This window comes from Nelumbo lutea, chromosome 6, assembly GCF_056320005.1.
Source record: "Nelumbo lutea isolate HS-2025 chromosome 6, American lotus-T2T, whole genome shotgun sequence".
Taxonomy (NCBI): domain Eukaryota; kingdom Viridiplantae; phylum Streptophyta; class Magnoliopsida; order Proteales; family Nelumbonaceae; genus Nelumbo; species Nelumbo lutea.
The window spans coordinates 53,103,946-53,176,034 of record NC_142689.1 but is presented as its reverse complement, the minus strand read 5'-3'; the positions used below and the strand labels follow the sequence as shown (position 1 = coordinate 53,176,034).

General features: G+C 34.9%; 2 protein-coding genes across 4 annotated transcripts; one reads left to right on the top strand and one right to left on the bottom strand.

Moving 5' to 3' along the window:
• The first annotated feature begins 27,589 nt into the window (after window positions 1-27,589).
• On the top strand, window positions 27,590-36,796 carry LOC148848918 (putative glycosyltransferase At5g11130). Its single transcript, XM_088951771.1, has 6 exons — window positions 27,590-28,105; window positions 28,423-28,512; window positions 29,749-29,850; window positions 30,017-30,097; window positions 33,804-34,365; window positions 36,010-36,796. The coding sequence occupies exons 1-6, from the start codon at window positions 27,718-27,720 to the stop codon at window positions 36,497-36,499; spliced, it is 1,713 nt and encodes a 570-aa protein (XP_088807897.1). The 5' UTR covers window positions 27,590-27,717; the 3' UTR covers window positions 36,500-36,796.
• A 15,361-nt stretch (window positions 36,797-52,157) lies between these two features.
• POP1 (ribonuclease Ps) lies at window positions 52,158-67,739 on the bottom strand. Of its 3 annotated transcripts, none has more exons than XM_088952181.1 (11): window positions 67,431-67,739; window positions 58,091-58,606; window positions 57,595-57,691; window positions 57,264-57,374; window positions 56,925-57,155; window positions 55,561-55,679; window positions 54,932-55,462; window positions 54,140-54,248; window positions 53,440-54,035; window positions 52,702-52,866; window positions 52,158-52,584 (listed from the first exon to the last, which is right to left on the bottom strand). In XM_088952181.1, the coding sequence occupies exons 2-11, from the start codon at window positions 58,534-58,536 to the stop codon at window positions 52,386-52,388; spliced, it is 2,604 nt and encodes an 867-aa protein (XP_088808307.1). In that variant the 5' UTR covers window positions 58,537-58,606; window positions 67,431-67,739; the 3' UTR covers window positions 52,158-52,385. The 3 variants fall into 3 exon arrangements, with proteins under 3 accessions (XP_088808307.1, XP_088808308.1, XP_088808309.1); XM_088952182.1 differs by having other exon boundaries at window positions 57,591-57,691; window positions 67,431-67,738; XM_088952183.1 differs by having other exon boundaries at window positions 57,591-57,691; window positions 58,095-58,606; window positions 67,431-67,738.
• Window positions 67,740-72,089: the final 4,350 nt, after the last annotated feature.

Here is a 72,089-nt window from a genome sequence, read left to right as displayed (position 1 = left end):
ATATAATCTTTGTTTGTCGAGTGAAGTTCATTTTTATATTAGTTTGACTTACAGTATAATTAGTATCATCACAATCAATTGCCAACTTTGAAATGCAATATACTATTTCATCATTTAATTCATTCCAAAACTTTACAATTTCTACACCAAACATTTTGACTTCAATGTCATCCCCCTACAAATTGCAACATGATTTAATTTATTATTATTGTTCATGTAAATAAAATAAAACACTAAAATTTTTTTGCATAAAAAAATTACATAGAATCTACAAATAACAATTTGCGCACTTTTTGAATATTATTACCCTCTCCAAATGAATGAACATCAAACTTTGTGATAAGGCGATCTTTTAGGTCCCAATATTTTTTTGAAATTTTCATATTAGAAATTAAAGTTGGATGAAATGTCATTCTGTTAAGATAATTAAATAAATAAGAAAATTTCAAATTGTAAGAGTAATTAAATTGAATTTGCAAGAGTGAGAGAATTAAAGTTATAAACCAATATCCATTAAGACAAAAATCTTCATGAGGATATATATAATTTGTAATACATTCAAAAAAGTGTTGCTAATTTAACAAAACAATATTGTTCACTAATGCATTGTCTATTAGAAAAACAAAATGATGTGATATTTGCTAAGTATATTGATGATTAGAATGAATTAAATTGCGTTCAACTTCTTCAATCGCAACGATCATCATGGCCTCATTCTTGAAATCCACTAAATCCTGAAAATCATATGGTGTCTGCTCTATAGTGTATTGCAAACCCATTTCTGATAACGGTGGTGGTAATGTAGAAACAAATGCATAGTAAAAAGTTTCTATTATCACTAAAAACCATTTTCTTTGCAATTGATCAAACAAGTCTTATTTGGTGGTACAATGATCTAAGAGAGATGCCCTTTCTTCTTTTAGCCTTTGTTTGAACTCAATCCATAAGCTATTGATATCGTGCTCTTTTCCATCAATAGATCTATTAATGCCAATGAATCATCTGGATTGTTGAGTGAGTGTATATTATCAATTGCACCACTCCATTTTAGTCCAAAAGTACTGATAATGCCATTAATTATAGATTGAGGAAGTATGTCAAAACCATAGTCCCTTAATTTTGATGCAAGTTGGATTTTCTTTAAACAATGATCCTTATTGGTGTGTCTTCAACCAACATTTCTTCATTAAACTCCCTCCTTAGTCTTCTAATCACAAATCGATGGCTGAATCTTCGATAAACTTTAGGTAGATGAGGCCTCATTCTAAAATTAAAAGAAAAAGTTATGATTGATAATTAACAAAGAAATAATGCACTAAAAGTACAACTTAAATAACTTAAGAAGATTATATATTTTTTTATTAAACATATGTATGACACCTGTTTTAGCAATATATCCTAGAAGACTTTATTATAAACAATATTTTGTATGAAATCATTAAGCTCACCACCTTTATTTTGTTTTAAGATTGATGAACCTACAATTTTTCTATATTTTATGAGGTTTTTGCATGAAATTTTATGCTGGTTTAATTACATTTTGCCCTATTTTAGCTTGATTGCAAGAAAGATTTCAGGGGGAGCCAAATCAACAAAAAGAAGGCAAAATCAAGAAAAGAAAGCCCAAAATTTATCAAGTTCAGCCCGGCCCAGCCATGAGAGCAAGGGAGTTTTCATTCGGCCCAAGAAATGCAAGCTAACTCTTTGGAAAACCCAAGGGAAGAAGCATAGCAAGAAGGAAATTTCGGCCCAGCCCATTTTTAGCCCAAATAACAGCCTAGAGTGTAGCCCACATGAGCTCAAAAGCAAGCTAAGTTGTAGCCCAAATAGCAGCCCAAAGGGAGCTAGGGGCGGCAACTCCTAGAAGTTTCTTGAAGAGAATGAGGGAGCACTCTACAAGGTTCATGAGGGGTGTAATACACTCAATTCTAGAGACTTCAAAAAGGGGCAAGAGCCCCCTTGAAAAACTATATAAGGAGGCCTCTAGGAGGGGGGAGAGGTGTTCAATTGCTTGAGAGGAAGGCTCTCCCACTCTTAGAGGTTCAGCCACCTTGAGAGAAGAGAAGAGAAGAACGCTAGGCGCAAGGAAGAAGAAGAAGAAGGGCTGAAGGAAGTTCAAGACAAGCAAGCTAGAAGAAGAAGGTGAGTTCGAATTGAGGGTTTGTGATTCAAAGATCTTTTGTAATAAATCATTTGTAGTTTCATTCTCTTTTGATTTGAATTCAGTCTCTTTGTTATATTTTCTTTCTTCTTTCTCCTTGTTTCCATTCTTCCTTGATGTATTTCAGCTTGTAAAATTTTAATTCAGCAATCTAATTCTTTTTTATTCATTCAAATGGTCATGAATTGTACTTGAAGTTTCTTGAATAAGGGTGTTACTGTAGATTAATTCGGCCAACTAACCCTCAAAACTCAGATCTGAATTCTCAGATCTGAGATTGCAAGATCTGAATTGCTTGAAAGAGAATTCAGATCTGAAATTTTTAGATTGGCCGAATTAATCTACAGCTTGGAATTCCTAGAGTGCTTGAGAGAGACTCTAGGAATTCAGATCTACTATTCAAGAACTGAATTGAGTGCAAGGTTAGAGATAATTTGCACAATTCAGTTGGTGATCAATTCAGATTTGAATTGATGCCTTAGAAGTGTTTGAAGAAATGCATGCATGGGGATTAGATTCTTGCTAGAGATAGAAGAATCGTCACTCATGCATAGGATGAACATGCGCTTGAGAGAGGCTGTTCATGACCTTGGGGTTTCACCAAACCAAGACTCAATCATGATTTATTCGAATGATCCAAATTGATAGATTGCTGAATTCTGAGATTGACATTTACTGCTTACTCTTCTAACCTAATTTGAAGGCAATTGGGCCAATGATTTAGATAGATTTTAATTTTTTTTAGCTTTCATTAAAGTTTTGATTATTTGTTGATCAGATAAGAAGTACTCAATTTAGTATTGGTAATTGTTTCCTAAATCCTCGTGGGAACGATACTTCACTCACTACTTTATTACTTGAACGGCTAGTGCACTTGCTAGTGTCACAATGAGCCACACATCAAAGATTTTCAATCCAAATGGAGAATTTGCATGGGATATAGCAACATATAACTATCCATGAGAGAATACAGGTTTTGATAAATAAACACCTACATATTGCATTGTTTGCCCTTAACTTTTATTAATACTCATAGCAAAAGCCAACCATAAAGGAAATCGTCTTCGTTTTATCACAAATGGCCACTCTTTATCAGTGGGTGAAAGAGGAATCTTTGAAATAAAAGCAGTATTCCCTACATTAGTCCCTGTAATTACTTTGGCTTCAATGACCTAATTCCCCATCTTTTGAAAAATTAATCGGATTCCATTACATATGCCAATTAACGGATTCAAATTTCATAAATTCATAATAAGGGCCCCAACTTTAAGCTCTAAACTATGATTTGGAAGTCCAAGAAAATTAAGGGAGTGTAACAATTTCAGAATATTCATATTTTGTTCGTAATCATCACCATTTATTAGAACTCAGCTGTCAGCACTTAAGTATGTTTATACATTTTCTGGCAGCTTTGTGAGCATAATTGAATTTATTTCATCAACATCAACATTTCTTGGGGCCAAAATACCACGATGTTGTAAATATGACCAATCAGTATATCTCTCCTCAAAGCATGGATATATCGTATCAAAAAAAAAGTTGTATTCCTCCATTATTGTTGTCAATAAGAAACTTTCTTGGAATTTGTATCCAATTTGGCTCTTTATCTTAAACAAAATATATAGTTGGCACCTTACCATCTCTAATTTGTAAAACCCAATCTACAAATTCTTGCAATTGTAGATGCTCTTCTTCTGTAATATTTAGAGACAGAATAAGCATGTTGGTTTTAAGCGTAAGAACTTGGATCTCATAATCGTAGATGCAACAATTTGTTCTCTTCCACATTTCCTAATAACTGGAAAGATTTGGCAAAAATCACCTCCAAGAATAACCAATTTCCCTCCAAAAATTGTATCTTCTGCAATTGCTGACATTCCTTTCATTATATCACTAAAAGTTCTATCAACCACTTCAAATGCATTCCTATTTGTCATAGGAGCTTCATCCCAAATAACTAAATATGCCTTTTGGATCAATTTAGCTAAATCTATTTGTTGGTTGATTGAATAACATGATGATTCATGTAAATCTAAAGGGATCTTGAACCTTGAATGAGCTGCCCTTCCTCCAGATAATAATAAAACAACAATTCTTGAAGAAATAACTAATAGAACAATTTTATTCTTAGCCGTAAACTTGGCAATGATTGTTTTCCAATGGCAAGTTTCCTTGTCCCACCACTCCCTTAAACAAAAAATATACCACCATTTTCATTGTTATATACTTCCATTATCCTGTCAAAATTTGATTTTTGATTTGCATTTAAGCCTTATTTCCATGTAGCAAAGTTTTGAAATTCCACCATATCGTCATAATTCAATTCTTCACAAATCAACCTATTGCGCAATAGTTGAAAGTATTGATTGGATGGCATTGGCATGGGTGGGAATTCTTTTAAAGACCTTCCATTTTTATTCAAAATATTTTCAATCTCATAAAGTGCCATGTCTTTCAATGTGGATGCATCTAATTCTAATGTAAGATCACTAGTATGTATTCTCATGGTTACTTAAAAATCATCTGCAAGGTCTTCCCAATGTTGTTTCCAAATCTACAAAGGATTTATAACTTCACCAAATATTAAAAATCTCACAAAATAAATATCTTAATTGTGACCCCGATGCCCATAGTGATGCCTCAGATATTCCTTCATGCTATTCATTATCATCGTCAAGCAACCATAAAGCCGACTAAGCCACCTTAAATGTTGCATACACAACACCATTAACTATGCTTAAACCCTCAAAACACATTGCTCCTTTTATTTTGTGAAACAACATACACAAATAATACCTTTCACCTGAGTTTTCATGTGCATAATACATTTAGTTACTGTTTAAAAATAATCAATGTTAATTAGTGTTAATTTCTGTCAATTAAAAAATATATTATTTTTAACAAATAATGTATTTATTAATTACTATTAAATGTAATTAAAATACTGTTAACTATTCAAATAATTTAGTTATATTTTAAAATACTATAATTACAGTTTAAAAATAAATATTGTGAATTATTAAAAATAAATACTGTTAATTATAAAAACTAAATATTGCAATTACATTTTAAAATAATTTAGTTACATTTTCTGGTAATTATACGTGAAAAACAAATACTATGAATTATATTACTATTAATAAATAATTAGTGTTAGTTAATTACTGTTAATTAATGTTAAATGTAATTAAATGTAAATTTGTGCTATTTATAGCTTTAATTATAATTACTATTAATTACAGTTTAAAAATTCTTTAGTTACGTTTTAAAAATAATTAGTGTTAATTACTATTAATTAAAAAATATGTTATTTTTAATAAATAATGTATTTATTAACTACTATTACTTACTGTTAAATGTAATTGAATGTAATTTTAAGCTATTTATAGCTTAAATTATAATTACTGTGAATTATAGTATAAAAATAATTACAATTAATTATATTACTGTTAATTAATAAATACATTTTATAGTAATTAAGTAAATACTATAATTATTAAAATACTGTATTTATTGAAAAAATTATAATTACTATTAAATACAGTTAAAAATAATTCAGTTACAGTTAAAAAATAATTACTGTTAATTAATACTATATGATGCACTGCTAATTAAAATACTATACAATAAATATTGTTAATTATTTACAAATACTGTAATTAATAAAAATACTGTTAATTAATAAATAGATTATTGATAATTATATTATTGTTAATTGATAAATACAGTATTTTTAATGCATCTATAGTAATTTATTAAAATACTGCAATTATCAAAAATAACTACTGTAATTATAATTACTGCTAATTATAATAATTATTAAAAAAATAATTTAGTTACATTTTAAATATTATAATTACTGTTAATTAATACTACCTTAAATTATAATTACTAATAATTACAATTTAAAAATAATCGAGTTACATTTTAAAAATAATTACTGTTAATTGATGTTAACTAATACTATTTTTTAATAAATATTGTTAACTATTTAAAAATATTGTAATTAATAAGTACAATATTTTTCATAAATACTACTTATTAATTAAAATACTATATTTATTAAGGATACTATTAATTAACAAAATACTGTAATATTTAAGATACTGTTTATTATTATTATTATTATTATTATTATTATTATTATTATTATTATTATTATTATTATTATTATTGTTGTTATTACTGTTATTATTACTATTATTATTATGTCAATTATTAAAAATACTGTTATTATGAAAAATACTATTAATTAATAATGCTTTTTTCAATAAATACTGTAATTATTGTTTCATTGTATTTATTTAAAATACATAAATTTATGTAAATTATTATATTTTCAAAAATGTATTGGTAATTTCTTGTCTAAAACAAATTAAATGTAGTTTTATGCTATTTATAGCAAAAATTATAATTACTATGAATTATAATTTAAAATTAATTTAATTACAGGTTAAAATTAAATACTATGAATTATATTACTGCTAATTAATTACTTGTGTTAATCAATTTCTATTATCTGGTAATTAAATTTAATTACCTGGTAATTAAATGTCAAATGTAATTATCTGGTAATTAAATTTAATTTTATGCTATTTATAGCTTAAATTGTAATTAGTGTTAATTAGTGTTGATTACTGTTAGTACAATAATTATTAAAAAATAATTTAGTTACATTTTAAACATTATAATTACTATTAACTGTTGTTAATTAATACTACCTTAATTTATAGTTACAGATAATTACAATTTAAAAATAATTTAGTTACATTTTAAAAATAATTACTGTTAATTAATACTATTTTTAGTAAATATTTTTAATTATTTAAAAATATTATAATTAATAAATACATTATTTTTATTAATAATGCTAGTTAATTAAATATTGTATTTATTGTGAATACTATTAATTAATAAAATACAGTAATAGTTAAAAAACGGTTTATTATTATTATTATTATTATTATTATTATTATTATTATTATTATTATTATTATTATTATTATTATGTTAACTAATTAGTACTGTTAATTATGAAAAATACTATTAATTAATAATACTGTTTTTCAATAAATACTGTAATTATTATTTTATGGTATTTTCTGAAATATATTGGTAATTTCTTGGATAAAACTAATTTTATGCTATTTATAGCTCAAACTATAATTATAGTTAATTATAGTTTAAAAGTAATTCAATTACAACTTAAAATTAAATATTGTGAATTAATAATTTGTGTTAATCAATTTCTATTAATTATTGTTAAATGTAATTAAATGTAATTTTATAGCTTACATTATAATTAGTGTTAATTAGTGTTAGTTACTGATAAGTAAAAAATATATTATTTTGAAAACATAATGTATTTATTAATTACTATTAAATGTAATTTTTTGGTAATTTATTACTGGTAATTAAATTATAATTACTATGGTTATTTACATGGTATTTAGTTAATTAATTATACTTTTTTATTATACCGTGCATCACACAGTATGGGAAAACTGTGGGGTGCACAACTTGTGTAAACCATGTAGCACATGATCAAATAGTAACCGTGAGCCACACGGGTTGATTTCGGGTAAACCTGAATATGTATCAAAATCAGGTCATGCGGGACTTGTTTTGATTGTCTTCTTTGTCCGATCAGTAATACAGGTTCTGCGTCAACCTGAATGTTTTTTTTTTCCTTTTTAATACTCTTTTTCTTAGTTGATAATTATTTTTTTTTAGTATTTCGTCAACTTTTTTCATAGAAAAATCTAAAAATGAAGGAGATTAATGTGAAAAATCAATTGGTTATAAGTGATAGTTGTAGAAGTTTTTCAATGTTTTTTTCCACGTTAATGTGTTGTCTTTTTATCATTTTACATTTCCAGTCAATGATTGATGATCTTTTATATCAATACCTAAGTGAAGGTTCTTCACAAAGGACCATTATTGCATAAAATGATATATTTGCCCAAGTATATAGTAAGCTAGAGTGACGCAATCGAGTGCATTTTATAGGGTTGGGCCTATCATAATCAAATTTTTGGAAATCATCTGTAAAACATAGAAATAGTGGATTAATATTTGAAAGTAAACAATTAAAGAAGTGGTCCTTAAAAGAAGTTAATATATATATGAAGAGTTGAAGAAACTGAAGACAAATGCAACACAATAAAGGGAGTATGTAGTGCTTTGTATGAATTTTTTAATTATAATGTTATGTATTATTATATAATCTTATTTGTTTATATTTTGCTAGGTTCCTTTGGAATCACTAAATCATTTGCATTTATCAATTGGAAGTAATGTTATAATTGCACATATAACAAATATATATTAGTTATTAGCAAATTCTAAGTACTTTATACTATTTATTGTTTATTTTTAGGAAGTTAGAACTGCTCTTTAAATAACTACACCTAATATAGTTAGAGGTGTTCAAAATTTCCATGAAGAGTGATTCTAAGTATTATATATATTAAACCATATACATTATTTAGTTATTAATGAAGTTTTGATTTTTTTATATGCTCTAATTAATATAAATTCAACTATAGTCATTGATTCATGTTAAACTCTTATATCATTATAAGGATAAGGAACTTTTATATATGGGAAAATGAGTGTTTATAAGTAAAAACCCAAAAACAAATAGTTCATGGTGAAAAACTTGGTCATAGTTGGTGTGAAATAAATGTTAAAATTATGTAAATCAATAATATTTCATTAATAAAACCATTTGGAAACTTTAAAACTTTAGGATAAGTACAATGATGTAACATTGCATGGCCTACAATTTTGGTAAGTATTTTATATTTAATTAATTTTTGCAACTTGATCCTGGTTGGTGTGAAATAATTAAGGGCCATTTGGCAAGTTCTTTTGGAAAGATCTTCTAGTAGCTCTGACAGTCAAAAGACACATTGATTTTTTGCATTAAGATCTGAGTAGCCTGAAGCCTATTTGGTTAAGGCGTGTCTTTTTGTGTGTCTTTCCACACAAAGATGAATAGAAAAAATATAAAAGCTTCATTTAGAGCTTTTCGAAAATTGCTTGCTTTAGGCTTCTCATGTCTTTTTGACACATCAGCTTTTGGCAGCTATATTTACCATGAACCAAATGGGAAAAGGCCGAATCGTGGTCTGTCAAGCTTGTAAATAGCAGATAGACCGCATGGAAAGATGCGCCAAATAAAACCTTAATTTTTGTATTTGATACTCTTTTGTCAACTCTTACAGATTTAGGAGGGGACACAACTTTAAAGACATTATTGGTAAAGATGTTAACAATACATTGAAGACACTTATTTTGTTATGTTTATTGTCAAATCAAGAACACCGGTTTATTATGTTTTTTGTTGGAAATATTAATTACTTTGGTCAAATGATATATACTTTTTATAATTACATTTCCATATTAGAAAAATCAAAATTTACAAGTTCTTAATAACAATTATCTTACAATAGTTTATAACGAGGTTTTTAAAATTGAATCGGACAACGAACCGGTTAGGGGTTCGGTTCCTAGATCGAATGGTCTAATCATTCAAACAGAAAGGATGACTTGTTTTGACAAAAAAAAATTAAAAAAATGGCCAAAACCGTTGGATGGTTCAAATAGTTCAAATAATTTGATCGCCCGAGTCAGTAGTTTGCTAACCAAATCAATGGTTTTTGGCAAAATAACGATTTTGAGGTAAAACAAAACCAGTCAGCTGACTGGTTCCCGGTTTTTCTAGTCGAACTATCTGGTCCAATCCAGATTTGAAAACCATGGTTTATAAAAATGGTTTGATAACCATCAAATTATCGTATAATAGATTATAATGGTTTGATAATCATCCAGTTATCTTATGACACTTTATAATAATGGTTTGATAACCATTCAATTATCTTATGACAAGTTATAATAACAATGTGATATTGCAATGAAAAATGTATAAAGCTATAGCTAAAAGTTAATTATAGCATTGGAAATAATAAAAATTATTGCTATAAATAAATTGTAATAACCATTTATCATAACAAACCATTACTATAAATGACTTTTAGTTATACTTTTATATAAAAACCATTGCTAGACGTGCATTATAGCAATAGTTCATTAAGAAATTGTTATTATAAATTAGCTTATAGTCATTGTTTTTTAATAGAAATTGTTATTGAAAGCGTGTTATAGCAATGTTTTGCATTATAAAGTATTAATATAGATAACTTTTAGCACTAGTCATAAATAAAATCCATTACTATAGACGGTTTTGAGAAATGCTTAGGTATAACAATCATTGCTAGAAATATGATGTACCAATGATTTTTATGTTAAATCATTGCTATATGTAGTTTTTTGCAATGATTTTATATAATAATTGTTGTTAGAAGTGTGTTGTAACAATGATTTTCATGATGAACCATTGCTGTAGGTATTATGTAACAACAATTTTCTTGATAGACCCTTGCGATAGATGTTATATAACAATGGTTTTCATGACGAATCGTTGCGATAGTATTATATAGCAACGGTTTTTATGATAAAATTTTGTGATAGGTATTATGTAACAATAGTTTTCTTGATGAACCATTGCTATAACCATTAAGTAATAATGATTTTCATGAAGACTATTACAATAGGTATTATATAGCAATGGTTTTCATGAAGAACCGTTGCTATAAGTGTCATGTAACAATGGTTTTCATGATGAACCATTGCTATAGATATCATTTACCTATGATTTTATAAAATAACCATAGAAATAAAACCAAGGTTTAAAAATATAGATCAAAGCGAGCGATTGAACCGTTAATTCTAAAAAAACTTTAAAATGGTTAGAGAATCGCTAACCCAAATAGTTATATTTTATATTTTTTGTAATTAAATAAAGAATAAAAATAAAAAATGTTGAATGAAGAAACCATTTTTGTTCTTTCTTTCTTAGTTTCTCTCATCTCACTTGCTCTGATCTCCAACAATCTCTTACCACTTATGGTAGCCTATGGTGACCTATGGCGATTGACGAATGATGGTTTTGCAACAATAACCTACTATTCTCTCTTATTCTTTGTTTCCCACTCGAGTCATTGAGTGGTTGAATCTATCTACTCCCAACCTCTGATAACACCCAAAGACCTATGGCAACCTACACAACCTATGATGACTAGTGGTTTTGCAGTGGCAACCTAGAGGCATTTCTAGTTTCCTTTCTTAGTTTTTGTTTTTTTTTTTCTCCTTTGTCGATAAATCTTTAGTTATAGCAATAGTTTTAATCATTGATGACTAGACCAACATTCACCAATGATTTTATTCTCTTCTCTTTGTGACTATGACACCATTACACCATAATTGTTGGCAACAGTGAAGGTATAAATATAACCAATATTTTTTGTTTCTTAGTAAAAGAGATTAAAAGATTGAAATAAAATGAATAATTTTTAATTTGATATTCATTAATTGACTTTTTAATCAAATCTTTGTTGTATAATTTATTAAGTTTTTAATTCCTTTCTAATTTGTTATGTATGATTTATAATGTAAAATGTAAACCATGATTTTATGGTTGTGGCTATGTTTGGGAAATATTCTTTGGGGTATGACCATAAGGCGGGAAAATATGTAAAAGGCACAAGGCTTTGGGGTAGTCAACAAGAGCTTGGTTACTCCTTAGACTATTAAGGATTTGCTATCAGGTTGACAATGACAGGGTTTAAGGGAAAAGGAAACCAAATTTTGTGGATGGTGGTGTTTGCTCTAGGATTACAAGTTGCAAGCTTGGTTCTTGGATTGCTACTACAAAGGACCTCTACCATTTCTTTCCTATGCAAATTATGTATTTTGTCAAAAAATAAATAAAAGATTGGGAAAATAACAAAACATTAAGGGTGTGAGCCCCTATTTAATGAGACATGTAAGAGAGAGGGGGAATTGTAAGGTGTAAAGCCCCTATTCTTCTCTTAGTTTACAGTCAATTGTTGACTCTTTAAGGGAGACAAAAAACAATATCATAATTTAAGACACATTACATGGTTTAATATTGGCAATAACAATTTTAGAAACTATGCTTCCAATTGATTTTGGAAATAGAGTTATAGGCCAATGGTTTCTAATTATGGGAGGTCTACCAATAGTTTTTGTGCCATTACTCTTTTCTAATGATGAAAATGGGAAAACAACTTGGCACTTTTTTCTCTCCGTCAGTTCAAGTTCTAGCATGAGTTTAGCTACTTTTGGCATGACTCAATCCGGTGAACTTTTTGAGGGTCCAAAAACATATAGCTTTGGGTCCTTTATCACATTATGGAGGCTAGAGCCTTAGATCTAGAGCAAAAGATCATTCAAATGCATTTTAATGTCAGCTAATTCAGATAGTGGAAAATGTTGCTAGTGATAGGGTTAAGATGAAATCTTATTGGGGCTCTGTTTATCCAAGAGAATTCCTTTTTTTTCTCTAGATACATTATTGCTTACTTTGTATTGATAGCCTTTTAAAGGCCTTTTTTTATGTTGATGTTTGGGAGTGTGAGCTTGTTGTTCCTTTTTCCTTCTTCTATTATTGTAAATGAAACTTTGACTTGGGAGCACAAATTCTGATAATAAATGATATGGGTAGGAGGCAATGGAACAGCATATTTATTTAAAAATTGAGGCACATAGATATCATAGAAAGGAAAGGAACATGAAACAGGCACAAATCCACATTGTTTTGGAAAGATTCTAAGCTAACACATTTTAAAAGAGATCATTCCTAAATGATGAATGGAGAAATGGGTTTCAATGCTATGACTATCCCACAAGTACAATCCAAATTAAAAAGAAATAAGCACAACATCTATAGAGAATTTCACAAATAGATAAATTCACTATAGGGTGCTTGCCAACCTCCAAACAAAGATAGTAAAAAAGTTAGCCTCAATTTTAGAAAAAATAAAATCAACCCAAGATGAATTAGAATCTAATGCACAACTATATTTCTCTAAATTTCAAACACATTATTTGAAAAGAAAAAGAAGCATAAAGTAAACAAATTGCCCTTCCTTAGCAATTAATTGTTTTAAGTTCCTAGAAGAAGTTGGGGAAGGTAAAAGAGGGAGATATACCTGAATCCTAAAATCAAGAGTGGTTGTCTGATGTATACCAATATGCTATGTTTTTTATTTTATTAGTTCTTGCTTCTTGATTCTTGCTATACTTTTTAATTTTTTATAAAATATGAAACCTAAGTTCTCCTTAAGTTAGTATATCTGTATATGATAAACCTGTATAATAGACTTCATGAATGGATTTATTTTATGCAAATAAACCCAAAATTTCATTATAGATTTGATCATCTCCATTCTTCAATACAAAATAAACACCAAATTTGTAAATTCTTTTTAAATCAATGATTAAATTATTGAATTTTGAATTTAATTATTCAAATAATCAAAGCAGTAAATAACTTAATAGTTTTGATTTGATCTTTTAGTTAATAAATGTGTTATTCTAAATTTTATATTTTGTGTTTGTATGAAGGGATTTGATTTTTGGGTTTCTTTTGTTGAACTAAGATGGTGGTACCCCCAACTCCAAGTACTAATCAATTTGATTAAAATCCATCACAAGAGTTTTTTCATCAAAGTTAATGACATTTTTATTGTCAAATGACTTTTAAAGGGGGAGACAATAATATGATGAAATAACATCTCACCCAAAGGAAAGGTAACATTGAAATTTTGTCATAACATACCCTATGATGTAAAATACAAAATGGAGTAGTTGTTGAATGAAATCAATGAAAGAAAAAATGTGAAAAGCAACATATGAATTATGTTAATGACACTACAATGCAATGTAAAGATGATGGTGATGATGTTGAGATTAAGGAAATAGATCCATCTAGTACACAAGTGATACAGTACGGTATTCAGCCCAACTAAGTAAGCAATTACCTAGTTGGCTTTCACAACCCATCTTAGTTTGTTTTTTACCAAGTTAGCGTCATTGCAAAATTTCTATCTTAGTTCGTATTTACCAACTTGGCATCATCATGGAATTTCCATCTTAGTTCGTATTCACCAAGTCAGTATCATAGTAGGATTTTTAAATTTGTCTCCAATTAGGACTTATTTTTTAGGAGATTTAGTAGGATTTTAATAAGGAGTGTTTAATTAGATTAGGAAACTTTCTTGTAGGATCCACAAGGGTATAAGGAAGTCTATATAAAGAGTAGCTAAGCCAAAGCTAGGGAAGTTTTGTTGATTTTTTCGTAAGTATTCAGTGAAGATGTGTTCCTGTTTATTTTGGCTTTGGTTCTTTTCTTTGAAGCTTCTCTAAATGTGATTCATTTATGAATTATGCTATTTGGTATTAGAGCATAAGATTGATCATTCTTTGGATTATGGCTCCTAAGAAGAAACAAGTGACTCGCATCATGGAGCAAGAACTCAACAACAAAAAACAAGAAGAGGTGGCAAAATTGAAGAGACAAGTCGATGCACTTTATCAAGAGTTGAGATCGCTACATTCTCGTTCCAAAATAAAGGGACAATAGCTCTGATGCAAGTGCCTCCAATCATTCCTTTTCACCATCAAGGCAAGTAACCAGAGTAGCTATAGCTGTGGGTGGTGACTAGAAACGGTGGGAAGTGGGTCTCATTGAGATGCCAAAGTTTCATGAAGGTTCTTTCTTTGTTCCTTATCATCACCAAGGTAAACAACCAAAGTGGCTGTAGTTGCGAGTGGTGATTAGAAGTAATGGGAAATAAATCTCCGGATTGACTTCCTAAAGTTTCATAGAGGTATAAATCAAAATGAATTAAAATTTGATGACTTTATTTATCAGTTTAATATTGTTAATGATTGTAATGAAAGTCTTATGTGGCTATTCTCCTCAACATCTATTGAAGAACAACATGCTGATTAGAACAAACCTCTAATCTATAATGAAGAACCTATTGCTCAAGAGGAATGCGTTATCATTCATAATGAACTTGAAGATGATGGAGACAATATTTATCATACTAGAGGCTTCAATAACATTGTCTTCATACAAATCTATGAAGATCTATATTGGCAAGCATTTTTGCAATGTTCAGAATGATCAATAAAGGAAGAATTAAATAATTTGAAGATCAAGAAATATGTTTCAAAAGTCGAGAGATGTAACAAAGATATTTTAATTCCTATTGGAGGTTTACAACACCAACTATTTATCAAAAGCTAGAAAATAACTAGTCATTTTGCTTCATGAACCACTCCAGGTGCACAACTTTCTATTAAGAGTGCATTAGCATCTAAGGAAACAATTAGTCTGGTAGATTGTGTTGTTTTGAAGTGAATGTGTGATGCTTGCATTCCCTTGAATGCTTTAAATTTAAGATACTTTTAACCTATGTTGGATGCACTTGCTACTATTGTAGGGTACAAAGCTCCTTTATATCATAATTGTAAGACTAATTTATTGAAGAATTTTGTTCAAGGGGTTTAATTGTCTATTGATAAACTCCACATTCAATGGGATAAATTTGATTGTACTATAATGGTTGACGGTTAGACAAATATATGTAACCAGACATTGATTAATTTTTTAGTGTATTGTCCTAAAGGAATTGTGTTTGTGAAGTCTGTAAATTCTTCCGAAATAGTGAAGAATGCAGAGAATTTGTTTATTTTGTTTAAATATGTTATTGATTAGGTCAAATAAAAAAATGTTGTTCAAGTAGTTATTAACAATGTAACAAATTATGTAGATGTAGGGAGATTGTTAGAAGTAAAATTTCCATGGATTTATTGGTCACCTTGTGCAACATGTTGATTGAACTTGATGTTGAAGGAAATTAAAGAAGTAGATTATGTTACAAATGTGGTTTAATGTGCACCTAAAATTATAAAGTATGTCTATAATCATACTTTTGTACTATTAATGCTAAGGAAGAGACCTAATTCGACTAAGATAGTACGTCTTGGAGCCACTCACTTTGTAACCAATTTCATTGCATTGAATAGCATTTTGATGCACGTGTATGATTTGCAAAAATTGGTGACTAATAAGAGTTTTATAATTCCAGATATGTGAAAGATGCAAAGGAGAAGGAAGTAATAAAAGTAGTGTTAGACTCTAAATTTTGGAAACAATGTAAAATGGTTGTGCGTTTCATGTCACCACTTGTTAGTGCATTGAGACTTGCAAAATTTGAGTTTAGGCCTGTAATGGGGTATATATACCATGCTATATTGAAGGTAAAGGAAGCACTGAAAAAGTATTTCAATTATAAGAAATTTGAATTTGGCCCAATCGTGTAGATTATTGATAGATGATGGGATAGACAAATTGGTTAAGAGCTTCATCTTGTAGGTTATTATTTCAACCCAATGTTCCCATATGATCTAAAATCAAAAGTCAAATTCCCAATTGTTATGCCAGTAGTTTTTATTGTCATTGAAAAGCTTTCAAATAAATTATATGATGTGTAGATAAAGCTAAACAAAGAGCTTTCTCTTTTAGAAACTTATGCTAGTAATTTTGGAAGATCTCTCTTTCAATGAAATCATTTAAGACAAAATCTCCAAGTAATAATTATTTTTTTTCTTATAACATGTTTATTATTTTAATTTTTTTTTTATTTTGGTTAGGCATTTTAATTTTATTATGGTGGTTGAGATTTGGTTGTGACACTCTATATCTCAAAAGAATTGTTCTACGAATCCTTAGTCAAATGTGTAGTTCATCTGGATGCGAATGCAATTGGAATGTTTTTGAATGTATACACACGAAGATAAGAAATAAGTTGGAGCACAAAAGGCTCAATGACCTAGTATATGTTGATTGCAACCTGCGTATGATTGATGGGTAAGTGTTTTATGTTTCATAATTTGTACTAGTATCTAATTGTCTATTTTTTTATGCTTTTATTGCATCTAAATTTATCACTTGTTACTTTGTAAGAGAAAAGTTGAATGTCTTGACCCAATTGAGTATTAACATGTTGATGTTGTGGAAGATTGGTCAGTGCATAATGATGATGATCCTCCATTACTTGAAGGATGATATGTTTAGAGCTGATGAGACAACATTTCTAGTAATGGAAACACCATCAAGGAAAAGAGCTAGGACTAAATGTAAGTATTATTAATATTATCTCATAAACATTTCTATACTTGAGTCTTGGCTATTTCTTGAGTTCTAATTTTCTATTTTCATTTTTTAGATAGTAATGTTGATGATTTCTTTAATGAACAATGGGGAATCTTGGAGGAAAATACATCCAACACCCAACTTGGAGATGAAGATAAAATACAGCCTCTCAAAGATGATCAATATGACAATGAAATACCACTTGGCTTTGGTTGGTACTATTGATAAATGAGAATAACATATCTTGAGAATTTGGATGATTTGATCAATACAATTTATATGTTAAACTTAAACTTTTGATTTGTATTTAATACTTGTTGAACTTTCATTTGTGATCTTTTTTATTTTTGAGTAAATAAGAATTGAGATTGATGAGTTAGGAATACATGATTTTATGGCAATATCTATGTAATCTCTTGCAAGCTTTCTTCTTTTGTCTTCTTAGTTTTTTTTTTTTAGCAGGAAGCCAATAGAAGAAACTCTAAGAGGTAAGGGCATTTCTAAAGCAAATCCTATATCTATTTATTTTTACTTTACTTTTTGTTATGTACAAATTCATTGACTTGAAATTTCTGAAGTGTAATTGATTGCAATTGCTGCCATAAAAGTGACTTGGTTAGAGTAGAGAAATTTGATCTTCAAGAGGTAGAAAGATACTTGAGTTTTTCCCTCCTTTAAATTAGTATGAAAGATAATAATGTCATAAATGTTGAAGAAAGCATGGTTTGAAGTTTAATGAATCCTATGTTTATATGACCCAACTATTCTCAAAGTCCTAGAGATGAGTGAATGGAGATGATACAAACTTTTTGTGGTTATGATATATAACCTAGATAAGAAAATTCTAAATGAAAATGATAGCAAACAATTAAAGACAAAAATTCTTTTTTGGACCATACCATATGACTATCACATTATGCTTTAAAACATTTACATTTATATATGAAGTTAGATTTGTTAAGCAAGTGTAGATGGCAACAAGCAAACAACATTTCAGTTCCTATCAATAATGATGATTTCTAGGAAATGATCATGGTCCAAGCCAAGATATCTTTTCATTTGGCAATGTGCAGGATTGGACTGTCATTCCTGTTTATATTCTAGTCCCTATCAAAATACCCTTAAATAGTGAGTCATTGTTAGGTCAGAACTGGTTTCCAGGTGAGCATAGGGCTCAAGGTGTGTGGCTGGTGTGGTGTGGATGTTTCTAGTGGTGCAACTAGCTTGAAAAATGGAAGTAGATTAAACTTTGTTCACTGTTTTGTCACAATATAACAATAAAGCCTCTTTCTCAATATGATCCAATGAATGCAAGTGAGCATTATATTTTATGTAGCACGATCTGACTGCTCCCTATTGGAGGATGATCTGGCTTTCAGTCGGATGATGAGCTAGGTGGATCTACAAGACAAGATTAGAGAACCCAAGGTGGCTAGCCCGACGAAATCGCTCTGATGCTTAAGTTAGTAATCTGATGCGAGATGAATAGCTTTGAGAGTTTTGCGAGCTAGGGAGCTTGAGAGCAGAAAAATCACGTGTACGTTGTGCCCTCGGGGTTGGAGCCTTTATATAGTTGAGTTCTCGCAGGTCTTGCGGATCGGTTCCATGATCCTCGACATGATGAGATCCGTTTCCGCTTTACTTGGGGGATAACGCTATCAACTAATAAAGCTTATCAATTCCGTCCGAACCGAGCAGGGAGGAGATAAGGCTTTCCGTTACGCGGCGTGATCCCGCGAGGTTTAGGGTCTGTTGGAGAGATTTTCGGGAACATCACGTAGTGGTCCGGGTCGGTATCCCCAAATTGATACTTTTTAGTTTTCGAACTGGATTGAATGTCGAAGTGCCTTGGGGCCAGGGTGACCCTGTCCCGAGGTGACCCTGGGCCGAGGTGGTTGAATATCTGAGCTCAACTGTTGCAAATTAGGCGTGTCAGGCTGAACTGTCATCTCTCAACCAGGTCGTGTCCACGTGTCCCCTTTTTACTAAGTCAGGCCAAATCACCCTTCATCAATATTCTTTCAAGGAATTTTATAGCTAGAGGAATTTCTAGAAAATATGCCATGAATGAATATCCAAAATCAGAGTTCAGGCCTAAATGGTGCACTTGGAAAGCCATTTTTGAGGCCATAAAACCAATAGGGATAATCTTGTTAGACATTTAAATGGGGTTGGCAATGTATGTTGATGAGCTTGTTAAATATGGAGATATCTCAAATGCAAGTGAGCGCTATATTCCATCAAGGAATTTTATGGTTAGAGGAATTCCTGGAAAGTATGCCATGACCGAATATCCAAAATCAGAGTTCAGGCCTAAATGATGCACTTGGAAAGCCATTTTTTAGGCCATAAAACCAATAGCGACAATCTTGTTAAACATATAAATGGGGTTGGCAATGCATGTTGATGAGCTTGTTGAGCATGGAGATATCTCAAATACAGGATGCCAAGGAATGGCATGTAGGAACTTATGAACTTTTACTAGCAAAGAGAAATAAGGTAGAGGTAGAGAGATATATAAAAGCTGAAAAAGCAAAGATCGGAAGGCAAGGTTTATTTTTCTTTTTGTATTTTTTATGTATTTTTGCACCTATGTGAGGGCAGGCAATATGTATATAGAAGAATTGGTTTGGTGCTGGTGCAACCCAATCCATGGTCCTTTTGATTTTTTTTTTTTTTTTGTGGTTTTTGTAATTTTGTGTTTTTTCTTTTGTATTTGCTGCATTTTATTTTTGTATATTTTTAGTCTTCCATATGACGTCTTATTTTTCTGTATTTTCCTTGTATTTATTTGATATTTATGATATTTTTCATTATTTATAAATTTTTGTATTTATTTTATTTATGGTGTTACATGTCAAACCGTTTAACCCAGATGGTTGAACCACTGAACTGGAAAATGGTGGCTAGAATGGTACCATTTCTGGTTTGATTTTTAAAACTTGGATAAAACACCAATTTTTCTTTTTGGTAATGTTTTAGCCACAGTTTTGACCGTTGCTATGGCAGCTTTAACAACGGTTCTTATAATGTTATAGCAACAGACATAGTTGCTATATCTAGCAATGGTTGTGTGTGTAATTTAGAACAACCAAAATCATTCTCAATCCAATTGTATTAAGGACACATGATGCAAACCCATGCCTGTTTAACGTCGTGTTTTGGTCCCGTCCACACTCCAATTTTTCATCCACAGAAAAAATATGTTGTTAGGGCCCATCCACACTCTATTTTTTATCCCCAACTTCACACTCTCCCTGAAAGGCTGAAACCCTATTGTGTGTTTCACATTTTAATATTTTTGTTAATAAAATATTAATTATTTTACTTAATTTTTAAAATTTTAATGATTTTATCAATAAAATAATATTTTTAAATATTTAAAATATATTTTTAAAATTTTAATTATTTTACTATTGTTTTTATAAAAAATTAATATTTATTGGTTAATATTAATTCATTGATGTATTGTTCAATATATTTATCATATAAAATGCAAAAATTAGATATTTATGATAACTATGTATACCAAGGTTTTTCGAACCGCTATTGACCCAGACGGTCGGACCATTCGGCTTGGGAACCATCCAGGCAAGCGGTTCCGTTTTACTCCAAACCCAGTTTTTGGCCAAAAACTGTTGAAAAAGCCAATAACCCATTGACCTGGGTAGTCAAATTTTTCATCAGTTAAAAATTTGCAGGCCAGCCCTCTATCCCGTACCTGTAAGCTTGTTCAAACTTAATACGAAACTGTGTTTGGTTTGAAAGAAAAAATAAAAAATTTAAAGAAAAAGGTAAGGAAACCTTTACAAATTTTATATAAAAAATCTTGTATAGAAAAAAAAGTAAAAAAAAAGGAAAAATAATAAATTTCCTTTATTTTTTCTAAAAGAAAAAGTGGAAGAAATGGAAATATAGGATTACAAATCTTGTAGAGGTTTCTCTTCCTTAGCCCTTCCTTTCCCTACTTTCTCTTGCGTAAGTGTATAGAAATGTGGTCAAATACTCCCATGTGTCATTATAACTTGTATTTTATTTTATTTTATTTTTGTTATTCCTCTTTCATTCAACGTCAATTGTCGTTGCTAGGCCGTTAGTTCATTGTCCAGTTCTTCCATTATTGTTTTATTGATTTGGGTTTCTTAAACAGACAAGTAACTTGACTGATTGAACAGTATAAATTTTACGAAAATACGGACAGGCCCAATACAGATTTCTGAATTTCATTATAAACCTATAAACATTTAAAATGTCAAATACCCCATTCTATACATCAACGCCGGTCCATAAATTAGGATCAATTCCAAATTAATACCTACCTCAACTGTAATTTAGGCCTAATTAAAAATTCTAATCCTGAACGGAACCGTCATTCGCCTACAATTTTATCATTATCACTCAGTCAAGTATTTGGAACCGTCATTCGCCTACAATTCATAAATTAACTTTGGTCTTGTTACAGTTCACTCCACTTATTAATTCTTCAAATGTATTTATCCCCACCCCTCCCCTATAAACAACATCCCCTGAATTAAACATCTTTGATTTCTGAAGTGGACTGAATTCAAATTATTCCATAGTATCGTAGGACTTATAATTAGGTAACTTATTGAGCTTTCTAAAACGTTTCATTTTAAATTATTTTTAGAAAAGTCAAATATTATCATTTGATAAATATTATTTAACAATCTTATTTATTATATACAAAAAAGGAGAATAATGGAATTGGCAACATCGCAAGAAAAGTCTTCATTTTCACTTAAAAATGAATATATTCCACATGATTTTTGTGTAGCATATTCCTTCACAAAATCATGCACATCAACGTTACAAAATAATTGCTATCACTAGTAGAATATTTCCCCAGTTGTCAATGTTTTCATCATAATCATAATCATGAACCCTATAAAATTATAATGACCAAAATACCCTTTTATCAATAAATTGACCAAAATACCCTTACAATGGAAAATTGACCAAAATCAACATACAAGGTACAACAGCCAACACCATAAGAGCCAATTGGACCTGATAAATATTGAAATGCCTCTATAATCTAACTAATTGACCAAAATTCCCCTATATTTAACAAAAGTAACCATTATAAATATTTTGCAAAAATAGCCTTCAAAGTATACGACATCAAAAGTCAATGTTTTTATGCTAACCATGGACCCCACGAAAATATAATAACCATAATACCCTTCTATCAATAAACTGACCATAATACCCCTATAATGGCAAATTGAGCAAAATCAACGTACAAGATACATCAACCAACACCTTAGGTGCCAATTGGACCTGAAGAATATTGAAATACCTCTATATATAACTAATTGGACAAAATGCCCCTATATTTAACAAAAGTATCCATTATAAATATTTTACCCAAAATGGCCTTCAAAGTATATGGCATCAAAAGTCAAATTTTTCATGATAACCAAGGACCTTACAAAATATAATGACCAAAATACCCCTTTAATTATGTTAAATGCCAACAATGCATTGCTAAAATGTCTACTTACTACTGACAATGTTTTCATCATACTCATTGATAATGCAGTAAATGCCAACAATGAACTCTTAAAATGTCTATTTACTATCTCTCCAAAATGTTGAAATCATTCTTGAACCATTTTATTTCTTTCATTATTTCCAATTTCCATCAAGAATGTTTCCACTTGTTTCTATATGGTCATACATCTAGTGTGTACTAATAATTAATGCACTTTCATCACTTTACATAGATGGATAAAATGAGGTATGTGCACACGAAGTAGGGAATAACTTGTTTTGTCATAGCTAGACCTGTTCATGGACTGGGTAGCCCAAAGGTTTAATCTGGCCCAATCCATTATTTTTTGGGCTCGAGCTTCGGGCTTTATATAAGGGTTAGGCTCGGGTTCAAGATTTAAGCTTGATGGTTGGACCAAGCTCGGGCTCGAGCCTGCACATTTTCTGTTGATAAAAAGGTAAAGCCTGGCCCGACCCATGAACAGATCTAGTCATAGCCTTCTATCAAGTACATGACATATTGATATCCCATAAGCTCTAAAATGCGACATGGTTGCTTGTCAATATGCATGTAATGATAATAATCAATTAAACTTGCAATAAGAAGTACAAGCATTTCATCGTCTTGCTTTAGATCCATGATAATGAATTACCCTATACATACATTATACTAATATGCTTTTCTTACATACATTCATCATAGATTATTTATCAACATAACAACTAAAAATTGCATACACAAATACAACATCATAAACATTAATAAGTAAAACCATAAAATAGATGAACATTAATAAGTAAAATAAAGTCTACAAGAATAAGTTTCTAGTGAATAATCAAAAGATTAACCAACACAAAGTCTCATAAAACAATCATGACTATACTCAAACAAATAGAACCCACCTATGACCAAAAAAACATCAGTAGCCTCCATATGCCAAAGTTTGTTGGCATTCTAGGGAAACCATAGACATTCTTGAGGCATTCAAGGAAATTAATGCTTTTCGTGCTTTATCTTCTACTATTAATTGATCATTAGCAAACATATATAGCTCACATCCGAGCTCCAACTCTAGCATGTTATCTAATATATCAATGCATGCAAAAACAAAGAATGGATCCAAGAGATGAACACACTCCCTTCGAATAGACTCTACAATATCACACAACCTATCTAACTGGTTGCTTAATCATGCTGATCCAGACATTATATTATGATGACAATGATCTTGTTGGGGGCTTTCTTCTCTTGAATTATTAACACTTGCTCTATAGCAACCTCATTACTTTGACCACCAAGTTCTTGTTCAGTTGTGAGCTTCGGAAAACTCATGGTTGGCTCAAAGAAATGGAGTTGCCACTCATTCTTTAGAGGAAATAGGCCTTCATTTTCAGACTTGAAAGTTCAACTTTAGCTCTTTGGTAGTAATTCCATCCTCCATGAGAAAGACACTAAACCGAAAGGTTTTAGGCCCAAATATTGGGAGAGGTAAGGTGTTAGGCACCCCTCTCTCCAATTTGTTATAGCAGCCCATTAGGGGAGTAATTCGGGTTCAAATTCTAGCGAAGCATGAATTAATAGGATTGGTCAAAGCTCCTGAAATCTGACGAAAACATTCTCAATTTCGCTTAGAATTGATTTGAGGTGACGCTATCGGGTCTTAGATACTGGTTTCCCTAAGACCCCCACCTCTCTATCTCTTTTTCTCAATCTGGAGGAAGTTGGGAATGCAAGTTTCCTAAGGTTTTAGGCCTTTAAGCAATATGAAACTAAATTAAAAGCAGGGAGACGATGGAATGAGAGGCTTACCTCTCGTGTACGGCCTTTAAACAAACTATCTTGTAGCTAAATAGACTTCAAACAAAACTTGAGCGAGGCACGGAGTTGAGCTAAGCGTTTATGATGTTAAGTTTAGAAAAAAGGGGATGAGGCTTGAGCATTGCTTCAGGGATTTTGGGATTTCAAGTAAAATGAGTGTATTATAGAAGTTGGGAAAGTTGCTCATTTCCTTTCCTTAAGCTCGAGCTGGGCCTCTATTTATAAAGGAAAAGGGATGGAGATGGGTCTAAAATTCATCCAGGTATAGTGTTTGTGATTCGGCAGAGCTCTTTCATTGAAATAGACAAAGATTTTGAGAGGGAAGGGCCTGTAGTTGACCTTTACTTCTTTGTGCAACAAATTTTCTTGAGTTTGGAAGGCTTCTTATGGATTTTGTGCATCCAATGAAGGATTGGGCCATGCCAGAAGTTGCAGCCCCATATTTGGGCCTAATAGTAGCAAAAGACGTAAATTTGATGAAGTTTTAAATGGTTATCATTTCTTAGTTTCAAGTGGAGGTTTGTTTGGTATTTTGAGTTCTTTTAAGCCTATTATGATCAAATTCATTAGTTCAGGTATTTCAATGTGGTCAAGTAAGGAGCTGACATTAGTCCCCACCCTCTTAAGATCTTAGGTTGGATAGCTGATGTGGTGATTCAATCTGGTGCATCGAAATAACATCTTTCTTGTTTAACGGTAAGATGGGTGAATTAGGATGTGGAATTTGATGTACTGGGGTTTTTTGGGTCTTTGAACATGGTGGCAGGATTTGATTGGTCAAATAAAGCTTGGATGATGGTTATTCGTGACAGGTGAGTTTTTGATCAATAAGATTCATCAAAATGGGATCAAGGCTTGATGTTGGGTCAAACAAGGAGATGGGTATCACTTACTCCATTCTAGAAATGAGTTCATTGCCCTTTTCTAGGACAATTTGAAAGTTTTCTAATTCCTATTTTCCCATTTATGCCACAAAATGAAAGCAAACTTTCCTTGTTGAATTATGCCCCATTTTCTTATTTGTTATAGACTATTTTCCACCAATCTTTCAAGGAGGGGGTTCACATTGGTTGGTCTCTCAATAATAGGCTTGATTGTCATCCAGATTTGCTTAGAAAATGAGCAGTTTTTGGAAATATGCTCAAGACCTTCCTCCTCTCCACATAGGCTGCAACACATGTCAATATTTGCTCCCCTACTTCTAAGAAGACCTTTTGTTGGGAGACTATTGTTAAGAAGAAGAAACAAGAAGGCCCTCAATTTTGGAGGGCAATTCAGCTTCCACACTTTGGAATTCCAGTTGAAATTGTTTCCCAAACTCATCATCATACTACATTTTAAAAGGTAAGCTGATTTATTTGTGGAAATCCCTTTTGAGTATTAAATCTCCAAATCATTTTATCTTCTTTCAGTTCCATGGGATGAAAATGGACTAAATCCTCAACCAGATATCATTTGTTACGAGACTAGCTACATATTTGTCTTCTTTCCAAACCCTCCCCTCTTGATCGATGGTTTCACTAACAAGAAGATTATTGTTTGTCTCCATATCTAGATTCAGCAATTGGTGAGTCACTCATCCATCTATCATTCCAGGAATTCACTGACATAACATTACCTAGATATCTTCCATCCAATTCATTTTCTTAGTAGATCTCTAGACATTAAAATTCCCCTCCAAGCCCACGATATACCGTTTTTGGCTTTCACATTGAGAAAACATTCATTTTTTAAATATTTGCTCTTAATCACTTTTACCTATAGGTTGTTACCATCATTCAATATTCTCCATCCCAATTTTTCTAGATTTGTTTTATTGACCCACCTACAATTTATAAAGTAGGTGGACTGGCTTCTTATCACCTGAGTTGATCGAGAGGAAATATCTTTGGGAGGTGTTAATTTCACCAATAATGTTATTGGGAAGTTTAAAGCATCTCATGAGGAACTGAGGCCATAGACAGGGATTCTTCTTCCGTCCCAATCTTGTTACTAATTTTACCAAATAGTGATCAAAATACTTTTGTTCTCATTTGATACTACTACTACCGTGGATTATAGCATTTAGGAATATGAGAAAATAGTAAAATTTTGGGTATTAAAATAAAACTACCCGATACTAACCTGTATTTTACCTAAATAAAAACTTTCACTTGACCCACGTCACTGCATTTAGATTTAGGATCTCCCATCCACAAGAACTCTGCCCAAATCTACTTATAATATATTATCTCCGTACATTAGGAATATTTCTCCAGATCTTCTACATGTATGACTACAATATTATGTGGATAGATATGAACAGAAGATTCAGACTCATGCATTCAACCTCTCTAGTCTTTAGTCATTTTCTTATGAGGATTCCAGATTTCCTATCTACGAGAACTCTGCTCACATCTACCCACAACACACTATATAAGAGAATGAAATGTTCTCTATGTAATTTCAATATTATGTAGATGGGCGTGGGCAAAGTTTGTGTGAACAGGAGATTCCGACTTACGAGCCGGGATCTGCTGCTCAAGAGAGAGAGAGAAAAAAAAAAAAGCACTCCCGCTGAAGAAACGACCGCGTCCGGCATTTAGCGAGCCTTCCATATTCCGCTCAACTGTTCTGCTGGCCCCATCTTGAACCAGATGAAGAGACGTCGTGGCTCGTGGTGGGGGTACCATAATAACACATCAAAGGCAAATTTGCCAAAATTCGCGGTTTTATCCCTGCGCTAAAACCATCTCTGGATTTCTTTATAAAAAAAAATGTCTTGATTTTAACGTTGGATTCTTTTATTGTTAAATCCAGCATCAAACTTTCATTATTTTGTTTTATTTAGTCTTCTACTCAAGGGAGAGAAAATCAATCATTGAACAAGTTAATCACTCGTCCAACTACGCTGGACGAAATGTGATCCGCCTCTGCGGTTTATATTGGCAGCTAGCAGCTAGGTTGCGTGTGTTAATGGATTTCTCTCCCTACATACCAATCACGAACCACCACTGTTTTCAACTAACAAGATTGGTCCAAGTGCGGTGGCTCTGTTCGATTATAGTCGTCGTCGTCGTCGTCGTCTGAGGTAGGAAGTAAGTAAGAAATGTGATAAAGAGAAAAGCTTACATCAACCGGCAGCCAGTCATGGCTTTTTCATGTTTTCTCCATCGCAAATTTCATCGTCCTAGTATCTCAGACCTGTTTGGAGCGAGAAGCTTTGCGTTGATACCAACGTGTTTAGCTCTCCTTACTTCTGTTTTCATTCTTGTTTACATCTCTTCGACCTCGAAGCTCATCAGGCACCAGCACGATCATTCACATTTATTTCTGCTCAGGCCGTCGGTCAGGTCTTCAAGAATCTCATACCAGATCGTCCAAACTTCCTTCCACAATCCTCAGAGAAATGCTTCTGATGGTGTGCCACCCGAATCAATAATTGAGGGTAATGAAGTTCAGTCTGTCTCCAACTATAGTCGTGAAGGAGCTGAGATTCATCAGCCTGTGGTAGTTCTACGATCTGATGGTTCAAACGGTATGTGGATTTTCAGATTTTTTGTGCTTATGGGTCTAGATTGTTGTTTGAATTTGATGGAATTTTCTGAGGAGAATTGGACAACTGGGTGGAAATTATTTGGTAGTAATTTTAATTTATTATTTATTGTAAAATGTGTCTCACTGAAGCATACTTTGAATTACTTTTGTCATGCGAGCTAATATAAAATATATATTCAAATTGTTCAGTAAAGAGTTTGATCATGTTGGTTTTTTTTACAACTGTTCTGGTTTTCGGCCACATGAGCAGTACTTGCACTGTGGTGCCCTCATAATTTGCCACGTGTTATGTACCAGAGGATCAAGGGCCACCAGTCGGGAACTACAGTAGTGATGAAGTCGAGATTCGTCTGCCTTCCGAGACGCATCAGCTTATTGATACAAATGGTACGTGGGTTTCTGTTTTGTCTGAATTTGTTATTACAATTTGCAGTGGATAAACCAAATCAAAATCGTCTGGTTTAAAGAAATTAATTGTTTATTAAAAGAAAAATTATTCTTGGTTGTGTATATATATTTATTTGTTGTCACAATAGAAATTATAAAGTGATACAAAGGATCCGTTTGATTAATCGGAATCGAAATTCTTTAGAATTAGAATCGGAATGGTCCATTTCCATAATTTATTTTGTTCAGACAAAAATGAAAATAAAAATGGGATTTCATTTTCAATGAAAGGGAGGGAGTAGTTATTCCCTTAAATGGGGGAATGTCATTCTTCCTAAGAATAGGATTTTGATTCTTTCTAATCAAATAGTTGGAATCGAAAATAATTGGGCCCATTCCATTCTGATTCCAGACCCTATTCCCACGAATCAAACGGGACCTAAATTTCTAGTTTGAAAAATATAATTTCAGCTATTCATCTCTTATCAAGTTTTATAAATTATATAATATTTTACACTCCAAAATTTATCTTTCATTTTAACAGTTTGAAAAATATGAGAGATTTTTTTGAAACAAATTAATTCAATTTGCCTTTGTTTCTATACAAGAATATATTTCATTTTTCTTACTGATATGCCAGCTACAAAAATAAATAAAATAAATTGTAACAAAAAAAATACATGTTGTAAAACACCATCTTAGGCTAATCAATATAAATTTGTGTTTTTTGAAATGCTTTGAGATTTTCTTTTTTTTTTTTTTTTGGGGGGGGGGGGTAGAGTATTGGGTTAGTCAATATAAATTTGTAGAAGAGATAATATATGAAAATATTTTTTTATGAATGCTGTCAAATTTGACTTTTCAACAATAAATGTATAGTCAGTCTCATGCATGCATTTTCTAAATGAAGTGGCTCTTATATGACAAATTTGTCACCAATTTGTATAAATTTGTTTAGACTGGTTTGAAGGGAAAGATAAGAAAAGGAAGGAAAAAATAGAGACAGTAGGAACCAGTCGATTATGATGCCGTTAAGATATAATACTGAAAAAACTTACAATCAATAAGTCGGCAAAGTAGGAACCAGTCAAATGGATTTTTACAAAGATTTTGATTGATCAAAGCCTTTCTAATATCATGTCCGTTTGGCACGATAGATTTTCCATCTCTTACGTCCATTGTGGAATTTCTTTGAATCTTTCTTTTGATGAAAATATCTTGGGTGTGGGCTGACAGGAACCCTAGTTTATGGAGATAACCCAGTTTGGAGCCATGCTGGTGAACTAGTTTATGAGAATCGCCAGCCCGATGAAACCCACCAATCAAATGGTTCAAACGGTATGTGGGATTGGAATTTCGGTAGAGAAATCGAAGTCTTTATTATTATTTTTTTTTAATATAGGAATTTCATGTGGAAGTTGAAATTCATATTTATTCTTCTGTTTGTGTACCCCCTTTTATTTGCACTATATGGCTTTAATAACATGTCATATTGCATGCCCAGACGAGCCACCAGTCTGGAACTCTAGTCATGGAGTTGGGATTGGTCAGCCTCTGCAGAGTCGTCCATCTGCTGATTCCGAAGGTATATGTGGGGTACAATTTTGCTTGTCTCTCTATATTCTTTGGATTCTTTTGATGTTTGGATTTATAGATTTTGCTGCTTATTTTAATAGTGAAAGAATGTGGACATTATTGTTTCAAAAAAATAAAAAAAAATAAAAAATAAAGGGCATTAGACAGACAGCAAGAGAATCGTAGGTTTTAACTTAGGATTCCTGAAACACCAGGTTCTTGTGGAAGTTATGCTGGATTTGGCATTTCTTATTTTAAGGACTTATGTAGTTAAAAACTTGAGATAAGTCCTTAAAATAAAAAATTCCAAATGCAGCCTTAGTCATGGGTAGAGGTGTATAGCCCGGCCTGAAACGACTGTGCAGGCCATGTTGCGCCTGGGATTTTAGGTTCATGGGGCGGGCCGGTCCTTATACTAATTTATTTAATCATTATATATATAAGTAATTTTATACATTAAAATTCATATAAAATTAAAATTTTAAATTTTTTGTTAATTTTTTAAATAAATAGCTTTTGCTCAATGCACAAATCCGTATGGGCCTAGGCCATGGGCCGTGCTGGGCCAACCCCCCAAGTTATCCCTGGGGGACGACGGCGCAGCCCGAAACGGCTCGCAGACCGGCATGGCACAGCCCGCACTTTGCGCGTGGACAGCCCAGCATGACCCATTTTACACCTCTAGTCATGAGGTGTTGTACAATATGAATGTTTTGGATAAAAGACTTAAACATACCTAAGTTTTCATAAACTTACTTAAACATACCTTAAATTTTTAAAAAAGACTTACATACATTATGACTCTTTTATCCTTCATTTTCATTTAAATATTAAAATTTTAAATTTTTTGTCAATTTTTTAAATAAATAGTTTTGGCCCAATGCACAAATCCGTACGGGCCTGGGCCATGGGCCGTGCTGGGCCAACCCTCCAAGTTATCCCTAGGGGACGACGGCACAGCCCGAAACGGCTCGCAGACTGGCATGACACGGCCCGCACTTTGCACGTGGGTGTTGTACAATATGAATGTTTTGGATAAAATACTTAACCATACCTAAGTTTTCATAAACTTACTTAAACATACCTTAAATTTATAAAAAAAAAACTTACATACCTTATGACTTTTTTATCCTTCATTTTCATTTAAAATTTCAAAATATACCCTGCATTTTGTTCAAACTCTTTTATCTTTTTAAATCTTACAACATGGTCAGTATAGAAGTTTTGTTTTGGATCCAATCAATGATAGAAACGATGCAAAATAGGGAAATATGATAACACACGCGTAATATGCATTTCCAAAAAAAAAAAAAATGCTCTGCCAATTACTAAATTGTAATAATTCCATTTCACGTGGAACCCAAAAAAGGCTTTAAAGTGAATCGTTGAAAGCGCTCTTTCTCTCCTTTGTCCTTTTGTTTTGTTAGGTAAACCAGTCCATTGGCCATCTTTTTTTCTCTTTTCTCCTCCCACCTTTTTCTTCTTATATTTAAGTCTTTTTTTACTTCTTTAACATGAGAAGAGACTAACAAAAAGATATAAACATGTTTCTGGATATGTATTTTTTCAACTTGATTAATATATATATATATATATATATATATATATATATATATATATCTTTTTAACATCAATAAAAAATTGTATCCACCCCATACCTAAGGCTTTGTTTGGCTGAAAGAAATAAGAAAGAAACAAAAAGTTCAAGGAATGTCCATAAATTCTGAAAATGGGTTTACCCTTAGGTGTAATGGGTTTATCTTGAATGAAACTTTCTTGTTAGGTTGGGCTTCAGTTCTAAAAATAGGTGTATCCATAGTCTATTCAATCCATGTTTAATGTATTTAGAAAGGTAAAAACACATAGTTACGTTTTTCATCTTGTGGATTTAAAACTTGTAATAGTGATTTTCACACATGGTTCCTACATTTTTCATATGTTCACCAAGTAAATGAATGATATTTTTTTTCTTAAAAGATGTGAATATATTCTTACCACACAAAGTTCCTAAATTTATCTGAAAGCAGAGTTCTTTTTCTTTTTTTCTTTTCTTAGAGATGTATCCAAAGGGTAAACTACTTATACCTACGTTAAAGTTTTGATTAAATATTAAGACCTCTCCGCTTTACAATCCCCTTTGACCACAAAACTATAAGGTGTTTATTAATGGAAAAAATAGATTAAGACAGGAATAGTTATTTTACTAAAATGCCCTTAATATCAGTTTTGTCTCCAATGTACATATATTTTTTCATTGATAAGTACTAAATATAGTTTTATTACCTAACATTTTTATTTTATTTTATTTTGTCTTCTCTGAAGTAGATCAATCAACACAGAAGACCTCCCAGAATTTTCCATATTAATTCAAAGATGTAAATAACACCTCATGACGTCAATTAAATTTGTTGACTTTGGATTATCAGAAAAAAATAAATAAATAAAAAAGCTGACTTTGAAAAGCTGAGGTTAATCGGCTGCCAACGATTCCTTGAGGTCAGCGGTTTTGGGTATACTTTTCACAGCTCCGACTAAGGGATTAACTGGGATTGGTGAAGGTAGAGTACATGCGCTGACCAGTGGCTACATATCACATCTGCTGCTTCTACGGTCAGCATTACCTTGCGATTAGGGCTGTTAACAGAGTGAAAGTCGAATTCCTAATTTGAAATTCAATCGGATTATTTTGGATTTAGATGATCCATTCACAAAATTTGATTGGATTCGAGTTCTAAAATTTATATCCATCAAATAATCAGATCGAGTGGGGATTTGATTCCATCAAGGCCCAGAAATCCAAGATTTGTATAAATTTGTATTCCTCGTAACTAGGTGCGGAACTTGTGAAAAATTGTTAATATTTCAATCGGCCGGCCGGTGACTATAAATAAGGGAAATTTCCGAGTAGTGTTACTTTAGTCTCCGAATCATAAAATGTAATAATTCAGTATCCAAATTTTTATTAGTCATTAAGTGGCATTTGAAAAGATATAAATGTCCTTCGAATGTCTTCAAATTTTATCAACCATCTAAATTTTGACAAAAATTAACAGCTTCAAATTCTTGCCTATTTTGTTCAAGAAAACTGGGGTCACGTCTTTGTGAGCATTCCGATGATCCCAACTTTCTTGAACAAAAAAAGGCAAGGATTTCAGGTTGTTCAATTTTTATCAACGTTTGAATGATTGATAAAGAAAATTAGAAGACACTCGAAGGACATTCGTATCTTCTTAAATGCCATTTAACGGCTAGTTAACAAATTGGTTAACGACAGGTATTGGATTGATATATTTTGAAAGTTTGGATACTGAATTATCACATTTTAAAGTCCGGAGACCAAAGTGGAATTAAGCTCAAAGGTAGTGGGCTTGACTTACCTTGAACAGCCCATTCAAGCTTTTAAAAGGGCCCAGGGTTAGGTTGAGCCATATTATAGAAGCCTAGGATAGATGGGTATACGAGAGTAGGGCCAACTGCCCAAGTTGCATCTTGCCATGGACTACATCGACAAATTTAGATAACTTCCAATGGGAAATTGAAAAGGAATCAATAAAGAAACTTGTAATCAGGCATTCAAGTTGGGCTAGGGTTGGGCTTTGGGCTCATCGAAAATTTAATAAACTCGCAACCCATATTGATCCAACTAGTTGTAGATGTTTTCAGAGTTTAATCCTAACACAATAAACATGACATTATTGTTGGTTGTAATGACTCAGGAAACCATCTAAAGGAGGTGTTCCATGACAAAGAAAATTTTTTCGAAGATTATAAAGAGATGAATAGAAGCTTCAAGATATATGTTTATCCTCACAGCAAGGATGATCCCTTTGCAAATACACTGTTGCCAGTGAATTCTGAACCAGGAGGGAATTATGCCAGTGAAGCTTACTTCAAGAAGGCTCTTACGAAGAGCCACTTCATCACTAAGGACCCTTCAGAGGCAGATCTCTTCTACATGCCTTTCTCCATTGCAGCATTGCGACATGACCGGCGAGTGGGCGTCGGCGGAATTCCGACCTTTGTTCAAGCATACATCCATAACATCAGCCATACTTATCCCTACTGGAACCGGAGTGGAGGGGCTGACCATTTCTATGTTGCTTGCCATTCCATTGGAAACACAGCAACCAAGAAAGCAGATGAAGTGAGGTTGAATGCTATTCAACTTGTATGCTCTTCAAGCTACTTCGTGACTGCATATATTGCTCATAAGGATGCATCGGTGCCACAAATCTGGCCAAGACACGATGATCCTCCAACCTTTTCTTTGTCAAAGAGGTAAGTTTCTTTCAATCATCACTATATTTTTTGCATTATAGATTTGATTTTTTTTCACATCAATTGAAGATGAGGTAGAGAATTTTTGTTTAAATGAATTTATATTTTAGCATGGTCAAATGGTTCCACCCTCCGGTCTACTTTTTGACTCAAATAAAAATGCAAAACACGAGAAATTAAGAAATAAGCAACAATTCTTTAACATGTTTTAAAGCTGTTTTATATCAGAATAAGCTTAAAACAATAAATGTTAGATTATGAAAGGCATTTAGGCCATGTTTGGGAGTGCTTAAGTTAAAAATAAGTGTTTATTCGAATAAGCATTTGTTTGCATTTGGCACCCAATTTTTTCAAGTGCTTATTTGTAGTTTTTTCTCTAATAAGCACTTAAATAAGCATTTGTGACTATTTTGTCCCACATTTTCTTTCAGATTTTCAAAATATACCCTTTGAAAGCACTTTATTAAAGTACTTTTATAAAAAAACTTTTATGAAAGCACTTTTACGGAAGCACTTTTATGAAAGTACTTTGAAAAAAGAACTTTAATGAAATCACTTTATAAAGGTACTTTTACAAAAGTGCTTTCATAAAAGTGCTTTCATAAGTGTTCATAAAAGTACTTTCGTAAAAGTGCTTTACTAAAGTATTTTCATAAATGTGATTTCATAAAAATGCTTTCGTAAAAATATTTTATAAAAGTACTTTTATAAAATTCAACTAAGGATAATTTCATAAGTGATTTTAAACTTCAACTAGGGATGATTTTGAAAGAAAAAAGTTGAATAAGTGCTTAATGTATAAGCACTTAAAAAAAAAGCTGAAAATTTGAGCTTAAAAAGTAAACCCTTATTTTTAAAATAAACACTTATTTCAAACTTATTTCCCAAATACCAATAAGTGTTTAATAGCCCAAATAAACAGTTATTTTAAATAAACACATTTTTAAGCACTCCCAAACATGACCTTAGACAACCATTTGTGATGGATACATACAATCAAAACCAAGCCAACATTTCTAAAAAAATGAGCCTAAAAACCGTTTGCGCTGCTGGTTCTCAAATCTGATTATCCGACCGTTCACACTGACCCAAGTCTGACAACACTGATACTAAATAAACTGCTATTGAAATAAACCTAAATTTCTGTAGAGAAACCCAGGATTATATTTCCAATTATAGGGCTAGCATGTGTTGTTTCATCATGAATTGGTTTTGACTAAGGCTATGTTTGGTTTGAAGGAAAATGTAGGGAAAGGAAGGGAAAGGTAAGAAAACTTTTACAAATCATGCATTGGTTTCTCTCTCTTTCCCTTCTCTTCCCTACCTTTTCCTTCAAACCAAACATAGCCTAAAGGTCTATGATCAGAAGGGGGCATTCTTATATTTTGGCCTGTGTTTGGTACATACAATATAATTCAATCCATACCATGGGCTCTAAGAAAACCTAATTAAGGCACTTCCAATTTCTGAGAATTAATCATGTTTTCCCAAAGAAATTAATTAACAGAACAAAAGAAATCTCAATAAGAATCAAATGCTTTACTTTTATTACATTGTTCAATTAATAAATTAACTTGTTGGAACTCAGACAATTACACCCAACCTCATTCTGTTCCGTTTGTTTGAGAAATGAATTTCATTCAGGAAAAGGCTAGCCTTTTTTGCGGGAGCAGTAAACTCACGTATACGTCAGGAAGTTCTCAACACATGGAAGAATGACTCTGAGATATTTGTGAACTCTGGTCGCCTCAAGACACCATACTCTGATGCACTTCTTGGGAGCAAGTTCTGCCTCCATCTCAAGGGTTTTGAAGTTAACACAGCCCGTATCGGGGATGCTATGTTCTATGGCTGTGTTCCAGTGATAATTGCTGACTACTACGATCTACCCTTTGTAGACATCTTAAATTGGAAGAGCTTCTCCCTCATTGTTCCCTCTTTGGACATCACTTTGCTCAAAAGAATCCTTAATGGAGTCAGCTCTGTTCACTACTACACATTACAAAGAAATGTGCTCAAGGTAAGGAAACATTTCAAGTGGCATCCTCTTCCAGTTGATTATGATGCTTTTTACATGGTCATCTATGAACTGTGGCTACGACGAACTTCTCTGAAGATCCCATTGCATGTATAGAAACAAAGATCCCAATTCCATGTAGATACAGATAGATAACTCTATTTTTTGGTTCAATTCAATGTCCAACAAAGATCCCAAAATATTTTTTCTTTCTTGTATATATGCACTGGACCTCCACACTCTAGCCCAATGTTATTACTTGATCCCAATCTAACTACATCATCAGAGAAGCCGAATATATGAACAAGGTAAATGTGGCTAAGGATGGAGAGTGATAACCCGAGAAGATATTGGCCTTGATTATTCAATTATGAGAAATAAATACTTGCATAAAAATCAAGGTTTGAATGTCAATATAGTAATTAAAAGTGTATCAGTAAGGTTGGAAATGGATATGTATCATAATATGCTTTGGAATTATATGAATATGATGGAAAGATTTAGATATGCATTGAAACATTAAGAAAACTTCCATTAATCCCAGAGATTGATACATAAAGTATGGATTTAAGATTTAAATGACTAGGAATATGGTACAAACACATAATAAACACATAAATTAATTGTTTATACAATGAAATACATTACAATCAATATACTGAGACACGTACTATCCAACTTGATGTGGCTACAATCGGCCACTTCACTAGATGATGACATGTGGCACTACCCAAGGGCAATCCCATCACCTCGACCTCGGGTAGGGGCATAGCCATAATTTCCCCGAGTCATTACTGTGAAGCATTCATTACAGGCATTACAATCTCCGCTGAACTCACTCCTAATACGCTTATAAGGAGGTAATGCCCGGTCGTCATCCCTGTAATAAGTTCATGACCAAGATTCATGGGATCATTACTGATTGCCCATTACTGCTCTCTTGGGTGACTCCAAAGCCTAAGGTATACACTCACGCATACTTGAGTTATCTACTTTATTTTCTTGTTGTAACCTTAGCTTTCCTTCAACACTTGGCTAACTTGACCGTCAGAGTCCTTGCCCCTAAGAATACTCCCAGGGCCTCTAATGTCTTTTCACTCCTTGGAAGTGGGACCCTCAGCCATCTAACCTCGAAAGTTACAAAGCTTCCATTGGCTCTAGATTTGGCAACAACAATTGGCGTCATCTATAGGAACGATTTGCTAAACAAATCTTTCCTTTAACACTTTTCTACTCATACTTCCGACAATGGCTGAGCATTAAGAAAATGTCTTGGCCGCTCAAAATTTGGTCACTCTTGAGCAATTCAATGTGGTGTTCCAATGATTGGGACTACTTGGCCAATCAGCTAGATAACTTCCAATGCCCAACAAGAGGCCTTCCACAAAAAGGCCGACCCATCGACTCCTAGGAGCAACATGGCAAGAGACCTGCCCCATGTTCCACCCAGCCAATGGTTAGGCAGATGCATCGAAGAAAGGCCGTTGGAGTCATAGGGTAGCAACCGATGAGCAAGTAGACACCACTCCAACACCTCTAGGCGCCCCCAAAGTCAAGGTGCCAACCGCCCGGCCTCCCATCCTCGCGGTGTTGTAGACAGCCACTGGGAGAGCCCTACAGACTATGTTGTCTCCAACAACAACAGGGACGACAGTGGGCGAATGGGCCATAACATCCCTCCTCAGAAATCAAGGGCTGAGGTCCCACTACCTCAAATTGATTGTCATCTCAAGGATCCCCATGCACAAATTGGTGCCAACGAGGATGAAATCAAGAAGGTGAAGGAGGGAAAAGGCGACGCCTCCACTAGTCAACCCACCTCAGCCTAGCAGAATGGAAGCTTTCACCGACTCCACCACCTTAGCCACTTCCACTAAACTTCAAGACGTCGATCCTCGAGACATACAATGGCAGCATAGATCCATAGGACCACTTGGAAAGCTTTCGGGATTTCATGCTCCTCAATAGATATTCCAACACCCTAATATGTAGGACATTCCATGCCACTCTTAAGAGGGCCACCCGAAGATGGTTCTCAGGCCTCCCCCCATGGTCCATCAATTCTTGGCACCAGTTCACAGACCTCTTTCTGGCACACTTTGTGAGCAGCCAATAGTGCCAAAAGACAGTCATCTCCCTCATGTCTATCAAGTAGAATCCTAGGGAGAGTCTTTAAGCATATATGAAGTGTTTTAACTAGGATGAGGCTGAGGTCAAAGACTTGACCCCTCAGTATGTATGGATGCCACCATCAATGGCCTCTGCCTAGGTCCTCTTAGCTCATCTATCTCTAACACACTGCCTCGTAACAAGGTTGAGTTTCTTAAGAAGGTGCAAAAGTACATCACTGCTGAGGAGGTTGAGGCCAACAAGTGTATGCAAAACCCTAAGGCTGGCCCAAGCGAAAAGAAGAGAAAGGACAGAGATGAGCCAGTAGGTGACCCCAACAGAAAGAACAATGACAAGAAGCTGCTTGCACCATCATTTCAGAAGTGCACTCCATTGAACACCTCTTGAACAGACATCCTAATGCAAGTTAGGAAGCAAGAGTATATAAAGTGGCCTATCAAGTTGAAGAGGAACCCTAAGAAGGTGATTTGAGAAAGTACAACAAGTACCATTGTAGCACCATCATGCCACCAAAGACTATTATGACTTGAAAAATACGATCGAGTCCCTCATTCGATAGGGACACTTGAAGGATTATGTCAACGGTGAGATCCTATGGGGTCGGCCTCTGCTTTGGCCAATCCTCAGCCTAGTCAAACCCTAGCAGGGGTCATTGATGTCATCTCAAACAGTTCAGCCTCAGGAGGTGAAAGCAACTCAACCCATAAGGCCTATGCCCGATAGCTGCAAATTGAGCATAAGTCGCCAAAAAACAGAAGCCAGAGGAACTCATCTCTTTCTCTAATGATGCTCTGGGGAGATCTCTACACCCCACGATAATGCATTGGTGGTTTTAATGACAACAAGCTCCAAAATCTCCAAATTGTTTTAATTATTTTAGAACTTAATGAATCAATTGCAAGATGCACAACATTGGGCTTAACTTGGACCGTTGTCAATATTACCAAAACCTTAGAAACCAATGGTTTAGATGGAAAAGTTGGCTAAGATTTCCCCATACATTAACTGAGCTTCAATTGTGAAAGTTCAGATTGTGGAGGACTAAGTGCTTGACTTCAAAACCTTTGGATTCATTTACATAAATTTTCTAATGTTCAACATGGTCGTTAATTGATTGTCCATAAGATAATAGTTGACTATCTATGATAATCAAGCCTAATGTCATATTGACCTTGGTTAGTAATTGACTAATGAAGTAAGAGTATTCGACTATGGCTATTAATCGAGAATATGTTCCTTTAAGAAGCTGACTGCCAAGGGATAGTAGCTTACTACAAGAGAGATGCGGGTAGTAATTGCTTACTTGAACCTAGCAATCAACTACACAAAGAACAAGAAGATTTTTGACCATTTGAAGGCTCAATGGTTCTTTCCTCTTCTAGTAAGCCTTTAGCAATGCTGAGAACAAGCTCTACACATTTCTAAGAATGGCTTAATCCCTTCACAACAACAGTATAACAGTCACAAGCTCTCTAAACATGATTCATATTATTTATCAATGAGCTTGAGATGAAAATCCTAAGGAAGTGAAATGTACTAAAAAGTTTTAAGTGAAAAAGAGAGCAATAGAAAGAGAGTAACTCTGTTTGAAGAGATTCTGAACTGAAAGAGTTTCCATCCTTGGAGAAAAGGGTTGAAAAAGTTATTTGAACTATATATAGATTATCTCTGAGAATTAGTTGTCTTCAAGTGTGTAGATCATATTTGTTTGTGATCATTCTTGCACTTGAATAGTTTATTCTATAGTTGCATATCGGACTTTCTAGAGGCATCATATATAATATGCTTTACTTGCATGTCTGATTTTTTTTGTTAGTTGTTGAGTGTTTAGAAATTAAACATTGTAAATGTTGAGATAACACCCATATATCTATCCTTTTAAGAGAAGTCCAACCATTGTAAAGGTCTTATTGGAACCTAAGAAATCCAATTGGTTTAAAAGTATTGTTGGCATCTGAAAAGTCTAATTGGTTTAACAGTCTTTTTGAGAAGACTGTTAAAAGACGCATTGAGCCCATTTGGAAAGTCTTTTTGAGAAGATCTTCTTGTAGCTATAACAGTCAAAAGACACATTGAGCTTTTGACATAAGATCTGGGCAGCCCGAAGACCGTTTGGCAGATGTGTATCTTTCCGTCTATCATCCCGCATCTTTCTGCGTGAGATTAAAACGTTAAAAACGCAAGAAGCTTCATTTGGAGCTTCCCGAAATCAGTCCAAAATGGGCTTCTCGTGTCTTTTCGGCGTCCTGTCTTTTGGCGGCTAAATCTTCAGCATGCCAAATGGAAATAGACCAATTTTTGGTCTTCCAATTTATAAACAACCAAAAGACCATGCAGAAAGACATGCCAAATGGGCCCTTATTTTTTGTTAAAGTATCTAATAACGGAGGTTACATTACAAGAGCTTTACCAAGTTTTTCATGACTCAAAAAAGAAGCACTATACTATATCTGTAATTTTGATTAATAAATTATATCTACAATCTTCAATATGCCTCCTAAACAAACCAGAAGACATAAAGGGAAAAATTATTCTTAGTCTGATAATAAGTACATGCTATAAATAATTAAATCTTAAAAGAAAACAAAATTAACAAAATATCTCAAAACAAAGAAATAAAGTACATGAAAATATTAATAGGTGTAGGGAGGATATATTAGGCTAGATTGGGGGAATGATCTCTTCAAAAGATGAGGGAAAGCATGCAAGGAGAGTCAACCAAGCTCATTTCCTCGATATCGGAATAAGGAGAAGAAGCCTTCTTTCGAACAATAGAGCTTCGAGGATATCAGTGATGGGAAATGCTCAGGATTTGGTGATCCCTATTGTGAGGAGGACCTCCTATTTATGTAGAAAGTCCTAATATCCTAAAAGGTAGGAGATGAGGATCTTCGCTCCATATCGAGAAAAGGATTATATTGTTTACTAACAATTATTGGGTATGCTACTGGGCGTCACCATGTGTTTCATGAAGATACTCTCAATGATCAGCTTTCCTTATTCCCGAGATCCCTCATTACTCATGTGTGCTACTACCCCGACTAATCCTACATGGAGATGATGACATCACTATCCGAAGGCCGATATCTGTTAATGTCGTGTGGCAATTTGCAAAGTACCTCATTGTAACAGGTTTGTGTGTGTTTAGGCACAGACGAGCCTCACCACGGGCTCAGCTCATTGTCCTCCCCGACCCACTACCTAGAACGGGTTCGCAGGTGGTGAGTTTCCTACACACCGCCGCGAGTGTGACTTCATCGCGCGCTCAAATGTGCTTAGGTCTTGTAGGCAAGTCTTTCTGAGGCTTGTTTAGGTTTAGGTGTTGACTGGACTTGGTGGGTCACGATCTTATCGTAGTTCTGCTTAATATGTTGCGAGTTCATCGCAACGGTCGTGATAGACCATAGGTTTATCACAGCATGGGGGATTGACTATAGACTACTTGTAAGCGTTTCTATGGTGTTATTCTTGGTGTCTGAGTACTCTTTAAGGGTCTGAGTGAGATGTACACACCTACAATAGAAAATTAACAAATGGTTGGGAAAACTAAGAAATTGCCTCAAAAAAAAATAGCATCAATTGTTTATGACATACTTGCAATGTAGACTAAAAAATCGATTTCATATTTTAAGTCCATGTGAATTCTGAATGGGGCTCCTATCCATAACTTTAATTCTAAACCCTCAACACTTTTACACAAAAAATTTCAAAATCAAAAAGAAACATTTTCAAAATGAAGATGCCTCAATTACTTAGGATTTCATATATAAGTCTTAATCGCAAGACAGTGGAGCAGGAATAGATGATCCCACATCACTGTTTGCTAGTTCAAAAATTCTTGTATCAGTTTTGAATCTCTGAATTAATAAAATTCCTCATTACTTGTCAAATAAAAATTTCTCCATCAATCTACCCCTAGAGATGAAATAATTGATAGTTAATACTTTGTCCCAACAAGAATTCAATAAAATGATCCTATTCTTATCCATCTTCGAAAGGCAATTATCTTCTATCCCTACTTGGATTTTTTTACCTGCTCAAATGTTGCATAAAACCAATACAAAATCACAGGGCAAACTACATACTTGACCTCTGTTAGATTTATATTTACACAAACTAAAACTATGCAATTGTTGTGGCATCTTCACAATGATCAAATGCATCAGATTAGCTAACAAAGGGAACTGATTATTTACATGAAATTATTTCGGAAATCAAATTAATAAGATAGGAACCCTACTTACAGGGCTAATTATCACAATTAACAAAATATGAACTAGACTTATGCAACTGTGATAAAACATTTGATTAAATTTGAATCAAATTGCAACACTACCCAATACGCAGTGGCTACCACAATATTATTCACTTAAAAATAGAGGTCAAACAACTAAAGAAAGGTCAAATGCAATACCCAAGAAACAAAACATATTGTCCCGCTCAGTGGCTACCACATATATGAATGCACATTCCAAGGTGAACCTTTTTACAGTGGAGAATGAACAAGAGGTAAAACTGAAAAAAGAAAAAAGAAAAATATAGATGACAATGAGTAATCAAGAACCAAGGTTGCTAAACAATTTTCCTTTTTCCTCTTTTTCCTCCAGTCGTGAAAAAAAATCACTATGTAATAATTAAGTAATGGAACAGCTGAAATTGAAGAGAAATCAAGGAAAAAGAAATTCAAATTTTGGGAAGAACATGGGAAGTTGACATACAGTAATTGTTGGGGCCCACATATCCATCCACTAAAGGGGAGTCCATTAGGGGTTGTCAGATAGCTATAGATATAACTTACAATCTTTAGAAATTTTTGGTAAAAATCAATATTATTAATTATAATAACTTTTTTACTTAATATGTAGACTAACGCTCATAATTACTCTAGTTATAATAAAATTGTGATTTACTGTTTTTAGTAATCAGGTTTCTTTGAAATAAATTATGACATGTTTCTTACTTGATTTATAGATAAAAAAAATAGGCTATGCAAAGTAGTGGTTATAGATAAAAAAAATTATCAATTACACAACTATGCTAAAAACCAAAAAAAATGAATTCAATAAAATTCATTTTATGTAGACTAATGCTCAATCTAGAAAACAGCTACAATCCAGCTCCCTCAGTAAGCACAAATCCTGCAAAAGAGGAAAAAATGAACTCAATAAAATTAAAACCCTAAATAAAAGACAAAGCAATAAGTCATTCAGTTGATTAGTTCATCCACTTACCCTTATCCTTCTTCTAATGGTCATGCTCATAGGGTGGCTATAACATAAAGCTCATACCTTGCTATAACCCAAAAGCTAGCGAAGCTACTTGAGAAGAAGTGATAGACATGGGTCTCCACAAGATGGTTCTTATGCTTAGGCACTATAACTAATACAAGGTTCAATCATATTCCCAACAATTGAAAGGGTCATGTTACCATGTATCATAGGGACATCCACACGCTTACGTATTTCATACAGATTAGCATGTATAAACTGCGGATCATTGTTTGGTTTTAAATTTTCAAAATTCAATTAGGATCGACAACAAAATATCCAATAAGTTACCAATCAAACAAAGAAATAAGGGAAAAACAGAAATTGAATATACAGGAAAAATAAAAAATTGGATATCTAGAGGCATTCCATACGGTCCATTAAAAGACCTCTACATACATGGTAATTATGGTTCAACCTGCGTTGGTCAAAGTAAATACACCTGAAATGCATTCATATTTGGTTTCATTTAACATATCCTAAAGACCTAAACTAAAACCTTGCAGCATTCCACCAATTTTAAGAGCATACAATTGGAATAGTGTTGACAATGGTATTCCTAGAAAAATATGAGATGAGACTCATGTTTAAGTACTTGTTAATTTGTATGTCATCAAAGACCAAAATGATCCATATAAAAGCATATAAGAAGATAATCAATTAAGAATAAGTCATATTTTTATAATAGGAATTCTTACAGATAAAGAAAATAAGAAGACATGGTAGAGAGAATTCAAGATGAATGGGTAAACGGTTCGATAATGATTTGATCAAACCTTGAACTATTTATAGATGACCATATAAAGATTGAGTATGACCGTTAGAGTTTGAGTTTGTGTACAACACTCAAGGTTGAGAGATTAGTTTAAGTTACAACAAAACTCCATGAGATAAAGTTTATCAGGATAAGGACGAGAAAGCGATTAGACCTTAAGTAAAAAGTTCATCGCATGTAAGGATCATGGGATGAACTTTATCATGAAGTCCATCACAAGTCTCAAATTCACCCCCTCAAGTGAAATATCCAGGAAGGACATGAAGCTTGGATCGGAGATAAGTAAATCAAGTTCCACTGAGTGGTTTAGTCAGTAGTTCTGCCACTTGATCATCTGAGGAAATAAGCTAAACAGAAAGGGATCGCTTGAGAACAAAATCTCGTAAGAAGTGAAAATCAACTTCAATATGTCTAGTACGAGCATGAAAGACTGGGTTCGCGAAAAGATATGTGGCACCAATGTTGTCACACCAAACCATAGGAATGTCTGCAGGAGGTTGTTTTAGATCAAGTAATAAGGAACGTATCCAAAGAAGCTCGGTTGCAGCATTGTCACAGGCTCAAAATTCCGACTCTTGGAGTGAGCAATGGTGGCTTGCTTCTTAGAGTTCCAAGCAACTATATTGTGACCTAGATAAATGAGATAGCCTCTAGTAGAATGTCTATCATCAAGATAGCCAGCTCAATTAGCATTAGAGAAAGCTTGAAGAGTTAGTAGAGCCGATGTAGAATAAAAATGCAAACCATGATCAGTAGTGTGCTTAAGGTATCAACATATCCTCTTGACAACAGTCTAGTGTTTTGTTGTTGAAGAGTGGAGAAACTGACACACCTTGTTCACAGAGAAAGAAATGTCGGGCCTCGTGATGGTAACATATTGAAGAGCACCAACAATGCTTCAATACTCAAAAGGATCAAGCAGAGGATCGCCACTAAACTTGGAGAGATTAGTAATGACAGCCATAGGAGAAGTAAGAGATTTAGCTACATTCAAGTTGGTGCATTGTAAGAGATCCAAGATGTATCGTCATTAAGGATGATGCCACTAGACTATGGTATAATCTCGCCAAGGAAGTATCGAGTCAGACCAAGATCTTTTAAGGAGAAGGTACAACCTAGTGTGGTAACCAGATCATCAAGAGCGACGAAAGAGGAACCAGTGAGAAAAATGCCATCAACATAGACCAACATATATAGAGTGACCGAACCCTTGTGATAAATAAACAAGGAATGATCGGTTGTTGATATGTGAAAGCCAAGTTGAACAAGATGAGTGTTGAGGTGAGAGTACCATGCACGTGGTGCCTATCGAAGGCCATAAAGAGCCTTGTTAAGTTTGCAAACATATGAGGGGGAAGTCAAATCCTTGAAATCCATAGGTTGACAAACATAGATTTCCTCCGATACATTACTATGAACATCCAAATTGAAATTGGGTGTAACTATGTCTATGAGAGGAGCCGCCACCCAACAACAATTTGAACAAGAGAGTGATGGGCCTCCCTTGTTTGAGAAACATAAAAGAAGAAAAGACTCCCAATCCAAGATAAAGACAAGACTCTAGGCAAAAGGGAGGGAGAGGGAAGGTGTTAGGCACCCCTCACCCTTTCTTATCTTGTGAATGCCAATCTAATGATAAATCAAGCTAAATTGATAATCTAAAGGTCTTTCCCGATTCAAAGAGGATTTTACCACAAAGGAGATATCCTCGCATGTGGCTTCATCTCCTCTTCTCCCTCTTTCTGGGTGTAGGAATCTCTCAGAGGAGCAAAAAGGACAGTTGTCTACACAACTACCCCCTCTTTATCCAAAGCTTCCCACGTTCCTACTTAAGGCGTAGGAGGATTGAGTTATCCCCCATGGGATTCCCCTCTCTTTGGGTTCATAAGTCTATCATGTATTCAATGAGTGCAAGATTCAAGCATGCATTGAAGGGATGAGAGATCCATCATATGGATGGCTGAACCCTACAGGAAGGTTGGGCGAAATTTCAAAAATTTATCTCTCCCATTTTGGAATCGCATTCCCTATTTTAGAAAACGGCATTTTCAATGATCAATCTTGAAACAAACCAGACCAGATATGAAACCAAAAGGGAGTAGAGGGATATACCTGATACGGAGTAATAGTAAACCCCCAACGAAGGTGTTCACGCCCAAGGAGAAGACTAAAGGTTGCTTCCACCGAAGATGACATAGTGTGAGGTGAAGTAGAATCAGTAGGATAGTACTTCAGCAAGAACTAAATTCTTCAACAAGAATATGATGGAGGGCTGATGAGAACGACTTCAGGTTGCCTCTTCTAGCAAAAGGCAATATCAAGAACCGTTCTTGATCACTCCCACTGGTGGAGATCAAACTGGGTAGGGCGGCAAGAGCAGAAAAAGAGTGCAGTCAAACTGTGTTGTCTCTCTCCGTAATTCAGCAGACTATGAGTGTGTTTGGAGGTTTGCCCTACTCTCCTATTTATAGCCTTAAACAGAGGATTTCCTAATTCCATTAGAAGTTTCTTAATCCAAATCTTTTATTTGAATCTGGACCCTCTTTAAGAGATAAGGATAATCCCTTATCTTATCTACAGATAAAAATCAGTCTTCCTAATCAAATTAGGAGTTTCTTGATCCAAACCTTTATTTGGATCTGGACTCTTTAAGTGGATAGGGATAATCCCTTATCCAAACTGCTTATCAAAATCCCAGAACCGCCCCCATTTAATTAATCTTATTAAGCCAGTTTGAATTGGGCTTTAGGCCCATTAAATCTAAGTGCTCACTTAACCTCTTAATTTGCTGCCCAGTTGGCTATCCTTGTATGGTGTGGAACCCAAACATTGATCTACCCATCACCCACATGGGTTCGGCCCAACCTCTGTTACAAGGCCGGGCTGAATTCACTATAGGAGTCAGTGAACCCCTGAGTCCATCACCATGGGCTCTTAATGGGCCCAACATTTACACTAAATGGTCTTTGGGTTAAGCCACCTTATAAAAACCCAATGACTGTGGGCATATGCAAGATTAGCCCATCAGGTATTACATTCAATGGTCTTACACTTAGCCTCTCAACCCATAATGATCAAACACTACCCGATAAGAGAAGACCTCTCCCTCGGCTGCAAGGAATAGTGTTGCACTCTCTACGCACATGGACCCTGAGAATTAAAACCTTTTGCAAACATTTTGAAACCATAATATATATATATATATATATATATATATATATATATATATATATATATATATATATATATATATATATATGTATATGTATGTATGTATGTATATCTCTATATAAATATATTTTGCAAAACAAATTTTAATGATTGAAACCGACTGCCGGTAGTTTTGGTTTCCATTAGAGATAATGCATTCCGACAAAGGGGTTGATCCTGTCACTATGATCACCCACTCAGATGAATTCTCGGACTGTCCCAACATACCCAGGTTTTGACCCCCTCTAAGGATCTCGCTGATTGACATATCAAAGACAACCCAATATGACGCCTAGTACAGTATCATAATTGAGTCTAGGGGTAAGGTGTAACATTCCAGTTTTGCCCATCTATCTCCAATGTCCAAGGCAATACTGGAATTCTAGTCCGGTTCATGGTTTCAAGAAAACCCACACTGCATGTACCTCAGGTCTCACCCTGGCGGCTGAGACAAGCCACCCCAACCAACTTGGTGGCACATCAGTGTCAGCCTTGGCAAGATAAATCTCTCCAGATCTATCCAACGACTATAAAGATTCTAAACTAACACGAGTCTCATATGTGTCCAGTTTAAGGGTATTACACAGAAACACACCATAATAACATGAATCAAATATGTACTTTATTCATTTACATTAAATGTCATAATGTACATCATTATGATTGGAGCTAAGGGCATACACTGTCTAACATGCCCTTATCTCCAATCAGCACAATGTACATTATGACATTTATTGTAAATGAATGAAGTACATATTTGATTCATGTTATTATGGTGTGTTTTTGTGTAATACCTTTAAACTATACACATATGAGACTCGTGTTAGTTTAGAATCTTCACAGTCGTTGGATAGATATAGGGAGATTTATCCTATCAAGGCTGACACTAATGTACCATCAAGTTGGTTGGAGTGGCTTGTCTTAACTGATAGGGTGAGACCTGAGGTACATATAGTGTGGGTTTTATTAAAACCCTGAATCGGACCAAAATTTTAGTATTGCCCTGGACCTTGGAGATAGATGGGCAAAACTGGAATGTTACACCTTACCCCTAGACTCGATTATGATACTGTACTAGGTGTCGGATTGGGCTGTCTTTGATATGCCAATCAGTGAGATCCTTAGAGGGGGTCAAAACCTAGGTATGTTGGGACAATACAAGAATTCATCTGAGTGGGTAATCATAGTGACAGGATCAGCCCCTTTGTCAGACAAAGTGAATGACCGGGGATGCATTCTCTCTGATGGAAACCAAAACTGTCGTCAATTGATTTCAACTGTTGAAATTTGTTTTGCAAAATATATTTATATAGAGATATACATATATATATTATGGTTTTAAAATGTTTGCAAAAGGTTTTAATTCCCGGGATCCATGTGAGTAGAGAGTGCAGCACTACACCTTGCAGCCAAGGGAGATGTCCTCTCTTGTCGAGCAATGTTTGATCATTATGGGCTGAGAGGTTAAGTGTAAGACCATTGAAGATTATACCTGATGGGCTAATCTTACATTTGCCCATAGTCCTTGGGCCTTCATAAGATGGCTGAACCCAATGACCATTTCATGTAAATGTTGGGCCTATTAAGAGCCCATAATGATGGACTCAGGTGTTCACTGTATTCAGCAGTGAATTCGGCCAAGCCTTGTGACAAAGGCTAGTTTGAACCCATGTGGCTGATGTGTAGATCAATGATAGGGTCTCACGCCATACAAAGAGAGCCAAACTAGCCAGCATTAAAGAGAAAGTGAGCCTGAAAGCTTAATGGGCCTAAAACCTCATTTCAAACTGGGTTAATTAAATTAATTAAATAGGGGCAGATATGGGATTTGGATCAATAGATAAGATAAGGGATTATCCTTATCCACTTAAAGAGTCCAGATCCAATAAAGATTTGGATCAAAGGAACTCCTAATTTGGTTAGGAAGGTTGATCTTTATCTGCAGATATGACAAGGGATTATCCTTATCACTTAAAGAGTTCAAATTCAAATAAAAGATTTGGACCAGGAAACTCCTAATGGGATTAGGAAATTGTCTCTTTAAGGCTATAAATAAGAGAGCACGGCGAACCTCCAAAGACACATTCATTGAATACAGAGAGAAGACAACACAATTAGACTGCTCTTGCCTTCTGCTCTTTTTCTTCCTACTCTTGTCGCCCTACCCTGTTCGATCTCCAATTCTTGGATTAGATCAAGATTCGATCTTGATATTGTTTCTTGCTAGAAGAAACAACTTAGAAGTTGTGCTCACTGCCCCATTCGATTATTGTTGAAGAATTACTAGTTCTTGGTGAAGAACTACCTGTTAATCCTACATCACCCTAAGTTGCGTCATTTTCGGTGGAGAGAGGATTTGGTACTCTCTTTGGGCGTGAACACCTACGTTGGGAGGAGCTTTCTTGCGTGGATTCCATATCTGGTATATCCCTCCCTTAATTTGGTTTTAGATTTGGTCTGGTTTAGTTACAAGAACGAACCTTGAAAATGCAGTTTTATAAATTAGGAATAGGATTCACCCAACCTTCCTGCAGGATTCGGCCATCCATATAATTGATCTCCCATCCCTTCACAATCTTGGGCCCTACCATATGCGCCTATATCACTGACGATCTGGACAAGGGATTAGGATGTGTGGCTTCATTCCTATGGCTGGTCAAAGACCCCAACCTACTAGAAAGTGAAATAGAAAGTATGCCAATAAAAGAAAAGAAAAAGTGGAGAAAAGGAGATATACGAAGAAAGAAAGAAAGAAGCTTATGATCCATGAAGCAATATCTTTTTCTGTAGATGAATAAACTCTTCCCTCGAACTAAAACCCCTCCCATGAAGCCACCAAGAGAAACCCTGGCACTCCTGGTATTGTAGAAAATCGTATTGCAAAGAAAAGATGAGAGAGAAAACCATGTCCGCCAAAGAGCCTAGGCACACAATCAATAGGCTTCAACATTTCAAAACTCAACAGAGACGAAAAGCAGGGGGTCTAATATATGTGATTACTCTTTCATCTCTACTAAGCAACACTTATCTCTGACTCTTTCTTCTCAAGCTGCCATTGGTCAAGGGTTTGTTGGAACGTTGACACCAGACGAAGTTCCAGAGCAGTAGATGTGTGATAATCAAATAGACAAGAAAAGGCAGGAGGAAGAAAGAAAGCCAAACCCCAAAGAATAACATTAGGGGTTTACCAACTGATGGTAGGAATAAGCAAAATCAAATTGAAAGATTTCAAAAACTAAAAAAACAATGTTGGTAGGTTCAAGCATGCCCTCGCTGAATAGAGAGAGAGAGAGTGAGAGAGAGAGAGCGGAGAGCGGTGGCAACCGAAGCCAAATCACTGTTGCTCCCTTCTATCCTCCCAACGGTTACCGGAGCCAGTGTTTCAATCAGTTCACTCAACGCCATTCACCTTGACCAATTAGCTTCACCGTCGGTCGCTCAGCATCAAATCACATCGAGTAGCGATCCAATGAGCGTCAGTCAACGTCAAGTCACTTCAAAAGGAATTTTTTTGCTCATCGAGGGTAGATGGGGAAAAGAAGTCGTACATTGGATCAACGAAGAGGTCTTTACTGTGAGATTCCAAAGCTTGCAGCAGCTTCTCCTCAAGATGGGTGAATGAAGAGAGAGGGAAGAAAAACCAATGGAAGGGACACGTATTATCATTCAAATGCAACATCTGTGAAAAAGAGGTCATTCCAAAGCACCCGTCGTTACAGTTAGATTCTCAGGTGGTGTAGGTGGTGTGCTTAGGAAAAAGATGTAGGCCTACATTAGCCAAAACTCATATCAATCTTGAGTGCTTTTAATTCTTATTACGCAAGCACTTCGTACTATTGTTTTATGTTATTTCTGATTAGCATTTAAGTTTGAAAAGGAATTAGTTAGGGAGGAAACTCATAGGAGCATATCAAAGTGATACATGGCAAGATTTCTCAATATCAAACGCTTATGTGGCATCTAATGTGTCAATTTATGTGCTAATTTTATTAATCTCAATCATCTAGATAGTGGCAGACAATGTGTTTAATGTAATAGTAATTATGAAAATTTGTCTTTACAAGTCACTGTAGAGGTGACTCCTCCCTCAAATCAAACATTACGCTTGATCGCCTTGAAAACATGATTTAAAGTATCGATATCGGGCGTATCGTATCATATCTTTTGAAAAAAATAATCCCAAGTGCAACTAGATCAGATTGAACTGAAGAGACATGGATAAAACGTGACAGGATTCCCTGCAAGCAAAAATTTATAGAAAACGACATGTGAATAATTCGTAAGCTTTTAATTTGAAGCATAGTAGAGTCTAGGGAGACCAAATATGCCCCAAACTCCAAGAGCCATAGAGAGAAAATAAAATGCGTGGATCTAGTATTTGTAAGTACAAATATTAGCGGCAACTTTACAAAATTTCATTACTCATCGGTTACCAAGAAAGTGCAACCAACAAAACATAGAAACAACACAAGGACTAAGGAATACTAATATCTAATGCAACATTCAGACCTCAGCATATCGAAGGTGATTATAAAAAAATAAACTCGCAATATGCACACGGAAAGACTAGTTTCCAAGCTGTGCCCACGTTAAGATGTTATAATGACAGATGAAATGCAGATTAAATCAAGTCCACATCCTCATCCTGTTGTTCTAGAATGATGGTTGCAACAGCAAGCCTATAGGCTGAAGATCTCAAATTCCTAACCAGCACATAGATCTCCAATCTCTTTCTCTTCTTTGGAATCTCATTCCACTGCTCCTCTCTCAGACGAGCAAGCAGTGTAACCTCACAGAAAGCTTGTGCTACCGGTTTTTTACTGCACATGAACCACCAACATCATAACCAATAAAGTAACTTTGCCAGCAAAGAAAGAACAATGGAATAAATAACAACTTCTGTAACTTAGAATGAACAAATGAAAATATCTACAAACCTTCCACGAACAAATCCAGTTGTGACAAAACCAATAGGCCACCTGTGAGATTCTCTAGCTACAGGGTCTTCTGGAATCTCAAGCTCCCAATTGCTAGATGCTTGCTGCTTGAAGTATGATCCTATTAAAGATTGAGGAATTTGTAGTCCTCCATCCCTGTCTGATCTGAATTGTTCCGACAGTCTATATTAGCTGGTGGACGTGATACAAATACTTGCAAAATGTTGCAAGTCATATTTTTTACTTAATGCAACCTTAGTATTAAGACAAAAGAAATGGAAGAACAAACCCTCTGTCCCTCCCACCCTTACATGTAAAAAGAAAGGAGCAAAATAATTAAACCCAAACTTATTCCAACTATTTGAGTTTAACCAAGAGCCATATCTCCTGTCAAATTCTAAGTGCTTAGATCATCTCTGAGCACAAGTAAAAAAGGTGAACTAGAAGATTCAATCCCCCTATATTAAAGAGGACTTGCCATACATCGTTTCCCAATTGATCCCCTTACAAATCCCTCAACCTTTGCATTCAGCAAGGGAAATCAAAACCAGGACAGCATGGGAGGCCCTGCCCATCAAGCCTCAAAACTTTCTGGTCATAGGCCAAAGTCCAAGCATTAAGGCCTTTATTGGGGTGGGGGTGTCATGGGCATGGAATGAAAATAAAAAAATAAAAAAAAAAAGGTCTAGGCAGTACAAAAACCTATAAGGTAAAGTAAAGTTGGAATAATTAACAGACCTGTCTGTCCACATAGATAGATCACTAGGATTAGGTGCACAAACAACAGCACCCTCTTCAAAGACACCTTCTTTATAGGCATAGAGAAGGACTCTGAGAAAGCATAGTTTCTGAGCAAGAGGTATTTCAATGGCAACTTTTGGATTCGGCAGGTGGTTGACTTCATTCTTCATCAATCTAGAGAACGTTCTTTTGTTCTTTGGAGCACCCGGAAATAAAAGCAAATCATCACCATGGATTTCGCTCAAGTAGTTAGTCAATATATTGGATGTCCTGGCTACAAATCCTTGAAAAGGAGAGCTACCTGACTCAAGTAGTGTTGATCTACAATTTTTGTATCCTGAACTTTCTAATGAACTGTACAGGTATAGTTCTCCCTTACAAGCTCTCCTTTTGATAGTATCTCCCACTGTGGTGGATCTTTCCTCCAAAGTGAACTTGATACAGTTCCATGGAGGTGGTATGGGGACTCTCAAAGGTCTCACAGGAAAAGGACGAAGTTCCACCTTTTTATCAAAGGACGCTGCCTCGGTGGCCATGAAGCATGAATATGCGTTGCAATCAGGAAAATCAAAAGGAAAAGATGGTAACCCAACCTGTAGTAAGAACATCCATTATTCACAGTATTTGAGAACCCAATACTTATAAGTTGAATCATTTTCGAAAAAAAAAAAAATACTTATAAGCTGAATGTACATACAGCACAAGAGATCCAGTGTTTCTCCCTCAGGCCAATTGCATGAGCCCCATGGGACACAAGAGGAACCCAAAAGGCCTTCACCCAACTTAATGGGAGGATGATGGACCACCTGTAAGGAGGCAAGGCATTAATAGTCATATTTTGAAGTATTCATTTGCAAAAAAGTTTCCTTCAAATTCTAAAAGTCAAAAAGAGGTTATATATAATTGATGAAGTGCAAGCTACTAATGGCAACATGCCTAAAGTTCAAGATGCAGTGGAAAGAAGGAAAGATATGAAAGCCACTTAGTTTCTGTTCAGCAGAAAACAACAGAAGGAGATTACGTAACACTATCAGATTCTGGAACTCATAAAGTAGACATTCAAAACAACCACATTATTTCACCTTTCAATTTACAAAATGTGAAATGCACTTCATTTAATGACTTTGAAACAGTAAACATGAACTGAAACATGTACATGCACCAAACAGAAATTTGACTTGCAATAAGAGAAATTATATACAATAATACAGATGAAAAGGTGCTCTACAGATGTTAAATAAAGAGAAAAGAACAACTAAAAACTTTGACAACAAGCAAATTAAAGTGGAACTGTGGAAGAAGGAGCTCCTTGAAGCTATGTTGATGAAAGTTTGTTTTTAGATAACATATACATATACTAGAATGAATTAACATGGCACATATACAAAGCTTCATATAAAGCAAAAACATTATTTAGCAACCTGTATCTTAAGCTTCTGATAAATCCCAGAAAGAAGAAATAAAATGTGAAGGGAAGAAATGCACTTACCCTGCAAAAGAACATCCTTGGCTGTTATCTTTTAAAAGTATAATGGGGCAAGATCTGGAAGATTGTTCCTTGACTTTATTAGTCAATATCTCTGGTTGTGACTTATCAAGGTAAAGAAACGCTAAATGCTGCTGATGTTTTTCCATGCAAAGAATACTCTCCTCCAATGGAGGATTAATACCTTTGCAAGTATCCCATAAACCATTGCTGTCAGAAAAGAAAACACTTTTTTCTTTTATTTTCAACCATCCCGGATACAAAAATTTATCGTCATTGAGCCTGCTGGTCATAGGAGCTGCAGTTTGTTTAGATTCATCTTCTACAAGATCACATTGCAAACCAGCAGAAGGCACTTGAACATGCTCGGTCCTTTTTTCAGGCAAATTACGAGGATCAAGAACTGTCAACGATAGAATTGCACGAGAAGGAAGATATTCATCATGCTCAAGGATGAAAGACTTTTGAAGCAAAGAGTTGTCCGTTGCCTCCAGAGTTGAAAATTTATCCAACTGAAAAGAATTTTCTGGCATGCTGCAAAAAAAAAAAAAAAATCAGAATTAATAACCGCACTTGGCTATTAAGCTTAACACTAAAGGAAATGGATTCTACTTTTGGATAACATAACTCACCCTGATGTAGGACTTAATATCTTCTGAAGAATTTGAATTCCTTTCAATCCCAATACCTCTAGTCTTGCTAGTTCACCTTCACGTGTAACACAATTGACAAAGTTACCACTCCCATGTATCTGAAATATAAAAACAGAAGTAACAAGATAACTAAAGTTAGACAAACATATAACTAGGAAAACATTATTAAAGTATAATAAGATAATAACATTTGTTCAGAGAACCGGACTGGGTATAAAACCGGAGAAAGGAGAGGTTCACAGGTCAGAGATTCAACCACCGGACTGGGTATAAAACCGGAGAAAGGAGAGGTTCACAGGTCAGAGGTTCAACCATGGTTGAATCGTGACGATGTGACATATGTATATATACTACGGTTATATAAATACTATATATAATATATTTTATAACTTTTAACATACTTAAATATGGAGGATGGATAACAAAATTCTTAATTTTTAAAGAAAACAACCAAGGTTCAAGTCTCTTAATTTATATTTTCTTTAAAATACATGTAATAAAGTAGTATATACAATAAAGAATCATCAAAAAACACAAGTAAAGAGGTGGACTAATGATAATTAAGCAATACATGAAAATACGAGGTCATGGGTTCAAATCTTGTCAAACACATTTTAAAATTTCAAGTATTTAATGGCCCAGGCGGTTTGATGAAACTGGCACCAGTTCACCGATTTTCCGGTTAAACCAACCTGTCAACCGGTTTTCACCAGGTTTTTAACATGGTTATTGGGTTATGACCAAACTGGCTAGGGCCCCAAGTCACGGTCTGACTGGCCAGTCCGATCCAGTTTTCTAAACACTAGATTATAACAATAAAATAATAAATTAATAATAAACTATTAACAAAATATTAGTAAAATAGTAATAAAACAATAGTACAAGAATAAAATATAAATAAATTAATAATCAAATATAAATATATTAATTATTAATAATAAAATTATATAATAATAATAATATAATATTAATAATAATTAATAAAATATTAATATTTACATGATAAAATAACAAAAAATAAAAATAGTAGTTAATATTTATAAATTTACAAATTACTATGATATAAACACAAAAATAATAATAAACTAATCAAAAAAACTAAAAATTTTAGTTGAATTTGATTTGAACTCTAAATGAACCAACAACAAGGATTGGAATCCAACTCCGATTCCCATCTGAACCAAACAAGCATAGGGAATACGCAATTTCAATCCTGATTCCAAGGGGGATATCAATTCTGATCCTGACCATGAACCAAACAGACCCTTAATATTGTCTCAAACACTTACCATTCATTCAGGGGAGGGGGGATAGAGGGAGAGAGAGAATTTAATAGGATATACCTCTTTTTGGCATGCTAATTTCAGAGCATCATATCCTTCATCAAGAGCTGCAGCATGTATCCATACCCATAGCTGGCGGAATGGAGACTCCGATATAGTGATCTGAGATTGATCATGTCCATTGCCTGTAGGCTCCTTATTTTCAACACTAATTTTTTTCCCACTCCAGGGCCGCCACATATAAGTTACTGGAGCAATTGGTTGACAAGGATGTGCTCCAGCATGATGAAGCTGCAAATAACATTAGATTATGATCTAGAGTTTTAACCAATCCAAAATAAAGCTAGATTATGTCATTGTAGCTGCCAAAAAAGTAGCATTGTCTTTAAAGGTACCTACCATAGCTTTTCCATAACTAACTCCAGAAAGCAAAGAAAGGTACATATCTTCTTCTATTAGAACTGATGGTGCTGGTACTAGAACCATTCTTAAAATTGACAATAAAGAGTCCTGGAAACATAAACAGTAGATAATATTTTCAGGTTACAAAATATAAACCAATAAAACAAAAACAGTAAGACAGCACTATTATTTATGGCTTAAGGACTCTGTCAGTGAAGTTGCTTTGCTAGTGTATCATTTGACAAGGAGCCACTTTTATGCCAAGAGGAACAGCCGAACAGGGTGTAAACCCAATTTGCAAGATATAAAGATAAAAGGGAATGCCTGCCTCTGGACCCTCCAACTGGACGGCACAATAGTAGCTTGCGTCATGCACAAGAGCACCATTGTTTAACCACTTCAAGACAGCCCTTGATCCTCTTCCCCTACATCACATTCATAGGGAGCATAGTGAGATCATAATACCAATTTTTCCAACTGAAAAGAGAGGGAGATATAGACATCAGAGACATGGTCACAAGACCAAAAGAATGACAATGGAAAATTTAACTCAAGTTATCATTATTTAGAAGATAACAACTCAAAACATATAATCCAGCATATTTAAACTCATGAACTTTATAGGCTCTAGGTGAAAATGGAAAATATTCAGTTTTTTTAACAAATAGTGCAAGTGCATTGATCATGTTATTACTACATGGATTTGAACCCAAATGCAAAGAACTATTAAAGACCAATGATGACATAGAAAGGTTTTATTTGTTCAATTATTTATTTATTGAGCTTTGTCCTGCTTAACAATCTACAGTACAAATATATATTACCTGCCTTGCAATCCCAAAGGAAGATGAAACCCCCAAATTTTTGTCATGGAAAACCGCTTTGCATGCCAAAGGTGTGATCTAAGCCTTTTTGTCCCATCTCTAGAAGAACAAAAGCCACTCTCAGGATTCTTCCTAAGTTCAATTCTCCGACGAATTCGACGAGGGATCTTCTTTGGATCTTTCTCAGGAACAGAAGCTCCACCTTTATCAATTTGTCCCAATTTCCTTCTCTTTTTTGATCTTCTCTTCCCAACCCGATTATCATGACCAGTTGTTCTCCTCCTCTTGTTACGTTGAGACCTGAAATCATTGTTTAACCGATTCGAGATAATTGAATGCAAAACTTCAATTTCAGAAGCTCGGGACTCTGCAAACTTCTGCACATCAAGAGTTCGAGGAGGTGGAGCTACAGACACTCGAAAACGTTTGCTTCGCTCAGCAGCCATTGCAGGATGATAGAATAAAAGTCTACTAATATCTGGATAATTCAAACTTATATGTACCCAAGACTGCAAACTGCAAAAATCACATAAGTAACCTATATCAGCAAAATGATAGTTTGTTTTGACCTACTTACCTAAGCAGAAAAGTCAAGAAGTATGTCTGATTACCAATTATTGAACAGTCATTTTTCCAACTCTTTACCAATAATAATATATAACATACCATTATTGAGCAACAAAATGATTGACAGAGAAAGTTTTAATTCTTGAGAAACTAAGATACCCAAATTGGAAACAAAATAAACAAGAATTTTATGTTTATAAACCTGGTGTTTGTCAAGTTTCTTTAATGAAGGTTCAGTCTATTTTGGTTAATAAAGAAGTCCCTCTAAAGCCTTTGATGCTAATTCTTGCTTAGTGCAGTAGCTTCTTCTATATTTGGTTGATGCATTTTTTTCTGGTCAGGGCCACCAAAAAGCAGTGTGCCTTCTGAAAAGGAACAAAAAAAGTTGAATTCCTGAATATGAAAGTCTGTTTTCAATCATAGTTTCTTTGATAAACTTTTATCAATTACAGTAGCAAATTTCTACCATATTAGACCAGTCCATATTCAGCCACTGTTTTGTGGTTGAACTGATTCACTATACAAAAATGAGAAATTACTTTTGTATGCTTACTTTCTCCTTCAAATAGCTATTTCTGTATCCAGACAGTTGGGACCAACATTGCTTAGTTTGTAGCAAAATCTTGGGCTGACAATCATGAGAACAGGGGTTCAAGTCCGTGAGCTGCACCTTTATGTAAAATAAATTGCTAATGGAGGTTCAAGAACCCAGACAGCTGGGACCAACATTGGGTAATGACCTTTTTCAGGTATAAATATATTATTTGTATAAATATATACTTATATATATATTATTTCTTTATTGTTCTATAACTTTTATCCATATATACATGCATTTGGACACTTTATTCAACCCAAGAAAAGCAACCATTAGGGCTAAAAGTGAAATCCCCATTTCCTTAAGATTGTCTCATGTCTCAGCCACAACAGTAAGGAATTTTTTTTTTTATCAATAACTGGAATTCATTAGATTAAAAGAATTTAGTTACAGCGCTCCGAAGAGAGATAAACAGGCTTAACTCTCTCTGGGAAGATAACAAAAAGGAAAAATTTACAGAACTGCCCAAAACATTTGATCCCTTCCCACCCCCTGCTTTGCCAAAGCATCAACAAATGCATTTGCTGTTCTCTTGACCCACTGAAACTTGATTTCTAGTCCTCTAGTTAGCCACTTAATCTCCCCCCTCTCATTAACATATTTCCAAAGTCCACTACCTTCTTGTAACCAATTTAAGACCAGCTTTGAGTCCCCTTCAACGACTAACTTTTGTATATTCAGTTCCTTAGACTTCCTTATACCCTCCAGTACTGCATAGACCTCAGCTTTGAGAGAGTCTCCAAACCCAATGGAACCTGAATACAAAGTGAGCACCTTCCCACCCTCTGAAAACCCCTCCTACACCTGATGGACCTGGATTTCCTTCACTACTTCCATCGAAGTTTAGCTTTATAAGTCCACTTCCTGGTGGTGACCACACAGGACAAACTAAAGAGAGTAGGAGCAGAATTTGACACCTCCAGCCAGCTATTCAGCAACATATCCGTAGAAATATCAACAAACAAGTCCAAAGGTTTCAGCTAACGTACCACCCTCACTGTTACTACTTCAACAAGGCATTCTTTACTTCTTTCAATTTCAGAGAAAATTTTAGTGTACCTTTCCTCCCAAAGAGTCCAACAAATAGCAGCCCTCACACATCTCCACATTATCCTTCCCCTTTTGTTTGGCCAACCAAAGAATGTGGGGCTAAACAAACTTTGAATGTTTGGCAGTGGGGTCCACCTGCAACCAAATATTGTGCTATATTTTTTATTATATTTCTTATTATATATTTTTTATTTGTTTTATTTATTCTCTCTTTTTTAGAGATAGCCTAATTATCCTAAAAAAGAAGTCTAATGTCTCTTAGAAGGGAAACACCACAATTAAGAGTTAAATGAACTAGACGAACTGAGAATAACCTAGTTGTTTAGGAGTCGCAAATTCCCATAAACAGATCTGGGACCCAATGGTTTGAGCATAATCAGCCGTTTAAGATTTTAACGTCAAACTCAATTGAGATGCCCATATAGCAATCAAAATGTACAATAGATTCAACGGAGGCAAGCTTTGTATAAAATCCTGAAATAGCCTAATGGAATTGAAACAAAGCTGCAACTATCCAACAAACTTAGATCAAACCCTTCATGGAAATTATCATAAAGTTCAACACCTTCAAGCAAGATTAAGATCGATTAGTGTGAGTGTTGGAAAACCGCTGACTTGGGCTGACTTGGAGTCACCACACATCATTTGAAGCAAGTGGAGGTGATGCGACCTCCGGAAATTGTATAAAAAATCATTTTGCTTGATAGTGACTCCAAACCCAAGGCACCAGCTAAATCGATCTAGGAAAGACTCGGATGGGAGAGGGAAGGGACTAGGCACCCCTCTCCCGTTTCCAATAGGTGGGGCACACATTGGATCCCAAAACATAAGCAAGCAACAAGAATTATCTAAACAAACAAGAGCAGAACTTATAGGTTAACATTAGATGGAAACTGTGAAATAACACAAAACAAGGTAAGGACGGTTAACGACTAAAAAAGGATTAACATAAAAATTAACCATGACATAATGAGTCAATTCAATCAAGAACTACATCCAGATATGAGGATTGTGTAATAACTTAAAAACAGAACACAAATGATTTAGTAGAGAAAATAAAATGAAATAAAAGCTGAAGTTAGGATTACCTACTCTCAAGTAACACAAAATGGCACATCAAATACAAGCAACCCAACAGAAAATTCATTATATTCCAACATCTACATGATTCAATAGATGAGTCAAAGTAATGATCAACCCTATTAACTATATCCCTGCTCATTTATAAAAAACAAAGCATAACTCACCAAACCTGTAACTAAACTAAGCGAAGACTACCTATAGCCTTTTGATTCTAAGAAAATATAAGAGGAGAAAGATACGATGCACAAATAAGCCTCAACCTATTGACAATCAAAAGCGGCAACTCAAGGGAAGCCACCTCTACTGCACCTAAGGCTCAGTTTGGAAGGAGTACAAATACAAATATGCAGAGTGCAAAACCTTGTATTTTGTATTACTTTATATGTATTTGCACTCTACATATTTGTATTTGTAGATGAGAACAAAACCGAAACAAAAACCCTCATAATGGAATGTTTATTCTTGCCCTTCTATTATAATTAAATTTTCGAAATATGATATTGCGATATTGACAGGGTAGTTTCTCAAAGCTTCACTAACATACCGATTCAAATTATCAAGAGCTGGAATTAACCATTAGGCATTATGGATCTAAAGAAAAAAAAAAAAAAAAACACGAAACTGAAATTGCAAAATACATGGTCTGTGATAATCCAAAGACTTACATTCTGTGAGATGACAAAATGAGAGTGGTAGATGGTTAGAGTTGCAGAAAATGCATGAAAACAACAAAAAAAAATGCAAAAATTATGCAGAAAAACACCAGAAAATTGCAGAAAATGCAAAATAAAAAATGCATAACTTTTGCATGTGTTGGTTTGTGGTTCAACTGAATAGAGCAAGTGTTTTTGGGGCATGTGTCTAACTGTTATTGGAAAAGTGTGATTGAAAATAATAGTTCTCGTTGAAGAAAGATGTGTAGACATCTTATGAATGAAGTACCAGATCTGTAGTGGTTGGGTGGACCTACTACTAGAAGGTTAAAGGCAAATGCATGGATCTTTGAGTCTCTCACCACTAAACACCTTGTCTTTTAAGTGCTAAAATTCATTGTATTTGTGTAATTTCTGATTGTTGATTTCCATAGTGGGACCTAAGTTGGATTATCTTTTATGCGTCTGAAAGCAAGTCTTTCCATTTCTAGACTACTGACTACCCTACACATCTGAAAGCAAAGAAAAGGAACCTCATTAGAAAATGATTTCCATAGTGGGGTCTGAGTTGGATTATCTTTTATGCATCTGAATGCAAGTCTTTCCATTTCTAGACTACTGACTACCCTACACATCTGAAAGCAAGGAAAAGGAACCTCATTAGAACAAGAAACCTGAAACAGCCACCAAAGCAACCAAACACAAACACAGCTATAACTACAAGACAGAAAATAACAAACTAACAAAGAGAAAACTAGATTGCTGACTACCCTACAAACTACAGAAAAGAGAAAACTAGATTGCTGACTACCCTACAAACTACAGAAACCATCACAAACTAAATAATACCACAAACACCAGAGTTCCAAGTCTGCAAATCATCAGAAAGAAAAGGCAAAATCTAATCAGGAGAGCTATAAACAAAAAATCCAGAACCAGAAAGGCCTTGCTTTGCTGCATTTTTCAGGTGAATTTAGTGTAATATTACTTGTATACCAGGTCTCCAAAGTCAGTTCTATATTTTATATGTAAGTCGAGCTCTTAAATGCTAAAGAAAATACCCAATTGCTTGGCAAAGACAACAATGGATGCCAAGTAGGAAGACATTCCTTATAATGTCTGTACCCAGAAGCCAACCTAAATATTTATTGGGTCCATGATACAAGCAGACACCTTATCTTCTTTCAATGATGATATACTACTGCAGATCCCCTCCCTGCACCTCTCCTCCCAAGGCACATGTAGGGATGTCAAAGTGGTTGGGTTCGGTACGGTTTTGGCTTGACCCCAAATCCAACCCATTAGTACACACAACTAGAAATATAGCTACTTTATTGTATATAGTCTAAAAATAAGAAAAAAAGAGGAAAGAATCACTCACCCAAGTTCCTTTCTAATCAGCATTCAAGAAACCATGGTGATGACTCTGGTTTGTAAGTTATTACCAAAAACAGATATGTTGGAGACATTTAAAAATATTTTTGAGCCTAGCCATCAACCATTAGTACACACATATAGCTAGACAAAGAGCTTTTGTCATCTGAATTTCTTCTCTTTTTTATCTGGGTTAGCTATTTTATCATGCAAAGGCAGTGGTGGTGGTGTTGCTACTATTAGTCTGATGCATTCTTGCTTCATTGTGTGGTGTAAACCAAACCAAATAGTTGTGGGATGAGGGTTTGTTGAAGAACCCTCATCTGCTTTATAATTTTCAACATCTACCTTGATAAATCAGACTGTGTGTTTGATTTTGCAGATTAAAAATGGTCATAACTTTGTTCCATATTGGCCAGCAGAACTTTATACAGTTGTTCCAATGAAGTGTTTTCTATTCACACCACTCTAGTTAGATTACTGACAATTGTCAATCAATTTTGATACCCACCTGAAGATGTAATTCAACCTAGTTGCCAAAACTCTTATGAAGTGTGTAACGATGCATGGGTCTTCTTCTTGGTAAGCATCTGTTAGACAGTTGTATGCCCTTAGCTCCAATCAGAATGATGTACATTATGAATTTATTGTAAATGAATAAAGTACATATTTGATTCATGTTCTTGTGGTGTGTTTTTGTGTAATACCCTTAAACTGGACACTAATAATACTCGTGTTAGTTTAGAATGTTCATAGTCGTAGGATAAGTCTGGGAAGATTTATCCTGCCAAGGCTAACACTGGTGTGCTACCAAATGTTAGGGTGGTTTGTCTCAGCCGCCAGGGTAAGACCCAAGGCACATGCAGTGTAGGATTAATTGAATCTTTGAACCGGACCAGATTTCCATTATTGCCCTGGACCTTGGAGATTGATGGGCAAAACTGAAAAGTTACACCTAATCCCTAGACTCGATTATGATACTGCACTAGGTGTCGGATTGGGTTGTCTTTGAAATGCCAATCAGTGAGATCCTTAACGGGGGTCAAAACCTGGGTATGTTGGGACAGTTCGATAATTCATCAGAGTGGGTGATCATAGTGACAGGATCAGCCCCTTTGTTGGACAAAAGTAATGATCGGGATGCACTCTCTTTGATGGAAACCAAGACTGTCGGCAGCCGATTTCAATTGTTGAGATTTGTTTTGCAAAATTAATTTTATATGAGATATAAAAAAAATTATATATATATATATATATTGTTATGGTTTCAAACGTTTGCAAAAGGTTTTAATTCCCAGGATCTATGTGAGCAGAGAGTGCAGCACTGTTCCTTGCAGCCGAAGGAGAGGTCCTCTTTTGTCGAACAGTGTTTGATCATTATGGGCTGAGAGGTTAAGTGTAAAACCTTTGAGGGTAATACCTAATGGGCTAATCTTGCATCTGCCCAGTCCCTGGGTGTAACAAGGTGGCTTGGCCCAGGGACCACTTAGGGTAAGTGTTGGGTCCATAGAGCCCATGTGATGGGTTTCGAGGGGTGCACTGTCCATAATAGTGTATTCGGCCAGGCCTTATAACAAAGGTTGGGCTGAACTCATGTGGTTGATGTGTAGATCAATGTTTGGGTCCCACGCCATACAAGGAAGCCCAACTTAGTAGCAATTTGGAATGCTAAGTGAGCACATAACCTTATTGGGCCTAAAGCCCATTTCGAACTGGGCTAATTTGATCAGTTAAATAAGGGGTGAATTTTGATATTAGATTAGCGAATAGGATTGGGTCATAACCCTATCCACTCAGAGAGTACAGATCATTCAGATCTGAAAACCTCCTAATAGGATTAGAATGAGGTTGATCTAATCTACAGATAAGATAAGGGTTTACCCTTATCACTTAAAGGGAATTCTGATCCAAATATGATTTGGATCAGCAACTCCTAATGGGATTAGGAGTTGATCCCTTTAGGGATATAAAAGGATGAGGGGGTGGCAGCCTTTAGAAGACATATATTCACATCCTCTTCAGAGCTAAAATCACAGAATAAAGAATCTAGCAACCCTGCGAAATTCTTTCTTGTCGCCTCCTTCCTGTTGCCGCCTCACCTGCCAGTTTGATCTCCAATTAGGTGGAAGAAATCAAGATTGGATCTTGATATCAGTTTCTTATGAAGGGACTAATAGAAAGCTGTGCTCACGTGCCGTCCTACTGATTCTTGCGAAGAATCAGGCTCTTGGGAAGAACACTGTTGACTATGCTCCATCCTGCATTGTGTCATCTTCAGTGGGAGCAGTTTTTTGTTCCTTCCTTGGACGTGAACACCTCCATTGGGAGATATTATTTCTCCGTATCAGGTATATCCCTCTCCTACTGCTTTTGTTCAGATCTGGTTCGGTTCTTGGTTCAAGATTGATCCTTGAAAAATATGATTTTTCTAAAATAGGGAATGCAATTCCCAATAAGATGGAGAGAAATTTTTGAAATTCGCCCATTCTATTCCGCAAGATTCGGGCATCCATACGATGGATATCACATCCCTTCAGCATCTACCTTATGGAATCACCTCCATGATTTCTGCTCTAACACAGTTTCTATCACCTATTAGGCCTGAAACATAACACCTTAATGACCTCTCCAATCTCACCTCAAAGCCCCCTCCCCCCATTTGGAGTAGCCATCAAAGTCCATGATTCATGCACTCTCAGTAATTTGGATTTGGGATCAAACTGGTGTTAACTCCTTTTATTTCTTTTTTAATTGAGAATTTTCTAATCATTGACATACTTTGTTCCCATCAACTACATTATTTCATACCTATGTTGAACTCATGTATTTCCATTTGTGTTTAGGACTATATGAACCAGATAAGGTTGCCTCAACAAAACCCCATCCCCCTTTTGTGTTTAAGTTCATGGGTTTTCATTTAAGCACCTTGGCTGATTTACATTACAGAGAAAGGGTAAATGCCCTTTTCCCTATGTGTAATTATCATTTTTTATGTTAAATTTGATACAGATTTCTTTCCAAATTTAAATGTTTTTGAGGCTAGCTTTTCTTTCATTAAACCAAATCTTGGGTTTAGAAAGCTCATTTTCTTGTGGGGGTCTCCTTTCATATTGGAGTCCATCCCTCTCACTCTGCCTTGATGATTGTTGTGCCATTTGGAAATTGATTTTGTCCCCTACAACCATCCAAGAAATAAAGTTGTTAGTCTCATTATTTTCTTGTACTGTTAGTTCAGCAAAGATGATTAAAGGTATCACATGTTAGTGATGAATTTTGTTACTTTTCGTCTGTGTAGGGGTTTCACTATACCTTACCAATTACCCAGCATCAATGAATATATCTTGTGAGATCATCATGAAAAGGAATGGAGGAGACAGAGACTCAGAGAAGCTCTTTTCACCATAAGCTTGCATGAATTACCAAAAGATCAATCAACATTTACAAATAGATTTCAACAAATTTGATGGTTAATAAAAGAACAAATAGATTGGTCTATGACAAACCATTAGCTTGCAGATAGATGGGTCTGACAAGCTAGCTGGTTGCAATCAGATAATCTTCAGGCCGCACAGTTAAATGTAGCATTTAAGTTTTGTTTTAGAGAAGAAAAAAAAAACACAGAAATTCAAAACAGAGAGGGAAAAGAACAAACTAAAAAAAGGGAATACTTGAAGACATAAAAGAAGTTATTAGTACTAGGCCAGCTGGTCATCTAGATATGCAGAACCACATGTGGCAAATTCACACAGACGAAACCCCACCATGTAAGAACTGAAAAACTCACACAGATGAAACCCCATCAAGTAATGTACATCAGTTCTAGCACTTAATTTTAACTAGTCCCTGTAATCAGGAAGTTTATCTACCTGTAATTACTATAAATGCAACTTTGCAAATCTCAAGCTGTTACTATTATGTCAAAGTATGAATGGCTAAGTTTTTAGTGAGCAGAAACAATACAAAAAAGCCACGCTACATAAACAAAAACAATGGCAACCGTGAAGTTAGCACACACCTCAGAACGGAGACCTGGAACAGATATGGCTGATTCAAAAGGGAGAATGATAGATCAAACACCAAACGTTTGAGGCGACGGAGAGACGGAGACGCGGAGCGATGTCTAACCTTCACAAGAACAGAGGAGGTGAACTATAAGAGTTTGAGAACGGAGGATAATGGCGGAGAAACCGTCGAACTCTACAGAAATTTCACTGAGAGCTTGAGAAAGTCATAAAATGGTAGAGAATGGTGGAGAAACCTTCGACCCTGAGAATGGTGAAGAGTGACAGGAAACCATCAGCCCTTACTCATAAACCTTCGCCTGAACAAGTGAACAAACTTTCGAACCCTTAACAGAAACCCTCGACTCAACCCATCCACACCCTAACTCGACCCAACCCATCCCGACCCTAGTGAGTACCTCCCACCCATCAAACTTTTGGTATTCCGTGCTTCTATTAATAACTTTAGGGGTGAGAAAAAAACGAAAAACCGAACCAAACCGAAAAATCGGTAAACCGAACAGGTCGATTTGGTTTCGGTTCAGTGTTTTTAAAAAATCAAAGGTATCAGTTCAATTTCGATAAACCAATATAAAAAAACTGGTGGTTAACTGAACCAGCCGGCATACATATATTTCTATATATTTATATATATTTATGTATATTATATATTTTTTATATTTTTATATATTATAAATTAATAAATATGTATTATATATAAATATATTTATAATATATTATTTATTATTTAAAATATAATATTTTATATATATTTATAATTTGTATTATATATTTATAATATATATATTGTAAAAACTAAAAAACCAAAAAGCTGACAAACAGAACCAATGAACCAGTTAATCGACTGGTTTTGGTTTGGTTCTAGTTACCGGTTTTCCAAAAACCAATACTATCGATTTGGTTCAAAAAAAAATGCCCCACAATTCGATTAATCGAACCTTGAGCACCCCTAAATAACTTTCCCTTGACTCCTTTTTCCCCAAAGTGTTGGTTGTGGGATTTGATTCCATGTCAACACGGGAACAAACCAATTAACACACCAATGAGCCAACCCTCGGTTTCACTCCACCCATATTGACCCTCTAATAGAATAAGTGGGTATGGATGAGTATGGGTGGGTTCCAACGTGGATGGGTTGGAAGGATCAAATGGGTTGGGGTCAAGATTGTCAATCCTAAGGTGGATACCAGATATTAACGCAATGGTCTTGTATATACGAGCGAATAAGATTGGTAGAGAGACTGAGTTCTTAGATGAGAAATTGGGTGATGTGTGGTATAGTGTGGTGTGATCTATACTACATCACACCCCAACAGAATAGTTGTTGTGCATTGTGGACAAAAATGTGTGGACTAATCTATACCACACCTCTACGGGCGTTCTACAAGGTGTGGCACATTTTAGTCCATGTTTGATTCCATACATCTCAACTAAACATTTGAAATTATCTATGTCGTTAATCATTAAAAAATAATATTTTATTTTTTATTGATACATACAAAAGAAAAAAAAATATTAATAAAGTATAAAGAATTTTAATAATTAATAAAAATAATATTAATGATAATTAATAATATTAATAATATTTAATAACAAATAATGATATTAAAATTGATGAGGGAAGATTTGGCCCTCTAGTGAAATTGTGACACGTGGCACCTCGTGACAACTAGGCAAACACCCAGGCAACAACTTACCAAGTTGGTGTCCCACTCGAGCACCGGTCTGGCTGGCCTGGCGCGGCCTGGCGCGACCTGCACGCGGCCTACGGGCGGCTTGCACACAGCTTGGCGTGGCCTGCGTAGCCTGGCATGGCGTGCGTGCAACATGGCGCAACCTGCGTGGCCTACGCGACTTGGCCGGATTAGCCTGGCACATTGTCCGACCTAGCCGACCTGGCAACCCATAAGACGCCCACCGATGAACCATAAAGGCATACCCCGCGAGTTCGATAGCTCACCAAGGAGCTCGCCAAGGAGCTCGGTAGCTTGCCAAGGAGCTAGGCAGCTCTCCAAGGAGCTCGCCACCAAGGAGCCAGGTAGCTCGGCAAAGCTCGCCACAAGCAGCTCGGCATAGCTCCCCCGGGTAGCTCGCCACTTGTAGGGTAGCTCAGTACAGAAGAGTAGTTTGGCATATCACAGGAAAATCTCCTTCCTGACAACCTGGCCCAGACACCGACCCATAGACTGGCACAGGCGCCGACCTGACAACTTGGCCCAAACACCGATCCGTCGACTAACACAGACGCTGACCTGACAACCCAGCCCAAACACCGACCCGCCGACTAACACAGGCGCCAACCTGACAATCTGGCCCAGGCACCGACCTGGCTGACTAACACAAGCGTCAGCCTAAAAATCTCAAGGAGTTCACCACCGTACCCCGATTCTGACAGGATATGACGAGTCTTACCGTTTGAAGGCATTTCACCCACCTAACCCGTGAGGACACCACTATATAAGGACTCTGAGCCCCAAAGCCAAGGGGGAGGAAAAAAAAAGGATGGTAACCCTTGCTCTCTAGCTCTCTCATTTCTCTCCAAGCTCTCTGTAATCAGAATGCTAACTTAGGCATCGGAGAGTCCCCGTCGGGAAAATACCTCTAGGTCCTCTGATTCAGTTCTCGTAGGTCCCTCAACTCCCGTCGCCTACAAAGGAAAGGAAATCACCTCATGCAGAGGGTAGTCGGGTTGCGCTGTACCAGGGAGCTCCACCATCCTTTGAGTTGCAGGCCACCTAGGAGCAGGTCAAATGACGACTAGTTTAGGCATCGGAGAGTCCCCATCGGGAAAATACCCCCGGGTCCTCTGATTCAGTTCTCGCAGGCCCCTCAGCTCCCACCGCCTACAAAGAAGGGGAAATCACCTCACGCAGAGGGTAGTCGGGTTGCGATGCACCAAGGAGCTCCACCATCCTTTGAGTTGCAAGCCACCTAGGAGCAGGTCAAATGATGAGTCCACCAGGGAGTTCGCCACTAGGCAGTTCGCCACCAGGGAGTTCGCCACTAGGCAGTTCGCCACCAGGGAGCTCACCACCAGGCAGTTCACCACCAGGCAGTTCACCACCAGGCAGTTCATCCCCAGGCAGTTCATCCCCAAGCAGTTCGCCACTAGGGATTTTGCCACCAAGTAGTTCACCACCAGGCAGCTTGCCACCAAGGAGCTCGCCACCAGGCAATTCGCCACCAGGCAATTTGCCACCAAGCAGTTCATCACCAAGTAGCTCTCCACCAGGGAGCTCGCCACCAAGTAGTTCTCCACCAGGGAGTTCGCCACCAAGTAGCTCATCACCAAGGCATGTCACCACCGGATCAAATAACGAGGTACTTAGCCAAAAAATTTATGCATCACAAAAAATTGGTACGTGATAAAAAACGGTTACATCGAATATGAACAAAAAATGAGTAATATTAATAACTAAAAAATAATTATTAATATTAATAAAAATAATATTCAAAACTTAATAAACCAACAAATAGATTGCATTATATTACCTGGAGGGTGGGGGAATTTGAAGTGGGGACGAGATGCAGCTTCTACAAATACTCTAGAGTCATGTATTGATCCTTCCCACCCCACATAAATAAATGTAAACTGCATATCAAATGAGCACGCTGCCAACACATTCATAGTGCAACGCAACTTTTTCTTCTGTATGGAATTTTCTCCTCTTGAGGAAACCATGCACTTACATGGGTACCGTCAATTGCACCAATTCAATCTTATTTGTACACACATGGTCAAAACATGAAAAATACAACAAATATGTAGACTTGTTATGGGATGCCATTGAAATTATCTGAAACCATGGATAAATTTTTCCGGAATGCCTGATGTGAAGATGCATCTCTTTAAATGAGGGTGGACAGATGAATTCTTTCCCAAGTTTAAATATTGCTTTGCATGTTCTCCTAAAGTGAACACTAATGGTGCTCTTAGAATGTTGGAACCTGCTGACCATAATATGATATCATTCATTATGGCCAACTATTAAGAGAAAAAATTGCCAAAGATTCTTTAACTGTGATATTTTGGGAGTTTTCCAAAAGGTTTCATTCTCTTAAAATATTTGCAAAATTCTTAAAAACATGCATCTCCATCCTAAAATTATCATATACTTTGTCAAAGTATTTTAGGTCATCTAAACATTCAATGACTAAAGCATGGTTACTCATGTTTGATGTACAATAAGGTTGCTTAGTGAAATATGTATTGTAGTATTTCATCATTTTATTCAAAATGATGAATTCAATAAATTCATTATCATATTCATCTCATTCATAAAAAAGAAGTGTATATACTATACTTGAGTTATCCATTAATATACTATTGACAAGACATAACATTCAAGCACCAATATTCAATATATACAAATAAAACATGATAAATTAGACACCAAAATTCACTATAATCCCTAGCTAAATTTATCACAAAATTATAATCCATGTTCATAAAAGTTCATCACTAGAGTGAAAATCACATTCATCATAATACTTTAACTAATCATATAAAAAAAAAAAGATAACTTGTTCAACAAAAAAAAAAAAGGTCTAAATAGTATAACCCTGTAATTCATCAAATGTCAAGAATACTCCAATATTCATTCTTGAAAGCTTGATTTTCCTTTAAGACATGCCCAACATTGATTACTCCC

Bases quoted from the DNA above. Each gene is read 5' to 3' on its own strand.
- LOC148848918 (XM_088951771.1), top strand. From the start codon at position 27,718: ATGGCTTTTTCATGTTTTCTCCATCGCAAATTTCATCGTCCTAGTATC. The intron at 28,106-28,422 runs GTATGTGGATTT...GTTATGTACCAG, and splicing joins ACGATCTGATGGTTCAAACG to AGGATCAAGGGCCACCAGTC. The intron at 30,098-33,803 runs GTATATGTGGGG...GTAATGACTCAG, and splicing joins TCCATCTGCTGATTCCGAAG to GAAACCATCTAAAGGAGGTG.
- POP1 (XM_088952181.1), bottom strand. From the start codon at position 58,536: ATGGCTGCTGAGCGAAGCAAACGTTTTCGAGTGTCTGTAGCTCCACCT. The intron at 57,375-57,594 runs GCAGGCATTCCC...TTATGTTTCCAG, and splicing joins TCCAGTTGGAGGGTCCAGAG to GACTCTTTATTGTCAATTTT. The intron at 55,680-56,924 runs GTATATCCTATT...TTTATATTTCAG, and splicing joins AATTAGCATGCCAAAAAGAG to ATACATGGGAGTGGTAACTT.